Genomic DNA, 72089 nt, shown 5'->3' with positions numbered 1-72089 from the left:
TACGATCCATAACGTCCCATGAAACACTTAATGGATTGGTGATGATAGCTATCGAGAGCAAAATCTTAGATAATATAAACAGCAAAGAGGTGATCAAACAATTTGCTACCAATAATGCTAGAAAAGCTTCACGAACCATCTTTATCCGTTAAATATTATTGTATTTGGTTTTATGACTATATTTTTGATACTTTTATTTTTTATAACGTTATAACTTTAATGTCGTTATTGTTATAACCTTATAACTTTAATGTCGTTCAAAAACATTAGCTTACAACTTTAGGGCTTACGGGTCTTTTTATTTTGGCTTAGTCGTGTTATATAAATTTTCGAAGATAGCCCTCTGTTTATGCAATATCGTGTTTGATAAGTTTAACAGCTCGAGTGTATGATAAAATAAACTAAACCTTGGGCCTCGAGCTCACATAAGGTCCACAACTTTTAAGGTTAAGTAATTTCCTTTATTTAGGTTTCGAACTTTCGATTAAGTAGAGCCTAGAATTTAGTATGGGAAAGCTTTTTTTTTTTTCACTAAAACTCATTCACTATATTATGTACTGTGATTGTGTGTTTACAAGAAATCGTATAAAAAAAGGTGTCATTATTATATTTTAAGGTGTAAGTTTCTAGGAAAATTGATTTTTATTGGTCCCAACTATTTCATTTTTGTCGGCGCTGGTCCCAACTTTCATTTTGGCTGGCAACGGTCCCAACTTTAACATTCGTTTCTTCCACCAGTCCGCGACTGACGGAGCACTAACTCCGTTATCTTTTTGCTTATGTGTCATCTGAGTTGTCCAAAAACATCTTACGTGGCGGCCACTGTGGATTATTGATTCATACTTAACTTATACTGTTCATGTATCCAGAACCCTAACTCTTCAACGACTCAGGGGTTTTAGACCATCCAAACGCCACCGATTCCACCCAATGCCGGAATCCAAATCCTTCTAATTCCGATCATCCGTCGTCAAACTCCCACAATTCCACCCAATGCCGGAACCCAAACCCTTCCAATTCCATTCCTCCACCGTCAAAATCCCCCAATTTTCCCCTATAAACCACCACCACCATCGTCACCGCCGGCCACCACTTCCTTTTGTCTCAATTACTTCACTAATCAACAATTCCAAACACAATTTCACTCAATTCATCTATTCAATCAACCAATTCCACTCAATTCCATTAAAACCCCCAAATTCCTCAAACCCTAACTCAGTTTCTTCAGTAATAAACGATTCTAAACATCAATTCAATTAATCCATATCCTCAATTAACAACAAATCACCACCGGTTCTATGTACGGCTTCGTTATCGTTGACTGACGAGAATGCAATAGAAATTATTATGTGGTGAGAGAGAGAATGAACAAGGTGCGGTCAGGTGGGTGTTTTTATATATACTAAATTTGAATGCTTGAGAAAATTAGGGAAAGAAAAGGGGAAAGTAATAATCCACAGTGGCCGTCACGTAAGATGTTTTTTGACAACTCAGATGACACATAAGCAAAAAGATAACAGAGTTAGTGCTCCGTCAGTCGCGGACTGATGGAAGAAACGAATGTCAAAGTTGGGACCGTTGCCAGCCAAAATGAAAGTTGAGACCAGCGTCGATAAAAATGAAATAGTTGGGACCAATAAAAACCAATTTTCCTAAAAATAAACATATGTTTCCTTTTTCCATTTTTAATGACAAAAATCCTCAATTTTTTATTAGAATATGCTTAAAATACCCGAGACCTTGACAAAAGGTTCAACCGATTGACCGACAAAAGGTTCATTTTTTTTAAACCTGGAGAGTTAACATTTAACGTGCAACAACTACTAAAAACTAACTATATTACCTCCAACCCTCCATCCTTTTATTATCTCACCATAGATTTTGAAACTTTATTACGGTAGCTTTTTATATATGAAGGCAAACTGGAAATAATGTTGGTACATAGATGTCAGTAGTTCATAGTCTAGCGTTTGTAATCGAGTCTGTAATGTAATTGTGTTTAAGTTTATCTTTATGTATGTAAGCGAAGTTGTCAACAAGTTCGCTTAGGCGAACTTGTTGAACAAGCGAAGTTGTTGACAAGTTCGCCTAGGCGAACTTGTTCAACGAGCGAAGTTATTGACAACTTCGCCTGAGGCGAAGTTGTCGTGTATTTAAGTAACCTACGGGTTACTGTTTAAGAGTTCGGTTTTTGATAGTTCGTTTTAGAGTTCTTGATAGTTGTGATCATTTCACGTGTCAAGTGTCTGTAATAGACGTGGTTCGAGTTATAATATAACGTGGTTTCGTTTGTATCGTGTGTTCGTGTTTTACGTATTCTACGCTCGTAACTACCTACGCAGGGATTCCGTACCTGCGTAGATAGCGATATCCCGTGTAAGATCCGTCCGGGAACCTACAATTGGTATCAGAGCTTAAGGCTCGATTGTGTGGTTCGGGATTTCACGCGGGTGTAGAAAACGTCTCGTTTGACCTATTCGCGGGATGCGTTTTCGTTGATATTGTGTTCTACTCACCTTATACAGTCATATTCAAGCCGTTACACCGACCGGAAACTGCAAAATCGTCGAAAACAGATCTGAATATTTTCAGTGTTCTTCGGGCGAAGTTGTTGTTCTTCAGGCGAAGTTGCCGTCACTGGAAGTAGGGTTTCGGCGAAGATATAAGGTTAAGCGAAGTTAACCACAACTTCGCCTACCTCATAAGTTCGCCTAAGCGAAGTTATCCTCAACTTCGCTTACCTCCTAAGTTCGCTTACCTTAAGCGAAGTTATTCTCAACTTCGCCAAGTCACGCGAATTTAAGAATTTTCCAGCGAAGTTAACACTTAAGCGAAGTTAGCCTTAACTTCGCCTATAGTACTGTTTGGAAGATTTTTTGAATTTTCGGGTTTTTCTTGTTTTCGCGAAGATGTCGCCAATTAACATCTCAGAGTTAGTCAAAATGGAAGTAGAAGCGGGGTCGGCTACTAAGGCCCCAAGGTTGATGAAAGGAACTGACTTTGTGGCGTGGAAGGATAGATTCATTCAGTATATTAAATACCAGGATGCAAAGATGTGGGTGCGCATCCAGGATGGATATATCCCACCGACAATGGAGTACGGAGGTCGTGATGTGGTTAAGAAGTACAGCAAGATGGAGGAAGAAGAGAAGAAAATGTATGAGGCCGAGAGCAAGGCCCATGCTGCAATTACTATGGCTCTTCCTCAAGAGGTTCTCCATACATTCAGGAAGTACACTTCTGCACGAGAGCTTTGGGATGCTTTTGAGAATAGATTCGAAGGGAACGTGGGTATTCGTGCCTCGAAGATTAAGCTGTTAAAGACCCAGTTCTCTGTATTCAAGCATTTGAAGAACGAATCACTCGATGATATTATCACCCGATATTATCATCTAATGACAGAGCTGAACAACTATTCGATTGCTTACAGAGAAGAGGAAATAGTTGAGAAGCTTCTCGATGCTCTCCCACCGAAGTGGGAAATGTACACTGTTCTAATGAGGGAAGACAGAGACTTTCCTAATTATGATTTGGAGACAGCAGTAAACAAGCTCAGAACCTTTGAGCTTAATATGGTTCGTAAAGAGACACCAACAGATCAGATTCAAGACCCTGGTATGTATGGTGCCAAAGTTAACTCAGGCTCAAGTTCGAAGCCTGACTCTGCTGCTTACTACTCCAAAGGAGAGTCAGGTTCTGACTCTTCTCATGAAGGAAATGTGTCTGTAAACATGAACGGTGATGTTTGCTTCGTTGCTGGAGGATCAAGTGCTTCGAAACCTCAAGCATCCACAAGTAGTTTCTCTCCCAGTGCTTTAAGCAATAACTATTCCAAGATGCCAATGAGTGTCAAATCTGCTGAAGAGCAGTTTGCAGTCTATGCATCTTTTATTGCTTCTTACGAGAACTACATACAAGGGAAGATTGTGGACCCTGCTGTTTTGGAAGAAGACTATGACCAGATCGATCCTGATGATCTGGAGGAGATGGATCTGCAGTGGCAGATGGCGATGATAGTCAGAAGAGTGAAGCGTTTCATGAAGAAGACTGGCAGAAAGTTCGTAGGTGGAAAGCCAGGATTTGACAAGTCAAGGGTGAGGTGTTACAATTGCCAACAGAATGGACACTTTGCAAAAGAGTACACTAATGCACGGGTAGAACGTAGTCAGGGGAGGACTACACAGCAAAGTGGAAATAACAATGGGAATAGAGCCATGATGTCTGATGCTGGTGAATACAACTGGAATATGTTCTCTGGAGAACTCTTTGAGCAAGCTCACATGGCGAAGGTTGCAGCTGAAGAATGTGTGAAAGCTGCTGAAAATGAAAAAGCCTTCATGGCTGATGATCAGAACACCGAGGTATGTACTAAGCCTATCTGTACTAAGTGTGAGAACTTGTCTGAACAGCTTGCAACAATTACTGATCAGTATGTTAAATTGGATGCCGAATTTAAAACCTTGAAAGAAGATCATCATTTTACAAAGACAAGAGAAAATAATTATAGAATAAAAATTAAAGCGTGTGAAAAGGACATTAAAAGTTTAAAAACAAAATTAGCTGAAAAAATTGATGTGATCGATCTAAGCTACGAGGTTTTAGAAGAGAAAACCAAGTTAATTGCTGAGAAAGAAAAGCAGATTGCTGATCACCAGGTAAAAGTGGTGGAACTAAATAGGAAACTGGAGCAATTCCGGAATTCCTCTGCTATTCTTGATCACCTCGTCAGTGATCAAGGTTCCTCACCTAAGAGGGGAGGAATTGGTTACCATGAGGTTCCACCACCATATAACCATAATTATACTTTCAATCCTAGTGTTCATGAATCTGTTAATTTTGTAGCTGATCAGACAGGTACTGCTAAGGAAACTGGTAAAGTACCGGAAGTTAGTAAAGGCGAAACAAGTTCGCCTGTCTCAAAAATTAAAATTTCAAGTCCAGTCTCATCTGATTCGGATAAGTCATCCGAGTCGGGTAAGACAAAAGAGAAGGAAGTATTACCCACTAGTGGAGAAAAGGTTAAATCAACTCAAAAGAGTACTCCACTCAACCCATATGTCCCACCTTATGTGAGACGTACGGGTGGTAATACTGCCTCCACATCTAAAACATCTGCTGAAAAGAAAGCTGAATATAGATGTTGTTTTAGATGTAATCAAACAGGGCACCTTGTTGCTGATTGCCCTCTGAAGCAGCGTTTCAGAGAGGTGAGGCCCTCGAAAACTGAGACTAAGGTTTTTAGTAATCGTTTAAATGTTAAAAATGAAAACCATTCAAATTTGAGATATAATACCGGTTTTCAAAGAAACACATCTCGTTTTTACACTACTAATAACCAAACCAAATGCTATAATTCTTTTGATTCTCTTAATGTTCGTCGTTTTGGTTGGCCTCACTATCAGTCTCCAAGGAGGTATCCTGTTAGGACTCGTGGAAATTTTCCTAATGCTAACTATGGTCAGTCAAGGTGTGTGAGTTCTGATAAGAAGGTTAGTCGACCCAAGACCAAGAGGTCTTGGGTCCCCAAATTTTAATAATCTCTTTTGTTTGTGTAGGAACAGTTGAACAGGGCTTCCAATAATCTTTGGGTTGTGGACAGCGGCTGTTCCCGGCACATGACTGGTAACAAGAATTTGTTACAAGATTTAAAACCTGTTCAGGGAGCAATAGTCAGTTTTGCCGGTGAGAGTGGTGGCAGAATAACTGGAAGGGGTACGGTAACTAACGGGAAAATGACGTTAGAAAATGTGAATTTTGTTGAAGAACTTAAGCACAATCTGCTGAGTGTGTCGCAGATTTGTGATAAAGATTATACCGTACACTTCATGAAGACTGATGCGATTGTGTTAAAGGCTGGTTTTCAAATACCAGAGGAGTGGATAGTTATGAAGGCTCCACGTGATCGAAATACGTATATGATGGATCTAAGTTCAACTGAAATGTCAACGGAAGAATCGTGCCTTTTGACGAAAGCAAGCGAATCGGAATCTGAACTGTGGCACAGGAGAATGGGGCACATTCATCTTCGGATGATGAACCATATTGTCAGACATGGGCTTGTGTTGGGTGTTCCCTTAAAAAGTTTCAATTTTGAAGACAAATGTCTTGCGTGCAAAAAGGGAAAGCAGCACAAGAAGTCCCATCTCACCAAGAAAGTAAACTCAATTGCTAGTACACTAGAGCTGCTTCACATGGATCTCTTCGGTCCTGTGAATGTAAGAAGTCTAGGTGGTACAACTTATTGCTTGGTGATTACTGATGACTACTCACGATACTCGTGGGTATACTTCCTGAAATCAAAGGACGAAACGGCTCAACTGGTGAAGAATCTGATTACCAAAGTTGAGAACATTATGGATAAACGAGTGAAGTTTAAAAATTTTGAAATGGAGATCTTCTGTCTGTCAAGAGGGATTGAACACCAATTCAGCGCTCCGTATACTCCGCAACAGAATGGAGTGGCTGAAAGGAAGAATAGAACTTTAATTGAAGGAGCCAGAACAATGCTGGCTGATTCGAAGCTTCCGGTGGTGTTCTGGGCTGAAGCTGTTTCTACAGCTTGCTATGTCCTGAATAGAGTGTTAACGGTAAAAAGACTTAATAAAACATGCTACGAGCTGATGCATGGAAGAAAGCCCAATTTGTGTGGACTTGAAGCTTTCGGGTCCCCGTGTTCAATTTTAAAGGCACATTCAAAGTTTGGTGAAGCAGCCGATGAAGGAATCTTAGTCGGCTATGAAGTTGGGACTCCCAACAGGCGTGTCTTTAATACAACGAACGGCAAGGTTGAAGTGGTATGTAACACCGACATTACGAGTTACAGATCGCCAAGACCGAGCATCGGACCTCCTGGGATTTTCGACTATGATTGTCTCTTCAAGTCTTTTAACATACCTGATTTGGTTCGTACAGAAGAAGAAGAACGTGTTGCTACGAAGATGATTCTAGATGAGGAGGAAAATTTGGCGCATAGACAGCTATTTGATGATTGTCAACCTTCCTCATCAAATTCTATCGGTTCCCCTGCTGTCTCTCCTGAAGAAGAGTTTATCAATCCTTTTCACTCTCAGCCAGAAACAACCATTGATGAGCTCTCTACTAATTTAGAAGATAATTTGCATGTCGGTGCTGTGCCGACCACGAGAATTCACATAGATCACCCTTTGGAAAATGTTATAGGTGATGTGTCCTCCGGTGTACAAACCAGAAGTAGCTTGAATGAGCACACCTGTGTTTATACAAGCTTTAAAGAAACGGGTATAATGAACGAATGTTTGTACTCATGCTTTATTAGCCAGATTGAACCGAAAAATTACCAAATGGCTCTTAAGGACAGCTCGTGGGTCGAGGCAATGCAAGAAGAGTTGGCTCAATTTAAGAAGATGGAAGTTTGGACTTTGGTTGAAAAACCAAGGAATGTGCATGCGATAGGCACAAAATGGGTGTTCAAGTGCAAGAGAGATGAAAAAGGGATAATTATAAGAAACAAGGCGAGGCTGGTCGTTAAAGGTTTCAATCAGCAAGAAGGGATAGATTATAATGAGGTGTTCGCTCCGGTGGCCAGGTTGGAAGCGATTAGATTGTTTTTGGCGTTTGCTGCTTCTAAGAAGATGAAAGTGTTTCAGTTGGACGTGAAGAGTGCGTTCCTCAATGGGAAAGTGGATGAGGTTGTGTATGTTGAGCAACCTCCGGGTTTTCCTGACCCAGACTTTCCTGATCACGTATACAAGTTGAGCAAGGCGCTGTATGGATTACATCAGGCACCTCGTGCCTGGTATTCAACGTTATCGGACTACTTGCTAGAAAATGGTTTTGAAAGGGGTTTGATCGACAGTACTTTGTTTGTGAAGAGAGAAGGAAGTGACTTCCTGCTAGTTCAAGTCTACGTGGATGACATCATATTTGCTGCATCAAGAGTCTCCATCTGTCAGGAATTCGAGGCCGTCATGAAGAAAAGATTCGAGATGAGTGCTATGGGTGAACTAACGTTCTTTTTAGGATTGCAGGTTGATCAAAAGAAGGATGGGATGTTCATTCATCAAACAAAATATGTTCATGATGTCCTCAAGCGCTTCAAGATGGAGGACTCTTCTCCATTTGACACTCCAATTTGCGTCAACCACAAGTTGGGAGCTGAAATAGACGGTGACGCAGATGTGGACCCAACTCAGTATCGGGCTATAATAGGTTCTTTGATGTATTTAACTGCTTCTAGGCCTGATATAATGTTTGCTGTTTGTCTTTGTGCTCGTTTTCAGGCAAACCCAAAGGAATCTCACATGAAAGGTGTGAAGAGGATTTTGCGGTATCTCAAAGGCAAGCCGAAGCTAGGGTTGTGGTATCCGAAGGGAGGAGACGTAGAACTGGTAGCATATACAGATTCTGATTATGGAGGATGCAATCAGAGTCGGAAGTCGACAACAGGAGGATGTCAGTTTCTCGGTGGAAGATTAGTTTCATGGCAGTGCAAGAAACAGACGTCAGTCGCAATCTCAATGTGCGAAGCTGAATATATGGCAGCATCCAACTGCTGTTCTCAGGTTTTGTGGATTCAACAACAATTACGCGACTATGGTCTGAATTTCTTGCTCACTCCTATTTTAATCGATAACACTGCTGCCATCTCAGTAATTAACAATCCCGTGAAGCATAGTAAAACTAAACATATTGACATTCGTCATCACTTCATACGGGATTGTGCTGAGAAGAAACTGATCAAGGTCGAAAAGGTCGATACGCCGGAAAGTTTCGCTGATTTATTTACAAAAGCGTTTGATAAATCCAGATTTCAAAACCTAATTGAGCTGAACGGGATGATCAATCCCGAGTAACCATGTTTTTGTGTTTATTTAAAATAAAAAAAAAAAAAAAAAAAAACATCACTATTGCTTAAAATTAGTCGGTTACCTCAGTTTGATGGACATATCCTCGGATATGTTTTGGTCCTCGTTTCTACTTAGAGAATGAGGGTCGCCATTAACCAGATGACTGAAAGTGACCGGGGCAGTTAAGATGTGTTTTCTTTCTGTCGCTGAAAATTAGTCGGTCATTCTTAGTGAGAAGGACACATACTTGTATGTGGTCGGTCCAGTTGATCCATTGGATCTTCGGGATTGCCGTTTACCTGAAGACTTTGACGTGATCGGGGTGACTGAAGTCAAAATTTTTTTAGGGAAATGAAATTACTTTTCAAGTCTAATACTTCGTAAGAAGTTCTTTGCTATGTTTAACAGAAAATTGATCCAACCTTGGAAAATGATATATATACTAACTTTGTGTGCTTAACTAGTGAAGTTATTAGGCTTAAAAGGCTTTAGGACAATCATTGTATGTCATGGTAACTTTTTATGGTGCGTAAAAGTAGATGTGATACAAATTAAAGTTTACTTGATTTTATGTGGAAACTCCTTAAGAGTTTTGCGTGTCTTCATGTATATCTTTCCGAATGATAGGCAGAAAAGTGATTACCCAGTCATACACGAGCCCGTAAGTGTTCTGATTCACGTGAAGAAGGCGTTTCAAGTCACTGCAGTGATCCAGATTCGGGACTTGCAGTTGCTTATTACTCTGAAGTCTATAAGTACGTTTGAAAAAAAAAAAAATTAGTACTTATGAAGTTATTGTAACATTCGAGAGTTCAAGATATCGAGACTTCTCAATCATGGAGTAAGAATGAATACGGGATCCAGACATAGAATACTTACAAGTTAATCAGACACTATGGGTCGAAGTCAATTCGGGGTGACTTGAGGAAAGCCAAATACGCTTTGAGGATAGATAGGAGGCATCAATATTTCTGAGTTGTTACCCACTTAAATTTTAAGGATTAATTGAACCTAACTCGTATCACAGAAACGATGAAAACCATCTTAAGTATATTACCTGCCTACAACCTGTCTCTATATGTCATAATACAGCTAAACACGAATCTATGTGACAGTCACGTAGCTAGTATGATTCCTGTTCGGATCTTTTCTAAAACGTAGCAGTCCCTATCGAGACTGAAATTTGATCCCTTATTCGTTAAATTTTTATAAGTTTTTCTTAGTTTTGTAGTTGTTTTGATTTTAACTGGTTACTTAGAATTGATCACGACGTTTAATTCTTAAAAGAAAATTTTAAAGAGTTAATCCAAATTGTTCAAAATTACAAGGGTTGGTTTTGAAAATATAGGCGAAGTAGTTGAATCAGGCGAACTTGTGGATAACTTCGCCTAGGCGAACTTAGGATGATTGGAATCCTAACAGTCGCCGATTCAATTCAGGCGAAGTTAGGGTTTAGGCGAAGTTATCCGCAACTTCGCCTGGGGCTTAATTTCGCCTGAGGCGAAGTTATCCGCAACTTCGCCTAGGGCTTAATTTCGCCTAACCCTTATCTTCGCCTGAGGCGATGTTGTGAAGAGGCGAAGTTATCACTAACTTCGCCCAGAACATTATACTTAAAATTAATTAGACGAACTTAAAGATGAAGCGAAGTTGTTCCCAACTTCGCCTCACCTTTAACTTCGCCTATACAGGTTTGATCACAACTTCGCTCCTGGTAATCAAGCGAACTTGTGTACAACTTAATCGTTTATCTAACTTGGTTCGTTTATTGCAGATATGGCTGCTGTTGGAGGTGCAGGAGATGACGGTGATGATCAAAGACAATTCTTTCCAACCCATAACCAGTTCATAACACTTGACCCAGATGCAAAGGGCGTGGAGGATTATAGGGAGATAATTACTTTTCTCCTGCGCTCAAGGATTTATCATGCAATAACAAATACCCTGCCCATTTCGCTACCGAACATTGAAGACTTTTGGCAGACGGTAGAGTATGATTGCCGGGTTGAGCCCCCGGTTATGCGAGCCACCGTTAACGGTCAAGTCGTTCAGTTTTCTTCTGAACATATACGGGTGGCGTTGCAGTTTGGTGAAGAGACGAGGGATGACCCAACGGAGTTTGTTGCACCATTCCGTGATGGGGCGTTCCTCAGGATGGGATATTCGGGTCTCTTAGGAGACACTCAACGGAGGAAGGGGTTCCTCTTAGATCAGTGGCGCTTCCTTATGCACGTCATGATCGTATGTATGTCAGGACGGAAGGCAGGCACTGATGGAATGGGTGCGACAATGCAGTCTGCTATGACTGCATTGACTTACAACAAAAGATATTCGTTCAGCCAGATGATCTTTTACGAGATCGACAGGCAACGAAGGGCTGTGGCGCGTGAGCGGTTTACAATGTATCCTCGATTCCTACAGATGATTTTCAATCATGTGGCTCCGACGCTGCCTCAACGACGCCCTATACGATACGTTGAAAGTGTGACAAAACGTATCTTTGCACAGTGTCGCACGTCCAGCGCACGAAGCAAACCTGAGCTGCGTCCCAGGCATACTCCGCTCTTTGGGTATCTTATAAACCCAGAGTATGTGCCTGCGGCAGGGGACGAGTTCAGAGACCCAAGACCACAACAGGCGGCAGTACCCCAGGCTGTATCAGCTGCGCCTGCTGTATCTGCTGCTGTGTCAGCTGCTGAGATTGATCTTGATGCTATGTTGGGAGGCCACAGAATGTTTGATATGGACCGAGTTGATCCTCAAGAGAATATTCAAGTCTCGGGTCCACAGGCTGATTTTGATGATGTGATGGAAGAGGCTAGACGGATGATGGTAACGCGTGAGAGAACGGTTGGGAAACAGAAGAGAATTGTTGATGATGACGACGAGGAAGATGATGAAGAAGAAGCTGTGCAGTTGGTGAGAAAGCGTTCACGTAGGGAAACGACAGGTATGGGTGTAGGAGCTGGAGAGACATCACGGTTGGTACGATTTGCTCCACCTGCCTTGTCTGGTATGTCCTTTGTTCCTACCTCTGTGCAGGTATCGAGTACAAGCGCTACGGTTGTTCCAATAGTGGCTATATCATCGGCAGACATTCCACCGATCACAGCCGTCCAGACGTCGACTCCAGCAATTGTGTCTCTACCAACTCAAACGCTTACTCCAGCGGTGGTAGTAGCACGATTTGTCGAGTCTACGGTCACCACTTCTGCAGGGTTATCGGGTACGGTACCACCAACGGACACGCCCTCTTCAGACTCGGAACAGATAGCTTCACTAGAGCGGATTGTAGCTGAGCAATCCAAGACTATTCAAAGCCTAGTGGAAGCAAATCAACTGCAGGCATCACTCCTGGCTGAGCACGGGAAAATAATAGATGCCTTGAAGGTGTTCTTGGCATCTCAGGGGGAGATGAGCTGTAGAGGAGATGAGTTGAGGACCAAGCGCCGAAACGATCAAGACGATGATCCCAATGCACCGGAAGGTGCAGGTGGTGAGTTGCCAAGAACTTCTATAGCTCTTGGGGCTTCCACAGCTGAGGGGGAGTCTGCATCTGGTGATGATGTGGTAGCTGTTGGTGATGATGTTGAAGTTGTTGATGATATGATTGACGCGCTGAAAGAGATAGACGAAATGTTAGAGGAGGATGAGTTGATAGATGAAGATGATGTTCTGCCAATCGATGAGATTGAAAAGATTGATGCAGAAATTGTTGTTGAGAATGTGGTAGAAGAAGGAGAAATTGTTGAAGAAAATGTAGAGCATGAGATCCCTGTGGTTGAACAGTCGACTATATTTGAAGATGCTGCGGTTGACAACACTGAGTGGGAAGAACAGCCAAATTGGAAGGAAGGCTGCGCTCAGTGGTTTGTAAAGACGAAGAAGCCTGCAGTACCAACGATGTTCAAGAAGTCATATAATATAAAGGGATATGCAGAATCGAAGAAAGGAATCATATGCTGGTTGTACGATGAAGAGTTGAGATTATTTGTGATCAAACGTTACGACGGCATTCAGTACTTCAAGAGGATGTTAAGATCCCTGAATACCTTACCGGAGTGTGAGGTGAAAGACTTAGCGAGACTGGGGCTGATAAACAGAAGTAATGATAATATGGCGAGGATGATTGGGAAAATTGTTTGGAAGGAGGCCATCAAAGATAAAAAGTTTGAACTTCTGAAGCCTCAGAAAGGGAAGTTAGTGGAAGATAAAGATAGAGGGATGAGGGCAGACGGCAAACCTTGGATGGTTATGAAGTATAAACCAGTCCGTAATTTAAAAGAAGTGCCGATGAAGGTGATGCCCAAGAATGTCTTAAAAGATTTGAAATGGTGGTACGTGGACTGTGAGATTGCTGAAGCAGTCATGGAGGATGAAGATGAGCAAGAGATCATGAGAGTGTATGATCCTATGCACTTGGTCAATCTGTCTCAAGCTGACTTGCAGGTACTACATGCTAAGAAGATTTTCTACATTCCTGCTTGGAAAGAGGAAGCTAAGAAGTACCAGAAGCTGGTCTCTGTATGTGTTAGACAGGGAGTGCATGCTTGAGGGGATGCAGAGAGAAGACGAGAGATTACAAGACACAAGCTATGAAGATCAAGATATGAAGCTACTGCCAAGGGGGAGTCTGTTGGTACATAGATGTCAGTAGTTCATAGTCTAGCGTTTGTAATCGAGTCTGTAATGTAATTGTGTTTAAGTTTATCTTTATGTATGTAAGCGAAGTTGTCAACAAGTTCGCTTAGGCGAACTTGTTGAACAAGCGAAGTTGTTGACAAGTTCGCCTAGGCGAACTTGTTCAACGAGCGAAGTTATTGACAACTTCGCCTGAGGCGAAGTTGTCGTGTATTTAAGTAACCTACGGGTTACTGTTTAAGAGTTCGGTTTTTGATAGTTCGTTTTAGAGTTCGTGATAGTTGTGATCATTTCACGTGTCAAGTGTCTGTAATAGACGTGGTTCGAGTTATAATATAACGTGGTTTCGTTTGTATCGTGTGTTCGTGTTTTACGTATTCTACGCTCGTAACTACCTACGCAGGGATTCCGCACCTGCGTAGATAGCGATATCCCGTGTAAGATCCGTCCGGGAACCTACAAATAAATAATCTCATATTTTGTGTATTGATTGATAATAATCCCTTATTTAAAATCCCTACCAACAGTCCAATTGACATTCGTCAATTTCGGGTCCTGTTTATATTCGTTTTTGTATTTGTTTATTATGTAAACCGAAGCTTATGTTATAATCAAAATGATGGATTTATGTTACAATCTTGTTTCACACTTGTTTGGTCTTGAAAACATCTTATTTTTATTTTTATTTATTTATTATTTATTTATTTTTTTTTTTTTGTTGTTTTGTGTTTTTGTCTTGATCCATTTTGCATGAAAACTCTTGTGTCTCACACCTATATTTGACCACCAACATTACCCTATATATACACCACCTTTCCTCTTCATTTTCCCTTGCTACAACTCCAAAAAAAAAACTCTCTCAAACATCAAAGATTCAAGGTTATCTTCTTAAGTGTTCTTGAAGGATTTTGGTCTTTTATCTTAATTAGTTTATGTAGCCTTATTAATACTTGTTTATGGTTGTGCAACATATATATAATATACACCCTTGTTTACCTTTGGTAGTTATTTCTCCGATTCCGGTCGGTGAGGTTTCGGACCCCATAAGGCAAGGCTTCATGGAGGACTTCGTGTCCTTGATATATATACATCTATATAACTTGTTCATACATATTAATCTTGCTTATTTTAGTTTGTTGGTCATGTTTACAAGTTCCATGGTTATGGGTTTTTAAGAGTCTATGCTTCGGTTTAACCGTAAATAGCTCTAAACCGTAAACCGAACTTTGTTACTAGTTTTGTTTGTTTAAACATACTTAGTGTTGATCTAAGTTTCTAAAATCATTTTTACAAATTTTATGGTTATGGGTTTGTAGAATCTTACCTCGGTCTTAACCCGAAACACGATCCGAACCGAAAACCGAACTTTTGTTTAAAGACTTTATTGTTAACTTTTGGTATTTTTTTATTTGTACATTATTATACAAGTTATTTAGTGTTTGGACATGTGGAAACCATCTATGAACTTGTTGTGAGATGGAAACCGAACCAAACCTATTCTTGCTCGCTTAAGACACACAAGTGTGTTTTTTTTTAGCCATCAAGACTTGTATATGTCTTTAAAAATAGTTACAAATTGATTTTTAAATATTTTCTTAAGTACTTGGAAATGTTGGATCCAACTTGATCTCATAACAAAGTTTGGACCGACAAAACCGAACACTCGCTTAACGTGCGTTGTTAGTTCTAAAACAATGGAACTACATACTTGGTTAATTCTTATTAAATTTTATTGAGTTATCTCATAACATTCAATATTTTGGAAAGTTGACTTTGGGTTTGACCAATTATTAAGACCCGAACCGACAACCCGAACACTCAATAAAAAAAAACCGTTTTAGTATCTTTATTCCAAAGGGATTTGCATTCTTGCATTTTACCCACCTTATTACTTAACATAGGTTGAGTAAATATTAAGGTTAGATACTTTAACCCGGTTTCGAGCAAACTTACATTTTTAAAGGGTTATTATTATAAATTTTTAAATAGTTACATTTTAAACCTTGAACTTTAATTATTTACATTTCTCAACATTTATTTTGTTTAAAGACCTTCAAGACAACCTTTCTAAATTCAAGACTTCTTTTCTTTTTAGGCATTGTGCGTTAAACTCGTCGTTCCGACAAATCTCCAAATTATCATCTTTCAAGTTTACTACTTGAAGGTGAGTACTTCATACCCCATTTTCCATCTTTTATTTTGGGGGTGACATTTCATACTTATTCAACAAAATGCTTTATATTTGAATCTTAAACCACAAACGTAGTTGTATACTTTACCTAAATAATTGCTCGATTTGGTGTTCTATGCTTATATGCCTATGTGTTTATCGCTTTTGGTTGGTGGAACTATAAAATCCTAAACTATTTGGCATCCCCTTATAGCAAGGTGTCGTTAACGTAATGCAATTAACGATAAATATAAAATCCTAGACTATTTGGCATCCCCTTATAGCTAGGTGTCGCTAATGTGTTTAGCGATATCTATTTATCCAAATTACCACTTTTATTTATCGTTTCGTATGCAAGTTTTGTAGCTATCTTTATTATATACTAATATGATTAAACTTATGAATTGCTCATCAACCTTTGTGTTGACAAACTTTATTTTATGAAATGTTGCAGGTTTGCATCTTGGTTGATTTATGATTGTGAAGAAAACGACATCAAAGACCTTAGGATAGTAGTAAAAATGAACAATATCAATTTGCCATATTTTGTGATATCTTGTTTATGGTTATTTTATGGATAATTGTTATGTGACATTTTCGATGTTGTGAAATGAAATGAGTTTATTAAATACTGTCACTTTAATTAGTGTAATGTGCTTATGGACAATCGTTACACCTCGGCATGTTCCGCCGCCTTTGGTCGAGGTGTGACACCAATCTTTCAACTATTTTTATGTCAATGTACCTCCGTTAAAAAACACTTAACGCTGTTAAGCTTTTTTTTCGAGTTTCAAACCAATATTATAGGAATTTTGATTGGAAGAAGAATCGAGTCGATTGATGTAAAAATTATCTTAAAACGGTGATACAAACGACGAAACAGTGTTTCAATTCAGGTGTTTGAATTTTCAATTAACAAAAATCAAATCACTTGAATCAAAGTTTCGAGATAAGATTTACATCAGTCGACTCGTATTATTCTTCCGAACAAAATTCCTTAAACATCGGCTTGAAACGAGAAAAAAGAACTTAACAGCGTTAAGTATTTTGAATCGACGGGCTGGACATCCTTGCAGCTAAGGTGCAAGGCGTTTCTTCTTTTTAACATGAATTGGATTAGTTTGGTTCAAATATATTATTTTGTATGTGCAAATATAAACAAATTTGAATTTTCCGGTCAAAAACGTTTTCCCGGCGACCTGAAACTAACGGCGTTAGGATTTTGTTAGTTGCGGGCCATTATGAACAAATACTTTAAAAGTTGGGACCATCAGTAGCCAATTCATTAGTTGAGACCAGCAGTGACCAAAAGACAATAATTGAGATCATTAAAAACCAGTATACCTTATATATATTAGATATAAAATAGTTGGTTGTTAATACATTTAAAATCCCAACTTATTTGAAAGTTCAAAATGTTCTTAGTCTATATTTTTACCAAAAAAAAGAAAAAAACAAAGTAAGCCATTCATTTTATTTTAATTTAGTCTTGTACATTTATATAAGAAGTTATTTTTATTATGTTAAAAAAGTTATATATATATGTGTGTGTGGGATGGATAATTTAAGAACCTTGTTAAGTTTTAAGAACTTAAGAAATTCATTTTTAACCATACATTAATTAATTAGATTAGATTATGTGGCTAAGATTAAATTTGATTAAAAATTTAAAGTAGGAAAGAGAATAAAAATGTACAGTAATTACATTAATTTAAACGTTCGTTACACATATGTAAAATGTCGACTCGGTGCGTAAAAAAATCTGTAATTTTTTTACGTACATGTACCTACATATATTACGTATGTGTAAAAAAATTCAAAAAAAAAATTGTTACGTTGAGTTCTTTTGAGTTCTTAAAACTCAAAGTGGTTCTCATTTGAAATATCCCCTATATATTTATAGGGATGGGATCAAATGAAAACTCCTCTTAAAGATAAAACTTAAAAACTCTTAAAGAATTATTTTTAACTTTTAAAAAAAAATTTATAGTTTCTTTTTTTTTCCATTATTCTTGTATGTTGTTATTGTTCCTAAAATATATATATATATATATATATATATATATATATTGTTGGTAACATCGTCGGTGCAATGCACATGTTGATAGTGTGCATTGTGTAACACCCCGGCTTAAGCGGAAACGCCCGAGTGTGACGTACAGATTGCTCAAACACACGTGGCACTATTAAGTGACCATAATAACATTAATTCATTTAATAAGCCAAGTAACACAAGTTCGAAAGTAACAATACAAGTTCAACCCGAAACATAACCATAACAATAGTTCTTTTATTGAAATACCCTAAGTAATCTAATTATCTTTAATACTTCAACCTCTAATCACGGTACCTGTAACATATGTATAAAATATGGTCAGCTATAAATATAGCTGGTGAGTTTCCACGGTTTAAATACGTACATAAAAACCATACAATTCATAGACATGTGGTAAACGAGCAAGTAAGTCCTTTCCAGTTGGTACAACCAACGTACTTGGATAAACGCGCAAGTAAGGTCCTTTCCAATTGGTAACAACCAACATACTTGGATAATGAGACCCTTTTCCACTCGATACAAATGGACCAGAGTGCAAAGGGAGGCGTATGATCATACTTAATGAGGCTTCCCAATCGTGCAAGTAATACAAGTAACACACAAGTCCATATACGAATTGTAGTTTTGTAATAGAAGAAATAACACTTGAATCTTTATAAGGATACATATGCTACCCCAAAACATTAAAACATTAAAACGGGGTGGTGAAAAACTAACTTTATGAATAAGGTAATAAAAGAAGCTCGAAAGCGTTGAAGGATGCAACAACCAAACACGTCACGAAAGCATCAATACCAACTAAAATAGATAAAAAAAATAAGACTCAATCGATAACCTTTATTGAATATTTCATGTTATTTTGTATTCTTTAATTATAATATTAACATTTAAGTTTTAATGGAAATTTGGTTATTAATATGATTTAAGTATCTTAGCGGCGTGAAAACGAAGTTTATATGTTCAAAAAGCTTGAACTATTGGTTATAAGTTATAATTATTACGTTGACTAAACGATTTCTAGGAATTTAAAGTTTACCTTACGTTTATTAAACGATTTTTAGTTACGGTTTACGAAAACGAAAAAAAAACTCGGTTTTTAAGTGTGAAATGGTGAGATATATTTTATAGTTAATTTATTTAATTTTTATTTAACTTTTCTATAATTTTATTTTGATTTTTAATTATTAAAAAGGATTTATTAATTAGGTGAAGAATTAAATAAAAGGAATATGGCTGACCCGGGTTTCGAACCCGGGTCTTGAGGTTTACATGTACAGTGTGTAACCAGTTGAGCTAGGGTGAACATTCGTTTATACTTGGTTTCCCTTGTTTAAATATAATAACAGTTTCTAATAATTTTGGTTAAATAATAATAATAATAATAACATGTTATCAAAAAAAAAAAAAAAAAACAAAGGAAGGAAGGCATGCGTGACCCGGGTTTCGAACCCGGGTCTCTTGTTTGTTATCCTAACATGTTAACCAGTTGGTCTAAAGAGCAATTCAGATTAAACTTGAAAAATATTATATATATATATATATAATAATGAAAATTCTTCTTCTTCCTTCATCAAAAACATAAACCCTAAATTTTACAATCGATTAATCTGTTCAAGGTTTGGTGAAATTAGTTTAGGGTTTTTAATCATTGATGTTACGACAACACAAAGCATATAACAATTACCTTAATATGTTTTGTTTTGATCGAAACCCAGTTGCCGGAAAGAATTTATAAGAATTCCCAATTACAGATTACTCAGTGTATTAGAGGGGGATTGAGAGGAATGAGCGAGTTGCAATGGAGCTTAGGCCCCTATTTATACTAAGAATTTGGAGTGTATACGAGTTAACCGAGCTAATTGATTTCCGTAAATTCCGGCGAGTATCACGGGATTGATTAGCTGTTTAAAGGTCGTTATATCGTAATTAATATATTGATTATGCCATAATATTGACGACAATTGAATTTTATACACTTAAAATGATGAAAAAATGAGTTTAAGGGTGGTGGTGGCCACCTCCGGCGCCGGATTTCGGCGGCCGGAGACCCACCGGAAAAACGGGATAGGGAAGGGCGGGGTTGGGTTTAATTTATATTATTTTATTATATAATTTAAATAGATGTTACATTTTGAACCCTGAAGTTTAATAAACCTTTTAAATGGAAAATAAATCTCTTTTAAGTTAATATAAGTTTTCGAAGTTTACACTTTTGGCTTTAAACTCTATAACCGAATTATATAACATTTTGTTTTGGATTGTTTACGCATTAGAGCGGGTTATCGATAAGCCTCGAGTAATAAATGAACGAGCGTTTGAACATAAATGTCGGGAATACTTTATTAATAATCAATAATACATCGAAACGGCCCATCGGGTCGGGTTTACAAATACAAATACGAATAAAAAAATTGACGAATGTCACACATTGCATATATGCAAAAGTGTTATATTGCACATATTCGATACACACTATTGTATATGTGCAATATAAGACTTATATGCACATCGAATCACATTAGTATGTATGTGTAATACAACATTAATGTACACGTACACTACATCGACTTTTATTTTATTTTGTTTTTTTACATATAATACAACCCTACTACACATATACAATACATCAATATTGAATATATGCAATTAAACACTATTGAACATAAAAATACATTGTAATACACATGTGTAATACAACGGTATTGCACAGTAATACGTAAGTGCATTACGGAAATTTGAAAATGTTTTTTTTATTTAAAAATAATTCTTTAGGAGTTTTTAAGTTTTTTCTATAAAGATGAGTTTTCTCTTTATTCTCTCCATAATATATATATATATATATATATTACCATAAAATCCTATGTGTTTCCTTAGTCGCTTCTACCCTCTATCGTGCCACCAGATCGCTTCATATCTGAATAGTGAAATTTTATGCGTTTGACCCGTTTAAGTTTAAAAAAAATTAAGCGGGTCATGGGTCTCTCCAAACCCGGATAACCCTTAAACGGGTTATAACATCTCATTTATTTTTGAAACTTTTTAATCATCAAACAATAAGTTTCGCGGGTCATGGATCTCACCAAACGCGAATAGCCCTTAAACGGGTTATAACATCTCATTTAAGTTAAAAAAATAAATAAATAAGCGGGTCATAGGTCTCACCAAACCCGAATATCTTTAAACGGGTTATAAGATCTCATTTATTTGTAATACCCTTTTATCATTAGACAATAATTTTTGCGGACCATAAGTCTCTCCAAACCCGGCTAGCCCTTAAACGGGTTATAGCATCTCATTTATTTGTGAAACTCTTTCATCAATAAGCCCTAATTTAATTTCTCTCATCTGTATATTTTTGTTGCTAATCTATCATCTGCATCACCAGTTAACTTTCGATTAGCACCAACCATCGTCAACCTTCCCTCCCATGCATCAACCACCATTGTTGCATACATCAATCGCTCCTTTGTTGGATTTCTTCCGAGTGGCCGAGTGAACACCGACTAATCAGCCACCGGTTTCAGCCACCATTTACTTATTCTTTTATTTAAAAAAAAACTTATCCGGGTTAACCCGTTTTCATCTTCATCACTCATACCACCGTCACCACACCATCCTTCATTCCACACACAAAATGGTTGTTATTGGATGCATATTACTAACATACTATTATGAAATCTTAAATATAAAAGCATGTGATGTGCGTGTGGAGTGGTATGAAAAGTTGTCAGTTGTTCAAAATGTTTTGCTTCACACAAAGTTGAATTTTAAATTTATAAAATGATTTTTATCTTGACTAGACCACACATAAATAGGCAAGTGTACCTATCGTCAGAGGCGGATCCAGAAATTTTCGCTACAGTGGGCACAAAATGAATCGGTAAAAAATGGGTCGCGTTAAATACAAAACCGACGTTATCCCTTTCTACCTGAACCATTGTTTACTAACTCCAAGCACTATACTTGTTTTCTTTCTAGTGGCGAAACCACCAGGCGTTTATGGCCGTGAGGTCACATTGTCATTCTTACATACACAACCAATTAACCGATTTAAATTGGCTGGGAATGATAGGATAGACATTTTTAGTGTTTGATATTTGTTGTGAGGTTTTATTGTGCGTACTATGTTATAAAATTAATTTCATTGTGAAATTAAAATAATACAATAAATAGAAAATTGAAGTATTTAGAAAATACAAACAACAAAAGATCTTATATGTTTTAATAATAAGGCCAACAAAATAATAAACAAGTTACAGTTGAGATAATGTTGATGATTTGAGGTGTTTTGATAGATTAAAGCTCAACCATCTGCTTATAATATTAAAACAAAATCATTTTTTCATATCTTATTAAATTTTCAGTAGCTAACTTACATACCAACGCTAATACTATTACCATTTATAAAATTACTAACAAAGTTACAAATATAACTTTAAATGTTGTATTAAACGAGGTTTTTAGATATTTATGAATTATAAAGTTTTATTTATATCTTATGAATCCAAGAGTTATGTTATTATGTATATTATTAATTTTATTATTTTTTTTGTTCTATTTTTTTAACCACCCTTGTACAGAGGCGGATCCAGAAAAATTTTCTAGAGTGGGCACAAAATGAATCGGGTAAAATACTGGGTTGGCACAAAGAGAACGAGGCATGCGGAGGCCCAAACAAAACAAACTTTTGGATCCGTTGCACGAGTTCCCTTAAAAAATTTCATTTATCTGTTAATTCTGAGATGAAACTTTGTTTTAAAAATTTGTTAAGAATTCCTAAATGAAAACCAAATATAAATTAATTTACCCAAAAAAAAAATCAACACAACTATACAAGATGGTATAAAACATAAGCACTTTGTTTGAGTTGTTTTTTAAATATTTTTTTATATAAGATGATAAAAACATAAGCACTTTTCTTAATAATAAATACCTTTTATTAAATATAAATTATAAATTGGTTAAAAATAAGATAAAGCAATAGTATATATAAAAATGGCAGATAAAATTGTTAATGCAAGCATGCAACATAACTTAGACAATATAAAAAATTAATTTGGATACAATTTTCAAACTTAAACTAATAATAATAATAGTTAATTAAAAACTAACAGATGGATGTTACTTTTGTTGTTAAATAATACTGAAAATAACATTACACAAAAACATAAAAGCTGTGTTTGTCTTGAAAATAGTAAAAGAAAAGAATTAAATATAAAAGCATCAAAATTACCCTCAATTTTTTAAATATAAAAGAATTAAATATAAAAGCATCAGAATTAAAGATAAATTTTCACACACTATTTCTGTAAACTCCTTCCTCCTTCATTTCACACATTTATACTTTGAGAGACAGATCCAGCAGCCGAAGGGTGGAAAATTTATCTTAAACAAGAAGATCAGGCCACTACCTACACTAAGAACATGGGCTGGACGGTGGGCATTTGCCCACCCTCATTTTCCCTTGGATCCGTCCCTGCCTATCGTATATGTAACATAGCATATTATGAGTAATAACCAAGTATTAATCTACGGACACAATTGTTTGATTTTTACTGCTAAATCGTTGTATTTATTTTAGCCGAAAGTATACATAGTAGTTTCTTGTTTAACAAGTAAATTTTAAAAGAAATTTAAAAGGATAAATTTAAAGACAATATTTTTTGGGTTTTTAAATTTTTATAGAGATAGAGATAATTGATGTGCGTTGTTTGATGTATGAAAAAGTGTTAAGTTTTTTAATGGTTTTATTTCACACGATGTCAGCTAGTTTTAAATTTATAAAAATAATTATTATTTTAACTAAACCACACACAAGTAGGCAAGTGTACATATCTTATATGTAGTAAAGTATAGGTAAGAACCAAGTATCAATCCATGGACACACTTATTTGAATTTTATTACTAAATCGTTGTATTTATTTCAACCGGAAGTGAATATCATATAGGTTTTGGGTTGACAAGTGAATTTTGAAAAGAAATTAAAGACGTAAATTAAAAGACAAGATTTTTGGGTTTTTATACTTTTCAGATTTAAGATTAAAGATAAAGGTGTATCATTTTGGTTCAAGTTCCTCTTAACTTAGTTTAATAATTGGTTAGTAAACATGGGAGATAAGCTTGCTATGGTGATTAAATGTGGGAATAACATCTTATTCCTAAGTCATGTTATTTCATGATAATTAAAGAAAGATATATGCATAACTTCAAGATCTCCACTAAAATTTCATTTTATGTCAGCAAGTGGTTTATAATAAATATTTATAAGATAACTCGCTTTAAAAATGAGACAATCCCTTAAATTACTATGTGAATTGCCCTTGATATTATTGTAAAAATAACTTTTGTATTATACATTAAATACCAATTAAGATTAGTTGAGTTGTAAAGGATTAACCTTGAATTACCAATTATTAAACCACAAACTCTTGAACAATTATAGAACTCATGTAATAACCACCCAAGAGTTGTTTAAAATAGGTTATGTTACACACTAACTTAACAAGTAATTTGTCAATTTTAGTGGATGAATGTCAACAATTTGTTTTCACAATATTGTCAATCATTCCCATTAAAATGATTAATTACCAATAATACTTCACTTGGTCCATGTTAGTATTAGGATTTATGTTTTTTCTCCAACCAAGCCCTTACAAGAATGACAATTTTCTTGGCTTATCATCAAGATCGGAACTTGACGGCTCTTTTAAAGATTCTTAATTTATTAACCAAGTCCTCACAAGAGTGGCAGTTCCCTGACTTATCATCAAGCTCGGAACTTTGTGTCTATTTTAAGGTTCGCCAATGCCTCACAAGACTAGCAATTCTTCAGCTTATCGTTAAGTTTAGCACTTGAGCTATCTTTTAAGAGTATTTTAATATTCCCCATCAAGTGATAATTGCAACATAACCATTACTTATTAAATAACGATCACATGTTCAACTATCTAATTCAATTAAGATTCATTATATACTAAGATGATATTATGAAAGTTTAGCCAGGTAACATTATCCTATTGATTAATTATTGAGTGTGTACTTTGGTACACCACCCCGTTAAATTGAGTATATTTTAGTAGTTTTGGGTTGTGTATTTTGAGATGACCATACTTTATTGGTTGATTGAGTGAGCAGTGTTGAATGGGTAAACCACCCCTCACCCTGATAGTCACAAAGAGAAAACTTGATGAGGAAATGGATAAGCACCATCAAAGACTAAGACCAAACTGAAAACCATCAAAGAAAATGGTTTAATTCCCAAGACGGATTGTATGGTAGCCAAAATAATATGATTTGTGAAGCAAAATGAGGATTGAATTCATTTCTAGACTTGCCATATCCCAACTAATGCTTCTTCAAAAGCTTTGTTCTTTCCTCTTTTGATATATGCATCAGTCATACCATTCGGGCTTCTGTGATCACATTTCAAGGCTTGTTAAATTATTCATATTGAGGCATTACGTGTTTCCATTATTAAGATTGGGGTCTTATAAAGCATCTGATTTTAAGTTTAAGTTAGTCTAGGTTTTATTAATCTTTAGTGGCTTTTCTGGCTGTTACAATTTAAATTCTGAAGTTGATCTATTTAAAGTGTGTAAACACAATGATAGTCGCCCTCAATCACAAAGTAAACTTACAACGAATGGCATAATTATCCACGCATGCATTAAACAATTTATATTCAAGTCATAATTTGCTCTAAGACTGATAGATAAAAAAACGAAAAGCTTAATTCGTTAAAAACAAGATCTAGTACAAAATTCGCCACATGCTTGCATGCAACATAGTCATTAGTCCCACGTTAACCTAATTAAGTCTCCTACACTACGATCAAAACGGTAACCAGCTTTCACTTTGGTTTCAAGTTCGAATTGCTTCTCATGGTCTTCAAACAGTTTGTCGACAAAAAAAGAGTGAACGTACATCTATCTAGTCATGCCAACAAAGTAGCATAACCACACATCTCTTGATGATGTAAAGCCTTCCTCTTTGTTCCTTAAGAAACTTGCCAAGCCTTTTGCTTTGTGACCTTCTCTTTGAATCATCACTTCCCATGATCTACTTCTTCAAGAAATTATAAAACAATGGAGGATGGTGGTATCAAGAAAAGGGCCAAAGTCACCATTCTTATAGACGTAGGGAAAGGGTAGTGTTGTCCAATAGTTCAAAGCTATTATTTTAATGGCCGTACATTGTACATCTCCCCCCGCCTTATAGTTCTCCACATACAAGAAAAAAGAGTTCTCGTTTGATATTTTTGTCATTATAAAAGTTGATTCTTTAAAGCAAATTAATAAAGAAAAACACTCATTGTTCAGTCAACTGGAAGCCGAAAAGAACTTATTTGATTTCATTATTTCATTGTTGTATTTGTGGTGTTTTACTCGTAGTGTTAAATTGTTTTGTTAGTTGAGCAGGCTGGATTAAAAATCATTTTCTTAACATGTAAATGTTTTTGTTTTGTTCATGGTTAACTTTTAACCAACCGAGTTTGTGGTCTTACTAAAGTTTCCTTACAAAAATAAATAAATAATATTAAAGAAAACTCTTATTTCATATTGTCATTTTTAAAGTTGTTTTTTGTTCACCTATCCCGTTCGGAGGCATATTATTATTGGCTGGCATCATGACAAGTTTTAAGATTACGATTGGCTTCGGCTTGGGTTTTGATTGGTTTTGGTTCGGTTAACTGGTTTGAAACCGGTTTTGATGGAGAAAATTACAAACCAGTTTCAAACCTACGGTTTTAATTGGTCTCAAACCGGTATCTACATAATCGGTTTCAAACCGATTCGGTTTTGGTTCAATTTTCGGGTCAGCTCGGTTAAACGGTTTATTTGCCCACCTCTATTTGTAATTATCTGAGTTTGTTATCTACTATAAATTATTTTTATTTGATTTAACATTTTATTTGTTTGTTAATTATTATTTTATTTGAATTTTGAATATTATGAATTTATGATAGTTATTAACGTTTAGCATTATCATTATTTGGTTATTTCCATTTTTGGTTGGTTATCAATACCGTTTTCATTATAATGTATTTACATAAGGAGATGTGAGTGGAGGTTGGGCAAATAAACCGGTTAACCGAACTGACTTGAAAATTGAATCCAAACCGAATCGTTTTGAAACCGATTATGTAGAAACCGGTTTAGAACCGATTGAAACCGTAGGTTTGGAATTGGTGTGTAATTTTCTCTAACAAAACCGGTTTCAAACCGATTAACTTAACCGGTAGCGGCCAAAACCGGTCAAACCCAAGCCAAAACCGATCAAAACCCGAGCCGAAACTGATCATAATTTGGTAAAGGAACGGGTTTCAATCCGAACCGAAACCAATCATAAACCGATTTTGACTTTTGTTGACCAAACCGAACCAGTTTCAACCCAAACTAGTTTTTAGTTTTAAACCAATTTGTGCACCTCTAGATCTGAGTTTTAGTTATTAAATACACTAAATATTACTTACTACTACAGTTTTAAGTTATTTTCGAATTGCTCTATTGATATTTTCTGTTAATGGGCCTTTCATGTATATGGGTGTTGGTTGAGATGGGTTAACAAGTTAAAATTAAAATAATATAGAGAACATGTCGCTTTAAGTTCGTCTGTGTTATAGTAGAACTAGGATCCGCTGTCATTGTATTTAAATTTTCGATGGTTGTAAAAATATTAAAATACATTATTTATTTTGTAAAATAATCATGAAATTTACAACTTGTTTCAACTCCATGTGAAGGCCCAAATTATGTATATGTTTTCGTGATTAATCTCATAAACATGCGTTATTTTATTGTAAAAAAAATAATTTGTCTAGGGTGACAAAACAAACCATCTAAAACCAGTTTTGATGTCATTTTTGTTTTGATGGAGTGATAACATGACTAGAGTATAGAATAAGAGGTTAAGTAGTCAATCCCTGTAAAGTATAATATTTAATCGTTTAAAAGTAACCATTCTTGATGCTATGGGTTGACTTAGTAGAACACTGATAATCATAAAGTTATCGTTATGTTGAAATTGAAGACAAATGATCAGCTAAGGAAACATATATTGAAAAGAGAAGAAATGGAACGTGTTGAAAGGGGGACAAGAAGGAGACATACCAAGGATAGTTTAATTACATTCATGAATTGTTTAATAATTGCAACAGGTATCAACAAAAAAAGTTTGATCCGGACATTAACATGAAAAAAAGAGCTGATTGTTTTATCCTTTCCTTACATTATTTTAAAATACTAAAAATCTAAAATACACTTTCTATATTTTTTTCATACTAGACGGGTGCCCGCGCGATGTAACGGCAACACAGACTGTTGATAATGGTTTTGTTTCAATTTTTTACGGTTCTGTTTCGGCTTACGATGATCAAAAACCGCTACTAATTGTTTATTTAAAAACCGTCAAACAGGACCACAAACACCGCTACGTAAATGATAATTTTTTAACTAAAAAAACTAAGGGGATATTCTACTCAAATTAAAGAGAATAAAATTCTCGTTTTTATGGTGCCGATTTTTTTAAAAAAATATTAGCGTATAAAAAAGTTATGACCGTTTAAAAATCGTGAGTGGAAGTTGGTTAAATGTGAAATTAAAAAAAATATATGGCTAAAAGTTAAATGGCTAATGTTGTAACTATTACTTAAATTTACAAAATTTCATTAAAGTTGAGTGGACAATATTGTAACTATGTTTAAATATTTTCTAATAGACTATTTTACCCTTCTTCAACATGCTACGTAAGTTGTACCATTTGTTAATTAAATTGTAAATTACTTAAAACCTAAGTGTCTTAATTTGCCCATAAGTTATGCGTTATATATATATATATATATAGGGGAAGTATAAAATGAAAACCCACTTGAGTTGTGAAAACATGTAAAAACCCTATGTAACATCGTTTTTTTTTATTTTTTATTTTTTTTACACACGTAATATATGTTGTAACATATAATACAAAACATCGATAACTAAAAAAATTGTTTTGCTATTTTTTAACAATTTTTTACTAATTTTTATATATGTTTTCAGGAGAGAGAAAAAGTTATATTTATATTTAAATTTTTTATTAACTTTAATTGTGGATCACAAGTTTTAAACTTTAATTAAAAACATGTGGTTGATAATGAATTTCTAGAGTTTTCACAACTCAAGTGGGTTTTTTATTTTAACCCCTAGCGCCCCCCCCCCCCCTCTCTACATACATACATATATATATATATGTATGTATGTAGAGAGGGGGGGCGCTAGGGGTACGCCTTTGATGTATCGTCAAGTACGTTAAGACTACACCAATCTTGAACTAACACCTTTTATTACCATGAAATACCGTTAATTGGTGGTGACACTTCTTTTCTTCTTCTTTTTTTTTTTTGAACGACCAACGAATAAAGCTCGGTTACCTTAGGTAGACCAATGGAAAAAAGTGACACAGCGCTAGGTAGGCCAAGCCCGCCCACCATCTCATGTTCTGGGGAAAAGCGCTACCCGAATGCCTACTGAGGTAAAACCTAATTGGGATCGAATTCAAAGTTGACAACAAAGTGAAATGCATTAAAACTATTGTCCTCATCCCTTGCTCCCACGTTATTTTTCCGGTTGTCTAATTCAGGCCACTTCTTCAACTCCGACAAGTGTTAATTGATCAAATTAGATCTCCAAGACGTTCTATTTTGACTCGCGATCATGGCTCCGCCCACAACTTAACGTGACTCCAATGGCTAGATCTTTCAACAGGTATCGCTACATGCAACATCATCTTTCACCAGGCATCCGAAGTACAGTGACGGTGCACCAGAAGGGGTACCCACAAGTTGCCCTCATCACCATTAGGCTATGCAACAACTTATCAATGCAAGGTCAAGAATATATTCTAACCAATCACAGTTTTTAATTTTTATTTTCTGATTTATTTAATTATGAGGGTATATTATTAAAAAGTATTAGTTTATTTTTTGGTAACTAATACTTACTACTAGAAAGTTACAAATCATGCTATTTTTAATTTAAAATGTTTTTTTAATCGATCTTTCTTCCACTGTTCATGTTGTGGCTCTTGTTCTTCACAAATTATTTTTACCAAATCAAAGATTATAACCTAAATCCCAACCCAATATTCTTGTTCTTGTTTATCGTAGATCACATAAACAAATTTCCCTACACAATGCGTTTGTTATAAATCACACATATATAAATCTTGTCACCTACTCAAATTACACGTAAAAATGGTCATGTACATGTAAACACATATATCCCCTTATCAGAATGGGTCACGATATTCTCAGAATTTTTCAGTAACAAGTTATGCTATACAACCAAGTGAGCATATTGAAGAAAAATGGGATATGGTACCATTTCTTGATTAGGAAAGAAAATGCATAATGTTCTAGGATCAAAGAAATAATTACTGTTTAGTTATATAATATAATGGTATCGTCATTGATCAACAATTGGCTACAAAATTATAGTTAGAAGAGCCAAAGGATCTGAGGATCTTTTATGCGGGTTTGATGGTATCATGAAACATTGGAGTCCATTTGGTTGTACCATGAAACGAGGTTCAATGTACCAAGCACTCAATATAGTTTCAAGAATGATACGATGCCTCAAGAGATCAAGCAATTAAATTTGGCTTTCAATAGTAGGCAATTTGAGTGGCTCCTCGTACAATGCGTCCCTAATACATCGCACAACTTGAGGAATGCAAATGATAAAGTGGGGGGCATTAAGACTATCCTCAAGCAAAGTATGAGCTAAGTCGAAATTAATCTTTTTTGGTTTCCGGTTGCTTAGTATAAAATAGTAATACAAATTACAATGTCATCATCACCTTGGTCATGAAGGTTTTCCTAAGGGTTTTCTTCATGAAGAGGTCAAGGATTCGAATCCTAAAAGAAGAATTTTGCCAGTACTAGAAATTATAGGATTAGCAGTGTTGGTTTTTAAAAATATATACAAATTAAAATGTTTCCGTAAAGCATAGGCAGCTAAATTGCGTATGTAAACATCCAACTTTGAAGGTTAAATTAACTGAATGTCAGGAAATTAAATGTGTCACATCTCTTGCATTCCATGAATGTTATATCATTTTATTCCTTCTTCTTAGAAAACAAAAGAAAATAATCAGGTCCTGTTAAAGGTAAACTAATTTGGGTGGAAGGCCATTTTGGAAGGTGTTCCTACTGAGGATGCTCTGATGTGGAGAGGAGTGGACACAGGCTCTCTTTACTGTGCCTTGTGTGACTCGCCTCTGCAATCGGTAAATCATTTGCTTATTTCGTGTCCTCTGACTAGACTGATTTGGAGCTAGGTGTGTCTTTGGCGGGTTATTCCTTACCCGTATGGGATAAGTTTGGTAGTGAGATGATTGACTTTGGGGCGGGCCACGACGTACCCAATGATAAGAGGAAGCTGATTCAAGCGGTTTTTCTCATTACTTTTTGGACCCTATGGGAGTGCATAAACGATGTGATCTTCAACGATAAGCGTGCTCAGAAAGTTACTATCTTGGAGAGGATAAAGGAGAATGCTCGTCTTTGGTTAGGCATTAGATCGAATAGTCCATATATGCGTAATTTTAATTACTTTTCTTTTCCTATTTGTAAAGTTGGATTTCCTTTGTTTGCCCTTTGTGGACATAATCTCGGGCCTGTTTTACTAATATATAGCCGTTTAAAAAAGATTAAATTAAATATTTTGGCCTAGTAATTTCAAGTAGCGCGTGAGATGTTGTCTCTTTCTAAAAGGTTGGGGGTTTAAGCAGGGTGTTGTTAAACCTAACTCCATTCATACTATATTTACTAGTTGTGCTCGTCCAAGAATTTATCAAATCAATTATCATTTTTCCTTAACATTGTTTAGATACATATTAGTGCATCCAACATTTTTCTTTCCACTTAATATACTCCACTCAACATATCAAATTAAAAAGTTGTTTTTATTGATTTATTTTTATTGCATAAGAGTATATATGTAGTCTAAACAATTAGGTGTTTTCCAGTTGGCTAGTATTTTGATAACTTGCAAAAACCTCAATTTCAAGCCAAAAATAAGATATTAGAACAAACAATGTTAAATGTAACAACTAACACCCGTAAACACAATTGCCACACAGACTCAAAAGACATTGGAATATTTCTCAAAGCTAACGCTTCCTTTGTAGCTAGGCACCCGGCTTAATTCGTCTCTCCATCCAAAAAAAGTGAGGACTTTTCATTGTAGATATATTGAAAAGAGCAGGGGCTTGAACTAGTTTTTTATTTTAATTAATTATGTTTGCCTTTGATTGATTTGCTTGATTGCGTTTGAGATTCGAATGTGGTATACTTTATCAAAATATCTCAGTAAAATTTATCCGATAACTAAAGCCGAATAAATTAACTAATCGAATACACAAGTTTATTTAGAACCTAACGGATTTCTACCATATCTAGGTAGCCAGCCTATTTATTTGTTACTAAACGGTTGAACCGAAACTGACTGTTGTGTATGTTGTTGCCTTTGTACCAAGTCTATCACAAAACACTGGCATGCATGTTAGGTCAATGTTATACCCGTTTTAAGGCCTCCAGTCGTGCTAGCGCGACTAGCCCCAGTGGGGTTTGTCAAGCCTAGTAGTACTACTCAATATTATCCTGCGAATCCCATCTAACAGTTCAAAAATCTAACGAATTTCATGATAAAAACATCTAGTACACAAGTGATATAGAGAAACTAATAAAACAAAACAATGGCGCTTTCGTTTCTTCCCGAAACCAAGCGTATGACAAGAGTTGTGCTTTCTTTCCGAAAACAAGTATATGAAAATCATTTGTGTTTTCTTCTAAAAAACAAGTAATGAAAAGTATGAACTCACCTGATAACGCGTGTAAGATTTTCTACAAGAAGCTTAACAAGAAAGAATGTGTTCGGCTAACCGTTACATGGTGTAAGTTTTAAACTATTAAAGTGTGTTCATGCAACTAGAAAACACAAGTGTTCAACAACACATGATCCTAAAGTTCACATAAAGACTCACACATGTACTAAAAGTTTGACTCGGTGAACCATTGGTGGTAACAATAATGTCATAAGTGAATATAAGTTCTAACATGTATCATGCATCATGCAAAAATTAAGCAAACAAGTCATCATATAACTCATGTTCAAATTAAGCATTCACAAGACAGATTTTAGCATATACGAACAAATTTATTGACCAATCATACTATAGAAATAAATTATGCAAATTTTTCCATATTATTGTATATTTGTTAGTTTTCTCAAAAACTAAAAACTTTTTGTTACATTTTTCGAGTTCATACAAAATTCATAAGGTACATGGAACTACTCTGAATGTGCAACATAATGTTTTCATTTGGCTAGTCCATACTCCATAATACATATCTAAATCAAGCAAGCCTAATTGGATTGTCTTCCTAAATCGTAATACTAAGTTCCAGAAGTGAAACCAACCCATTTGGTCTTGTCATTAACAATTTATGATGTCGGAAATCTATCTTGTATACGTAATCTCTTATAAACATTTGACTAACTTGTTAAGATAAACAAACCATTTATCTTATTGATTGATTGTAAAAGGTTTAATGTATTCACCTATGATTGTCTGTTCTGAATTATGTGGTGATCTCATGTGAAAACCTTTCTGAATGAATGATGTTTAGCCTATAATAAAACAGGTTTACATAAATACACGGATCGTCTCTTTATCCAGCTATAGACCTTTAGTATGGTTTTTGATAGCTTTAACCTTGGTAAATAATTTGTTTGAATAAAATATTTAGACCTATAGTCTTTTTGTTTATTTATCAATCATGTGTTAAGTTTCTTCTTCATAAAAAAACATCTATGATAAGTTTCTTCTTCAAGAAGAAACACCAATTGACTATAACCTTTTTACGTAAGATCTTATATTTTTTAGTCATGACGGAAAATTAATTTTAACTATACCCCTTGCATATAAAACTTTATGTTTCTTAATCGTGAAGAAACTATATTTGACTATATCATCTTGTATGTAAAAGTTTATGTTTCTTAATCATGAAGAAACAGCATTTTAGCTATAACTTTTGTTTATATAAAACTTTTGTAAACATAAATATGATCAAGGTTTGGGCTATGCCCGCAACTAGGGTCTAAGCCATATAATAATAATAATAATAATAATAATAATAATAATAATAATAATAATAATAATAATAATAATAAAATAGTAACTTAAGTGAAAACCCTGCCTTACACGGGTATTCGGAGTTAAATGCTAATCTTAAACAAGCAGCACTTCTACTCTATACCGCGTACTGGGGCTTAAACGGTCGAAACCTCGGGGCTTGGCACGCAAAACGATGCTAACTATGAGTGAGAAAGTGTGTTTGAGTTGTGAGAGGTGAGATTTCGTGAACACCTCCTTTTATAGGCGAAATTAGGTTCCATCGCGTATCGCGATGGACCCTTTCCATGGTCTTTCGCGTATCGCGATGACCTTTTTCAGAGCTCAATGCGTAGCACGATGGGCTCCTGGATTCAAATTTCCACTTTTTATCCATTGTCTTTGGTAGCTTGTCACGTCTTGGTCTAGTTTCCACTTTACAAAAATACTAAGGCGACTCGCGGCGATGCGAGCGTACGAAGTGCCAAGTGCGTCGTCAAAGCGCCGCATTGCGCCCATCGCTCGAGCTCGTGCGCGTGCGTGTCGGGTGCTTTGCACCATCGTTAAGACCACTAAGTGTGTCTAGGCATATACGAAGATTATCATATCAACTCATCTTCTTATAAGGAGCTTACAAATTTTGTAATTTATCAATGTGGAAGGAATTTCACTTTCCTATTTATACCCAGTAACTCCACTTTCTTTCTTCTTTCAATGTGGGATGAACATATTTCTCTTATTGTTTAAATTCAGAACCATATCTTGAAAAAATATTTTGGTCATTCAACTTTTCAAAGTTGACATCTTTGGCCCAAAATTTATATAGGATTTTCCGGGATGTTACAGTAGGCTACGGGCTTGAGATTCTCCTTACGGTCTCTGTTTTCTTCACACCCCACCGTAGGCTACGGTGGCCTAACCGTAGCTTACGGCAGGCCTGATGCAAAAGACCATTTTTTGGGTTTTTTATTCCATATAAAAGCCCGTTTAAACCCTAAGTCGATTATTATTCTTATTCTATCACTTGAGGACAATTTAGGAGCAGTTCTTCACCATCTTAACATCTCTCAATAACTAAATCATCCATGAATTTATCCTTCCAACCAATTATCAAGCTACTCAAGATGCATAGGCAAGGCTAAACCACTCGTGACTGCTTCAGGTGTAAGGTTCATATGAATTGATTGTTTTTGAGAATTCTATATGATTGAATTGAGCGTTGATTTAATCATTCGGTTAATCTAGCTTTACGTATATTTAAACTAATTAAATAATTGTTTTTCTGGGATTCCCGATTCTTATCAATCATTTGGTTTGTGCTCGTCAACATTTAGGATTAAGTTCTTATCATCATTGAACCACTAACCTTTGATCATTAATTTATTTAGAGTCTTATACTAATAAATTGGCAATTAGATAGACCATGTTTAGTTATGTCAATTCGTTAGATTAAGTTCAATGAATCATCATAATCAAACTAATGTGTCTAGTAATTATTTATCAAAATTAATTAACGAACCATGGCTATGTGGTTATCCATGAGATAGGAGTTACAATTGTATAGTTCATTGTATTACCTTAACCTAAACTGTAGTCACACTTTTCTCATATTGATTTTAAAACAAAAGTAATTGTGTTGACCAAAGGGGTGCAATCTTCACTTGACTCCTATTACTATTATTAGGTTTATGTATGAGAAGACAACTTAGCCCCATGCCACGTCATTTTTTTACGGTTAAACGAACGTCTGACTTAACGATGACTCCTGTTGCAAAAAGATGCAGACCATAGGTTTGCATCATACAACAAAATCCACCACATGTGCTAATGCTGCAAAATGGTGTTGACTACATAGGTGCATTTTGCACTTAACTCTTAATATAGTGTTATGAAAAATAACTAAATAGTACATATGTGTTATGTATAGGGGAAGGTTAACGTACAAACTAAATTAATGTGTTAACTGTGATAATAAAGTAGTGTAATTATGTAATTACATTATAGTGAACTTGCACTATACTTTAATTACATTACAATATAGTTACACTATGTTGTATATATAATTACACTATTTGATTATCACAGTTAGCATGTTAATTTAATTTGTATTTGATTCAAACCCTATATAAAATTACAATTGAAATATCTGTATATTTAAATAATTATAAATTAATATATAAAAATTAGTTTATAAATAGTAAACAAAGAGCTCGAACTCGAGCTCCGTGTAAATTAAACGAGCCAAGTGCGAGCCTAGTTAAGCTTGAGCTAAGGCTCGGCCCGACTCGACTGGTTTGCACCCATAATTAGCACGCACATGCACTGAAACGTACTAAAAAATAAGATTTAAATTTAATTTCTTCATTTCAAGCCAAATGCATATTTAGAGAATTATATAAAAGAAAAGAAAAAAGAAAAAAAAATTAAAGTCAATAAAAAAAGAAAAAAGAAAAGCCAAAAACTCATAGAATGTTATAAAAGTCAAAATATGATATATTTGTCTCAATGACCTACAGGAAGTTTCGTCATTGACCAAGTCAGATACGAAGCATCCAGTGTTCTATACTACATGTTTTTTTGACTTAATCAAATATATAATCTAACACCACATATTTGACTCTTCCTTCAACGCGGAAGCTGGAAGTTGGGATCTTCAGCATCTCCTTTGATCATTATAAACCACCAAAATAACACCCTTCTTCTTCCTCCAATTCAACCATTTTGAAACCCAATCAAATGACCAATGGGTTGTGTGTGTAGTAAGCATTCCGTAAACAATAAGACTGACCCACAAACATCATCCTCTTCTTCATCAGTTCTTTCTTCATACCAAGATGCATGTCGATCAGACCCGGAACTCCAGTTCCTCGATTCAACGTTTCAAAACCGAACCAACCGAGTCATAAACTCGTTAGCTATCAATGATGAGGCTGGTTCTCTTTCCCTAGACTCCCTCCGGGAAGTCACTGGAGGTCTACTTGATATGAACCAAGAAGTAGTCGATATTCTAATTGAATCCAAAGAAGATATATGGAAAAACGACGAATTGTTTCGATTAGTAAAGGATTTTTTCAATCTCAGCCTCCTAACTTTAAATTTCTGCAATTCCCTCCAAAATTGTTTAAAAAACGCTCGTCACAGCTTATCGTTTCTTCGTATTGCCGTCAATCAGTTCGACGGAGATAATGATTACTTAAAGACCATAGAACAGTTTAAGAAGTTTGAAGCACTAGATGGTCCGTTCTCTGAAGAATTCTTTGAATCATTTCAGTCGGTTTATAAACAACAAATTTTAATGTTAAAGAAACTGCAACTCCAAAAGGGTAAAGTGGATAAGAAGTTGAAGTCAACTAAAGCTTGGAAGAGATTGACTAATGTGATATTTGTGATCACATTCACCACTGTCTTGATTTGCTCGGTGGTAGCCGCAGCTGTGGCAGCACCGCCTGTGGTGACGGCGTTGGTGGCTGTGGCTGCAGTGGCGCTAGGTCCGGTAGGGGAGTGGATTAACTCTTTGTGGAAGAAATCCGAGACTGAATTGAAAGAGCAAAGGGATATGATTAGTTCAATGCGGGTTGGGAGTTATATTGTGATTAAAGATTTGGATAATATTAAAGCTTTGGTTGATAAATTGGGGATTGAGATGGAGGGTTTGGTACAAAATGCTCAATTTGCGGTTAAAGAAGAGGAGGAAGACGTTGTGGCCATGGTGGTTGACGAAATGAAGAAAATTATGAATGGTTTTGCAAAGACGATTGATGAGTTGAGTGATCACTCGGATAAGTGTTGTAGGGATATACTTAGGGCAAGAAGAGTGATTTTACAGAAGATCACCAAGCAGCCTAGTGACTCGGTTTAGCTTGGTGAAACTCATCTGCTCCATTGTCCATATTCGTTTATTAACCTTGTATATGGATCTAATGATATTATGATTTACCACTAAAATTCTGAACAGATTAAGGGATAGTTTGTATAGTATTTGGTTCATGTTTTGTTGGCTTATGCGAGGCTAATTGGTCTTGTTTCTGGATGTAAAGCAAGGAATTTTGTTATAGATGGAGCCATATTGGTACCTTTTGCCAAATGGGATTTGATGAACTTGAGCCTTTAGGGGTATCTAATATCTTGCAGTTTTAGTTTACTGAGGTTCAATCCCTCAAAGTTTAATGTCAGATTATCACAATTTCAAATCTAGTTACTTCCGTTTATAATTGGCCATTATACACTCAATTTCATATATTACCATGCTTGGATAAAACAACATTATGTACTGACCTTAAAAACTTGTGACTGTTTTATTCTGTACAAATGACCACTTGTGTCTTATTATGCTTCATTTTATAGGAATTTTGTTATTATTTTGTTATTGATTTATGTTTTAGTTTGATGAAAAAGAAACATAAATGAGGTAGAATTACATGAACGGTTAAAGTCTAGAGAAATCAGAGATCAACACATTGTTAACCTTTGTCAGTGCATTGCGTTGTGCCAACCTATACACATTTACATCCCAGGCATAAACACCAGCTAAATGCGCCAAAAATGAGTCTAAAGAGTAAGGATGTGGCTATAAGAATGATGTTCAATGAGCTAATGCAAAATGCTTGGAAGGCACCCAAATAAAGTTTGATCTCGTGACCGGTGGTTGCAACTATTATTAGCAATAATTTTCAAAATGATGATTAGAGGTGGACACAAAAATAATTTTCAATGGAGTCCCATTTATTTGGTGGTCAAATATTTTTCCAAGAAGCTTAGGGGCCATAAGAATGACACTAGCACTTGGTTTAGACATATATCGTTCATTAAACTAAAATTAAACAACTAGAAAGTGGATATATATATATAATACTTCTTGATTCTCGGTGTAGGATGAAATGCTCTCACACACTAAACAAGATCTATGTATAGGCAAGTCCTTGACAAAGAACGGCGTGCCAGCAAGTAGGAACGGTTGTGCTATTATCCATGCCCCTTGGATTTTTGTACGATCGATCGGTCATTTTCAGTCTGCATGGCGTGCAATTTCTGGAGCATAGTTGTGACTTTCAGGAATTGTGTTGGCTCAATCGTGCTATCTAGGTACATGGCCATGACATACTTAAATTGTGTTAGCCCAGTTCTCTTGGTTTGCACAGTTGAGATAAAAACGTACATTATTTGAAGCACATAAAGATAATTGTAAGTCAATAAACAAACCCAAATTAAACTCGAACTAATTATCTCTTGACATGGTAAATAAGAAAAAACTTTAACCAATATAAAAAGATCGACTAAATCGAACCTATACTCAATCATAAACCAATTTAGTTTCTATGTTGCACCCTAAGTTTAAGATGTTTCACTTGATTCACGTATGATCAAACTTAGATTATTCTAACAAACATTCGTATAGGCTAGCTCACCCACACCACTCTTTAAAACAACCACTCATATATTTTTTTTCATTTTATTTTTTGATTTCTGATTCATTTCTATTTTTTTTTAAAGTTAATAATATAACTAAATGGAATGGTGGATAATGGAGTATAACATAGGTTGAGAAGGGGGGGGGGGGGGGGGGTTTGAAGGGTGGAGGAAAAGCTAAGGTGGTACTAATGTGACGAATGGTCCAGCGTGGTGAAAAGTGGAGTATAATGCATAGCCAAACAAAACCTCAACCGACTCAAACTAAACATATTGCTAACTCTAGCAAAGTTGCACTCCAAGTTTCTTTGGTACCAACTGATTTCACTTTTTCACATGCGAACTCAAACATTTACGTTCACCATCTTTTGCCATTAAGACTATTTGTTGTGGTTGATGGTTAGTTTATCAAAAGTGGTGCGACATCACTGTCATATAGGCAGACAAGCATCAACTAACTAACTGCTCAACATATTTATTATTTAATAACTTTTTTTTAAATACGAGTTGGTTAATTTGATTGGTTGTATTTATAGCCAGTCCTGCATTTTGAGCCTCTTCCTTAGTTACTACCTTGGCGCCTCGTGAGGCAATTATGTGTTTGGTGCCCATTATCTATTTGCTGAAATGGTGTAATCCTCAAAAAGATGATGACATGACAGGGAGTGGCGCCCCCACCTCACCACAATGCATACTCTAAAGAAATATGATTTTCTATGAGTGCCTTAATGAAATATGACATTGTTAACTGCACGTTTGTTTCATTTGAGTGTCATTTGTTAAATTTTAAGAGACAATTTTTGGTACAGCACTCGTAACAAGAAGAAAGACATGAGAAGACGAAGTCTCTAATCTTGTTCCATATAGTGAAACCAAGAGATTGAGGCCTAATGATCATTACCAACATCTCTTCTACTTCTTTCTTTTCCACAAATTTCCGGACAAATAGTATATGGCGCTATCTCGGGCTCGTGATAATAGTACATGTACAACTTTGTCTCCTGTGCATAAAATTTGTTTTAAAGGTAAACATGTCAAATACGTGAACCTTACTTAAATATAACTAATGCATCATGTTTGCTCGGTTCTTGCAGCTGAAAAACCATTTTGAATATTTTTTACATTACGTTATGCTTATATTAATATATATGTACAATTATTGTATTTTGTTGTCCCAAAAAAAAATGAAAAGAATTTTTCCGAACAATTTATGGATTAATTAAAACTGGATGACGTTATGTTTAAAATTTCTCATGGATAGCTGATTGGGCAGTGTACCGAAAATGATGTCAAAAGTTGATATATATAGGGTCCTATTAGGGACACCCTTCACACCCATGAATACGTCGCGTATAAGCCTATACGCGGCGTATTAGGGTACGATTTGACGTCCTAGCCTGGCTCTGTCATAGGGTTGTCGGATCGTACCATAATACGCCACGTATAGGCCTATACACAGCGTATTAGGTTTTGTTTATTATTGGAGCCCGGCTCCCTCCCCTCCCAAACTTAAAATAGATATCCCGTACTGTTACTGTTGTTAAAATTTTTATTATATTATTACTATTAAAATATTAATATTATGATTAAGATATTGTTGTTATGAAAATATTATTGTTAATAAAATAAAATACTATTATTGTATCTATTAAAATACTATTATTATTATTAAAATAATAATTTGAAAATACTATTTAAATATTAATTATTATATTATTATTATTATTAAAATAATAATATTAAAATACTATTATAATATTAATTATTATATTATTATTATTTTTATTCTAAACAAATAGTTGTTAGTATTAACGTATTAATTTTTATATTATTATTAGTACTAAAATATTATTATTATTAGGTACGTGATGTACGTCAGAGATTCAGATGTCAGGGTTAGGCGGCGACGCAAGACGTTCGGAGGTACGTTCGTATAATATAATATAATATAATATTTTATTATTATATTATATTATGTTATATTTGTTATATTGTATTATATCAAACAGGTGCTAGTTATGTTAGTGAGTTTTTCTAGAAAAGCCCACCAGTGTTGTCTTATTATGGTTTTTTTTTCCTTTTTTTTTATTTCTTTTCTTTTCTTTTGTTATTATTAATGTTATTTATGATTATTATTATTATTAATAATATTATTTAATTATCAATAACATATTATTATTGGAAATTCGATAAAGGGCGTTCAGTAGCAGGACTTATTTGGGAAAATTGACAGTGCGAAACGAACTTTTAAATTATTGGCTGGTTTCATTATGGGCATCTTCAATCAGTTACAGTGGTTTACTTGGGAAAACTGGCATTTCCAAACGAACTTTCAATTTCTTGGCTGCTTTCATTATCGACATCTCAAATCTGGCTCTTCGATTTCTTCGAACTTCAACGGTCTTGACCGCCGGTCACCACTGACAACCATAGTTGTGTTCACTCGAACACATATCAGTCGTCACTAAGCTTAAGCTTAGGCTTGTTACTAGTTTTATTTTTAGTTGGGGGTATTCTAAGTTGTTCATGTTGCATATATTAAAGAATTATCGGCTTATATATATATATACATATTTATATAGTAGATGTGCGGTATAAGAATTCATTGCGTCGACATAACCAGTACCAGATCGAGACGCTAGTTTGATGAGTTTGAATCTCTCAGATCTGCGGTATCCGCTAATGGCAGCGAGAACGGGAGCCCCTACTTTGGAGAGATAGGTGGAAATTTGGTCATTGCTCCAACATAACGAGCTCTTGATTGAGATATTAGTTCGCACTTAGCTGAACCGGTTGACACGTATGCAGACGTGGATTTAGGTTCGGTGTTGACCCGGATATTAACACGTTTGTTTACAGCATTCGTTGACAACTTTTCATAATACACAATGAAAGCACAAACTCAAACGACAATCCATACAATAGCAATTGTCTTCGTTATTTTTCTCTTCTTCTTGTTTGACTGGTCGTTGAAGAGAATTGCTATTGTATGGATTGTTGTTTGAGTTTGTGCTTTCATTATGTATTATGCAAACGTGTTAATATCAGCACCAACACGGAGCCTAAATCCACGTCAGCATACGTGTCAACCGGTTCAGGTAAGTCCCGGCTAATATCTCAGTCTGGTGCTCGTCGAGCTGGATTAATGACCGAATTTCCACTTATCTGTCCAAAGTATGGGCTCACATTCTCGCTGCCGTTAACGGATACCGCGGATCCGAGAGATTCAAACTCATCAAACTAGCGTCTTGATCTGGTGCTGGTTATGTCAACGCAATGAATTCTTATACCACACATCTACTATATATGTATACGTATATATATACGCCGATAATTCTTTAATATACGCAACATGACCAACTTAGAATACCCACAACTAAAAATAAAACTAATAAAAAGCCTAAGCTTAAGCTTAGTGACGACTGATATGTGTTTGAGTGAACACAACTACGGTTGCCAGTGGTGGCCGAAGGTCAAGACCGTTGGAGTTTGAAGATATCGAAGAGGCGGATTTGAGATGCCGATACCGAGAGCATCCAAGAAAAGGTTCGTTTGGCACTGTCAGTTTTTCCCAAGGTAATCACCATAACTGATTCAAGATGTCCATAACGATAGCAGAAAAAAAATTGAAGGGTCGTTTTGCAATGTCAATTTTCCCATATAAGGCCTGCTACCGAACACGCTTTGCCGAATTGTGAATAATAATATATTATTCATAATTAAAATAATATTAATAATAATTATTATAAATAACAATAAATAACAAAAAAAAAGAGAAGAAAAAAAAACAAAAAACATAACAGGACAAGCTGGTTGGTTTTTCTAGAAAACCTCCCTTATACGCCACGTATAGACCTATACGCGACGTATTGGTTTGAATAATACGCCGCGTATAGGTCTATACGCGGCGTGTTAGTGTGATTACAACCTGCCCTGCAAAAGCTGGGCTAGGTTGTCAACTCGTACCTTATACGCCGCGTATAGGTCTATACGCGGTGTATTACTTTTGCTGAATTATTGGAGCCCGGCTCCCCTCCCTTCCCCTCCTTTCATTTCTCTATTATAAAGCATGCGTGTTTGATCGACATTCAACCAAAAAACAATATAACATTTGTACTATATATACCCAGAATGTCTTGGTTTAACCATTTATTTCTCAAGGAGGAGCCGGGTTACGTCGCTAACGATCAGCCTAGCACGTCGTGGTTACCTGACTTGAACCAGGTTTCGTTATATATTTATTTAGTATGAATTTGGTAACTTTTTTTACTAACACATGCTACATTACGTTTTTTTCAGGAGTATATCGGGTATTATACCCAGCCCCAACAACCTTATTGTCAGCCCGAACAGTTTTATGGTAACACTGGCTCGTCGAGCTTGCCAAACTTGAACCAGGTTTCGTTATAGCTGTTATTATTATTTATTATTATCACTAGCACTGTTGTTTTAATTTCTAATTTATGTATTGTAGGAGTACTTCGTGTCGGATTACGGTATTCAGCCGGCGTATCCGTCACCTGTCACCTGGTCGGATTATGAAGGTCAGGCTTTGTCATCGTACCAGCCACCGGTAACAAATGATCCTTTTATTATTAATATTTTCTGTTTTATTATTAATATTATTATTAATATTATTATTATTATTATAAATATTATTATTAATATTATTATAAATATTTATTATTAGTATTATTATTATTATTAATATTATTATTATTGTTATTATAAATATTATTATTAGTATTTATTATTAGTATTATTATTATTATTATTGTTATTATTGTAATTGTTATTGTTATAATAATAATTATTATTATAGTTTGTGGACGACGAGATTGAGAACGAGCTCGAGCAGATGGAGCGGGGGCAAGGCTATGTCCATGGCCGGGGCCAGGGCCGTGGGCGGGCCCGCAGACCCCCTGAGGGTGACGACGTGTTGGTCACCTACCCTCATGTGCAGTTTGATGAGGGTTCTCCCGCCCACACACGATACCTTCGCCTGCGCCAGATGCATCCGTTTCCCAGCACGATTATATCCTGGTCGTTTTTGGAGTCTTGTGACGCTCACCACCGGGCGGCTGAGTACATTGGACAGGATACGGCCCTGGAGCCGATGTTTTAGTATGCCACTATCAGCCCACCGGGAGCTGACACTAGAGGTTTACTGCACGATACGCGTTACGTTAGTTTACTCCACATTGTTATGTTTTTATTATATTATATTATTGCAGGCCTCGTGCGTCTGGTACACCAGAGATTCAGATGAGGGTGCCAGGCGCCGATACGACACAGTCGGAGGTTTACTTCCGCATGTTCGGGCAGGACGTCCATCTCTCGATGGAGGAGTTCGCGGTTGCTCTGGGCTTATACACTGAGCAAGAGGTACGCAGCCCGATATACACGGAAAGCATCCACCAGATGCCGAAAGACACCCTGCGGGTATGGTGGCGGACCATCAGCGATTACGACTTCGGGGATAGGCCCTTGGACACCAAGTCCAAGGTCTTAAAAATGTATTGGTACGTTCTTAGGGGGCTATTAGGGAGCCGCTGCACTGGTACGTTCTTAAAAATGTATTGTATTGTGTAGTATAACGTAATATATATTAATAATATAATAAAATATAATATATTATATTATATTATATTATATTATATTATATTATATTATATTATATTATATTATATTATTATTATTGTTAATAAATTATATTATCTTATATTACACAGGTACCTTCACAGGCTGATTGAGATGTCCATCGCGGGTCGAAACCAGGGTGCGGAGCACTGCAGCCTATGCGACCTGTTTTTTTTAGGTGTCTGCTGACTCACACGCCCTTCAACCTCGCTAGGGGGTTTGTAGACTATTTTGTCGGCTACCAGTTCAGGCAGGGACGAGGGTCCTTAATGGGTGGTGGGTAAGTCACCCAACTTTCGATATCTCTGGGCCATGGAGCCCTGGTGGACGGCCTGCGTATCGCTTCGACCCCTCCGAGCTAGCTGGACCGCCTCTGTTGCGGCGGCATGCACATTGTGCATTCGTTCCCCGGGCCCAACGGACCGCAGGAGCGACTGGTGGCCAGACCGAGGGCACGTGAGCCTTACGTCCCGGTGCCTTTAGTCGAGCCTCCCCCGCTCGCAGCACAGGAGGTGGAGCTTGTCCATCAGCCTGTCGACGCGGGGGAGGGGCCCGACGGGGATTCGGACGACGGACGTGAGGATCCGGGCGTATCTCAGGTACGTTTTAATATATTATCTTTTTATCGTTTCTTTTAATTAGTCCAGACGTATTAAACGTATTTCTGTTGTTTTGTTGGTAGGGGCCGACGCAGCACGTTCCACGCACATATCGTGCGGTGCGTCTGGGTCCCGCCACCGACAACAGGTTGCAGGCCCTTGAGTTGGCGATGAGGCAGATGTCACGCCAGATCGACTGGCTTATTAGCAGTTGGGTAGCGGAGCTGTCTGGACAGCCCTACAGCGTGCCACCGCCACCCCCTCCCAGTTTTGACCACAAGGGGAGCACGTCTGGCGTGAGACGCGGACGGGGCGACGGCGTGGATGCCGCGGATGGTTCGGGGCCGAGGCGCAGGGGAGAGGACGACGTCGACGTTACCGACGCGTTCCGGGGCCTCGGGGGCCACGACGACGGCATGGGCATGAACATGGAGGACTTCCTGTAGATTTTTATGTTTTAGTTGTCGTATTTTCTTTTATTTGTACAGATTATCAATATAACAGTGATTTTTGGTATATATATGTGTTAACTATCTTTCACCGAAATAATATTAAATATATTAAATAAATAATTAACATATAATGATAATAATAATAATAATAATAACAAAATAACAAAGAAAAAAAAACATAATATGACAAAATTGGTGGGGTTTTCTAGAAACACCGGCCTATACGCCCCGTATAGACCTATACCGGTGTATAGGCCGGTGTTTTAGCAATTGGGGCGGTGTCCCTAGAAAATCCGTATATATATTATTGCCTTTGCATAAAAGATTATTGGTCTTGATGTGTTGATACATGTATTATTGTACATTCTAGGATATATCTATTGCACTTCATTAGCAGGACAATTATTGTTTCTTATTTTCAGGCTTTTAAGATTCTTGCGTGGTTTTCTGAATCATGGGCTCTGTAAATTCAAGGGACGCAATTGACACTTGCATCAGGGAACTTGTCAATGGGCCCCCCTAACCGCCCGCCACTTGGATCCGTTGGAATATTATTGTAAGGTTGTTTTTTATAGGGGGGGGCATCGAAACCCTTTTACAGTGTTATGTCATCGTCACATAGAAAAGGGGGCTTCGAAGCCCGTCCCGCTATGGTTTAAAGCCCTTTAGGCGCCCCAATATATATATATATATATATATATATATATATATATATATAAAATGGTTAAAATAAAAATACATAGTTTTGTAGGAAGAGTAGGAATGTCATAAAATTTAGAGTTAGGAAACTATGTGAGTCTATTTAGGAAATTATGTAGGCTAAATACTAGATCCTAGGAAACTATTCGTTATTTTTGAAACTACTAATCTTAACCACTAGATCCTAGATCTAAGGGCCTAGATTTATTCTTACTCTTCCTAGAAAACTATATTTTTTTACTATAACTCACCCCTATATATATGTGTGTGTGTGTGTGTGTATATATATATATATATATATATATATATATGGTTAGGTTCAAATAAGAAGTTTGATTTTCCTAAGAAGGCTAGGAGGAGGGTATTTTTGTCTAACACTTAAATATCAAAACCCACTTAATTTAATTTCAAAAACTCACTTACATCAATTTCAAAAACCCACTTACATAAACCCAATTACATATTTACTCTCTACATCCACCACCACTCCACCGCCCACCGCCACCACAACCGTCACCCACCGCCACCACCTCGTCGGAAAAGTCCGGAAAAACACAATGGAAAAAAACACAATGAAAAAAAAAACACAATGAAAAAAACAAAATAAAAAACACAATTGTATGACACAATGTAAAAAATATAATGGAAAAAACACAATGAAAAATATTATTGTATAACAACAATTTTGTAAAACACAATTTGGTAAAACACAATTTATAAAAAACCCACCAATTTTTTTTAAATTTTATATTACAATATGGTACTCATATGAAAGATAAAAAGACGCTCGTTATTATGGTGAATTTGTTTTTCAATAAAAACGTCGTAAAAAAAGTTATGGACGTTTTAAAATGATGGGGGAATTTGACATGTGACTTGCATGTGGAGAGAGAAAGTCAACAAATGTGTTATTCCTTTTATGCTCTTCCCCTTATTTTCACACATGATTTCCACATAAACTAATCTCAAACCTTCATGTTCAAAATCAATGGACAAGATTACTTCCTATCCTTCCTACAAAAACTATACTTCCTATTATAACATAACCCTATATATATATGGGGATAGTGAATATGTGGCTGTTATACACCCAAGTTAGATACAAAATTTATCAAAACTACGTAGTTTTGATTAAATCTAATTAAATCACTTATTTTCCTTATTCCCTTATATCATTCTAACCCTAATTACCATCGATGTTTCATTTACACGGTTGCCGTCTTCTTCTTTGGATCCTCTAGTAAACATGGTTTTTTCTTCACAACTGGAATAACATATGTGTTCTTAACTTATTGGAACAATTGCCTTCTTCGAATCACCCAAGGTAACTCCTTTCCCTAAATTTTATTACAATTTTATATAATATTCATTTTCTTGTTCAAATCATTATTATCATTACAGAGACCAGCTTGAATGTAAAATCATTATTCCAATTTATTACATTTTTAAATAATACGTAGTTCGAATCGTTATTATCAATTTTACAATAATATTCATTTTCTTGTTTTTAGTTGGTTGGTGAAGAGCATGGTTCTTCAAATTTAAATATCAGTTTTCTTTGTTTTTTTCATACTAGTAATTCGTTTTACGTCAGTTGAACATCAATGTTTATCTTTTGTTGATGTATGGCAGATACAAAGAAATGGATTTAGAAGTCTATGAGGAAGCTTTTGAAACAAATCTAATTGATCGCATTGATTCAGAAAGGCTTTTGGTCATTAATAACGATTCAGATGTTGAAATAGACATTAATTCTAGGTATGAGAAAGAGGCTAATGATATAAAGGGAAAGGTTTTCGGTACTCCCGATGATGCTTATGATTTCTATAATCGATATGCGTTTTCACATGGATTTGGAATACGTATTCATACGGATTATAAAAATAGGACAACAAATGAGCATTACCGAAGATACTATGTATGCAACAAAGAAGGATTTAAAGATTTGAAGTGTAAAAATTCCATAGAAGATGTTAAAAAGCGTCGTAGAGATTTAAGAACCGGATGCAAAGCATGTCTTCGGATTTCAAAAGGTAAAGATGGGAAATGGTTTGTGGATATTTTTAATGATTCACACAATCATGAACTGACTGTTACTCCCAACAAAGTAATGAAACAACGGTCTCATGGAAGTTTCACCGCTCATTGGCTTGCAAATCTCTAATGGTGGAACTGAGTCAATCCGGGTTGAAACCTTGTCAAATCAAGAAAGTCATAAATACCATGAAAGATCCACATGAAAATGATGTTACATCAAAGCAATGTTCCGACGTCTTAGCCGATCAACGAAAACAATACAAAGGTAAGGAGTTTTACGGGCTTATTAAACATTTTCAAGATAAATTACTAGAAGATCCAAACCTTTATTTTGTTGTGGATTTGTTTGATGATAGGTCTCCACAAAATATTTTCTGGGCTGACGAAAGATCAAGAGACTCGTATATAAAATTTAGGGACGTTATGGTTTTTGATGTCACATACATGACCAACAAATTTAAGATGCCATTTGCACCATTTGTCGGGGTTAATCATCATGGCCAATCTATACTTTTTGGTGGTGTACTATTGGAAAACGAAAAACAAGATACTTTTGAATGGTTATTTCAAACTTTCATAAAGTGCATGTTTGATAAGCATCCATTAGCGATAATTACAGATCAAGATAAAGCTATTTGCAATGCAATCAAAACAGTTTTTCCAAACACTCGACACCATTATTGTTCATGGCATATTAAGAAACACGAGACCGAACATCTTCGAGATCTTAAAGTTCATTATAGTGACTTTGAGGAGGATCACAAACAATGGAAAAAAAGTGATACAATTGAAGAATTTGAAACTCGTTGGGAATCTTTATGTGTTAAATATAATTTTGAAAGTGGAAGTTGGATAACGGAGATGTATAAGCAACGCAAATTATGGGCTAAAGCCTTCTTGAAAGATTGTTTTTTTGCTGGCATGACATCAAGTGGAAGAAGCGAGAGCATTCATTCTTTTTTTGATGGATATGTGAATTCAAATACCATGTTGAACGAGTTTGTAGTACAATATGATAAGGTTGTTGATACTCGAAGGGCTGCCGAAGAAGATGAAGACTTCGGGTGCATGAATTCCAAGCTGAATTTTTCTTCTGTGAATCCGATAGAGGTAAAAGCAAGTTCACGTTACACTAAACAACTCTTTAAAGTATTCATGAATGAATGGACCCAAGCTACCTTCAATTTAACTCATGAGACAATAAGCAAGAGTTTAGAAGAAATCAACTATAAGGTTGGACAATTGAATGTTGATAAAATATATTGGAGAAATGTTAAGTTTCGTCTCACAAATAAGTTAGATGTTACTTGTTCGTGTTCAAAGTTTGAAACATAAGGGATGTTATGCAAGCATATCTTATATGTATTGAAGAAAAAAAATGTTCAAAGCCTCCCTGATCATTATGTTTTACCTAGATGGACACTTGATACTAGATACAAGTCGGTTGATTGCACTATTGGGATCGAAGACATACATAGTGGGAATGAGGTCAGTGCATTAACTTTATGGCCTGTTCAATCAAATTTTAGAAAAGCGACCAAACAAGCAAGAGATTCTCTATCTGAGATAAGGAAACTAAATGCCCTGTTGTTGAAGTTTTTAGAAGAACAAAGCATTCGAACAAAGTCAAAACAGCTTGAGATTGCTTCACTAGATTCTAATGTGGGAAGTTCGCAAGTAAATACGATGCCTCAAATTCATGTTCGTGATCCACCAATTAATACTAAAACTAAAGGCCGTCTCAAAAATGCAACCCGAATCAAATCATCCCTAGAAGCGCCAAAAAAGAGACAATGTTCTTGCTGCAAGGAACCAGGTCATTACATTAGCGGATACCCGAAAAAGAAGGTAACATCTACGTTTGTTAATAATTAGTGACCAATTTTTTAGTTAATATAATTCACTTAATTTATTTTTTCTTTCAGGAGAAGGAGTTTGTACTAGAAAGAGAATGATGATTTATGAATAAGCGTGAAGATACATCTAAAGCTTATGATTGTATGAGTACTCTTTTATTTAATTATAAGTTGAGTAGATACTAAGATTTTGGTTTTTTTTTTCTTATATTGTATTCAAATGGTGGATCTATTTTTATTAAGTGAAATGTAGCACTTTAAATTTAAATTAGTCAATGTGATGCAACTTTAAATTGAAACAGATCTATATGCAGCAATTTCTAAGTAAACAGGTCAAAAGGGAGCCATAAAAAATTTAACGGGTGAAAATGCACCAATTTTAATTGAAATGGGTCAAAATATAGGAATTTAAGTGAAACGGGTCAAAATGTAGCAGTTTAGTGTGAAACGGGCCAACATAGAAATTTAGATAAAACGAGTCTAAAATACAGAAATTTAGATATAAGCGTGTCTGTATTTTAGAGAATAGGTATGAAACGGGTCATAAACGACAACCTAGTTATGTTACTGTTGTCATGTACTTAGGCATTGAGGTATAAAAGAAGTCATTTGTCCATACCATTATAACACTACAAAAAGTGGTCGACTACACTAAAAAAATCATAAACCAATGAAAACAATAAATGATGTTGAGCTTCTCAAACGTGAGAGGATGAAGTACATAACATTCATGAATGGTACAAATGGAAGAAGATTCTACTTAAAGTTTTAATTAATATACAAACTAAAAACCAATCAACCTACTGAGAAATATCCCCTATGACAGTTTTAAGCAAGATATAATAAAGTACATAAACCCTTGGTAGAGTAAAGGAGTCCACCAAAATGTCTACACACAGATAGTTGCTATATTCCAAAGAAATTCCCAGCCTGTCATCTTGACATCGAGATATATTTTCTTCGTAAGCACGCCTTTGAAATATTAACTCTCACTTCCAATGTAACAGACCCCCAATGATAAACAACTTGAAACCTATCTTCGCTCTTTGACTTGATGAAGGAATTGGGTACTGTATACAGCAACACCCACTTTCAAATAAAAACCGATTCAAGTGCGAAACTGAAAAGGATAAAAGTAAAATATACGGGTCAAGAACCACCACAGTAGTTGTTAAGAACTAAATACTTTACGGACGGTACTTGATGGATTTAACAACTAAATATTGCATATTTTTTTCCAACCAAAATGCACTTCATTAGGAAGCACTCCAATGAGTTCATGTATTGAAATTCATGGATGAGCATCATTTGATTGAAAGGCTACCTGCATACAACCCAAGAGGTTAAAACAAATTAATAAAAATTAATATAGTAACACAAAGTATTGATGCTAAAACCTTATCTCGAAAGTCATCAAAGTTTCCATGCACATCTTCACATTTTTTTTATAACACCAAGTTTCAAGAATTAGTAACTAAACAAAAATTGAAGTTCAAACCTCAAATACTGGAAAATTAGGATATTTGTTTACTAAAACTTCAATTTGAGTATTGTGCAAAAGATCATGGATGGAGGAGAAAGTAAGGCTAAGAAGCATCACTGGAACTACAACCGAAGCAATTCAAAGCAAGTCAACTGCACTACATCTTTCCTTTGTTTTGTGCCAAGGAAACCAAATTAGGGAAAAATCAGGACTAACCTTAAAAGTTTTTTGGCGTCATGCGTACCAGCAGCACCACCATCTTCGCGCCGCTAACCTATTTCTCAAATTATAACAGAAATTAGGGTTTTATTGTAATAAAATTTGGGAAAGGAGTTACCTTGGGTGATTCGAAGAAGGCAATTGTTCCAATAAGTTAAGAACACAACTGTTATTCCAGTTGTGAAGAAAAAAGCATGTTTACCAGAGGATCCAAAGAAGAAGACGACAACCGAGTAAATGAAACATCGATGGTAATTAGGGTTAGAATGATATAAGGGAATAAGAAAAATAAGTGATTTAATTAGATTTAATCAAAACTACGTAGTTTTGATAAGTTTTGTATCTAACTTGAGTGTATCACAACCACATATTCACTATCCCCTATATATATATGTGTATATATATAGGCTAAGTATAAAATGAAAAAAACCTTCGTCCTTCAATCACAATAGTTCCACTCAAAACCTGAACAAACCCTAAAACCTTCGTTCTTCAATAAATTTTTTTTTATAATGTTAAGCAAGTATTTTAGTTAGAAATTTTACATGCTTTAGAGTGGATTAGCAAGTTCTTTTTGAAGTAAAAGTTACTTACTATGATTTATGAACCAGCTTATATATTTTAAATATATGTGAAATGCCCTATGTTATGCAAACATTATGTTTTTACTAAAAACCAACTTTTTTAAGTAGCAAGTTTATGATCTCATTTGAACATAGTAGCAACTTTAAATGTAATATTTAAAATAATTTTTACCAATTACTTTAATGTATTATTTATTGATTTGCACCGATTAATAAAAATCTTTCTTCAAATCGACCGGTTAATAGTAGTGTGTTCATACAGAACCAACCAAATGTTTATTTGTTTGTGGTCTTTATTAGCTTACTTATTGTATTTTGTTATAGCAAAAAATAATGGACGACAAGTTTGACAAGATGGAGTAAAATGAAAGAATCAATGTATACATTTATAATTATTTTCTTAGTAGTTAAGTATTATATATTTGTTTATATGTTCTTTTTCATTTGTAGTTGGAGTTCAAAAGCTATGTGTGAAACTTAACAATAGAGACGTTTGCAAGGTGATTTTTTCCTTTACATTTTATTGTTAAAAAATATAAATTTTGTTACTTTTAATTTTTTTGTCTAGATGATCTAATTTAACCCAGTTTGATAACACATAAATCATATTTTTGCTAACAATATGACAATTTATTATTCATTAGAGTACGTACTTGAGAGATAATTTTTAATCAATTTTAACGTCTTATTTTGTTATATAGGTATTTTGTTTATCATTTTATAGTTTATTGGCTAAGTTTTCTTAAAAAATAAATTGTTAACTTATAAAAGTATAAATATAATAATTACAATTATTATTGACTTTGATGTTTGACCTTTAACTTCAAGTTTTGATTTCGATTTCGATTTCTATTCAAAATTTGAATTTACCATTAAATTAAAACGCATAATTTTAAGTATTTTTTGATTTAAAATTACCTAAAATATTTGCAGTTGATGAATATTTTAAGGATTTCTTGATACAATATATGTCAGTTTCATCACCAACTTCTTGATACAACATATTTTAAGGATTTCTTGATACACATATTCAGTTAAGTTCACTAACATAGGTTTCAACTCTATTCACCTTGTGATGAAATAAGTATTAAAGCCGGTGTATTCATAAAACTATGATGAAATAGGTACTTAAAGCCAGTGTAAACACATTTGAATGAATATATTTAGCAGCAATGTTTGATGGATATTTAATCCAACATAAAGCTATAATTTCTTCATTTGTGTGTAACAATCTTATGACATATGTTTTTATTTATATATATATTTTTTATTTTGTTAAAATTATGAGAAATTGTTGTTTTGTCTATTTATCTTTTTTTCTCAATCCGTGTATCATACGGGTTCTAAACTAGTATATGTATGTGTGTGTGAGATGGAGAGAGAGGGCCCACCTACCCAGAGGCGGTCCAACGTATTTGGTGGCCTCAAGCGAACTTAAAAATTTGGGGGCTTTTATTTATTTATTTATTCCGAACATCATGTTATAAACCCTTCTCTTTTATCCACACTTAAGACCAATAACTATAAACTAAAGGGTTTATACAAACTCATTATTATATTTAAATCACTAATTCACGAAATTAGATTAAATCAAAGTTTTCTAACACCTAAACAGAATTATTAAATGAGCAAATTAAGTTAGTAAATTTAGAATTATATATTATCGGTAATAGAGCATTCAGATTAAATAAAAAAGAATGAGAAATAGAAAACTGTAAATAAAAGATTAGGTTGATAAATAATAAGTTTAGTACCTTCTCCGTGTCAACACAGTTGCAAATTTCCTACTGTAAACGTCCGGTTTAAAACCGCAAACTGACAGTTTGAACCTAGTACCCACCAACCCACAATTCCACAAGCAGCAAGAAGTGATGATTGAAACTTAAAAAATTGATTGAAAACTAACTCCCCAGTAAATCGATTAAAGAACAAAGAAGGCCAAAAAGAAGTATAAAAAAGTACCGATCGTGGAATGTTGAATGTCAGTAAAACTCCGGATTGAAGAAAGCAAAAGGTGGTGTCACACCCCGACCATGACGGAAACGTCGGGGCGCAACCGATTGTTCATCGCACACGACACTATTAAGTGACAATATTTAATCAACTCATTTAAATTATTAAAACACAAAGAGTCACATAACTTGTTCATACAAAAACCGAATTCAAATTATAGTAAATAATATATTGTTCGTTTTGCTAATATCCTAATAGTATCGATAACGTTTTTTCTTCAAGTCCTCGAGTCAACCTAAAGTCAAACATGTAACATTGCATAAATAGATTTTGTCAACACAAAGATTGGTGAGCAATTTCATAGTTTTTGAACAATAGATATATAATATGAAATTCCACAACTTGTATACAAAACAATAAATAATAGCAACAATTTAGATAAATGAAATCGTTAATAAGAATACATTAACGACACCTTTCTATAAGGGGATGCCAAATATACTCGAATTTTGTATGAAATTGTTAATAAGAATACATTAACGACACCTTTTTATAAGGGGATGCTAGATATACTCGGATTTATGAATCAACCATCCAAAAGCGGTAAACACATTAGCACTTAAGCATATAAGCATATAACACCAAGTCGAGCATTTATTTAAGTAAAGTATACAATAAAGTTTGTGGTTTAAGATTCAAGTATAAATCATTTGGATTTGAATAAGTTTGCAATGTCACCCCCAAAGTATAAAAGAGTGAAAACGGGGGATGAAAGTACTCACATTCAAGTAATAAACTTGAAAGATTTGATGATTTGGAGATTAACCGGAACGATGAGTTTAACGAACGAAGCCTAAAGGAGAAGAAGTCTTGTATTAGAAAAGTTGTCTTGGAAGTCTTTAAACGAAAATAAATGATAAGAAATGTAAACAATTTAAAGTTTAAGGTTTAAAATGTAAATATTTAAGAAATTATAATAATAGTCCTTTAAAAATGTAAGTTTGCTCGAAACCGGGTTAAAGTATCTAGCCCTTAATTTTACTCAACCTATGTTATGTAATAAGGTGGGTAAAAATGCAAGAAAGCAAGTCCCTTTATAATATAGATACTAAAACGGGTTTTAACGAGTGTTCGGGTGGTCGGTTCGGGTCTTGGTGACTTGATCAAACCCAAAGTCAACTTTTCCAAAATAATAAATGTATGAGATAACTCAATAAATCTTAAAGAGACTTAACCAAGTATGTAGTTCTATTGTTTTAGAACTAACAACGTCCGTTAAACGAGTGTTTGGTTTAATCGGTCCAAACTTTGTTATAAGATCAAGTTGGATTCAACATTCTGAGTACTTTGTGAAAATAATTAAAATTAGTTTATAAAGTATTTTTAAAGAAATATATAAGCTTTAATGGTTAAAAACCCACTTGTGTGTCTTAAGCGAGTAAACTTGGTTTAGTTCGGTTTGGTTCGGTTTTTATCTTGGAATAAGGCCAAGAATGGTTACCACATGTCCAAACACCATAGAACTTGTAAAATAATTTATAAATAATAATACCAAAGTTTTACATATATAAAAAGTCAACAACAAAGTCTTTAAACGAAAGTTCGGTTTCCGGTTCGGATCTTGTTTCAGGATAAGACCGAGGTTAGATTCTACAAACCCATAACCATGGAACTAATTAAAATGATTTTAGAAACTCAAATCTTACATAAAAAATGTTTATACAACTATTTAAACAAACTAGTAAACAAGAGTTCGGCTTCCGGTTTGGAGCTATTTACAGAATAACCGAGGCTAGTCTCTACAAACTCATAACCATGGAACTCAAAATGTAAAATAGAACTAAGATGAGCAGAAGTTAAACAAGTAAACAAGTTTGATGGTTAGATTCGGAAAATATATATAATCAAGGACTACTACGAGTCCTCCATGTAGCTTTGTCTTATGGGCCGGACACTTAACCGACCGAGACCGGAGAAATGCCCACCGAAGGTACAAAGGGTGCTATTATATATAGGGTGGGTTGAAAGGGTCAAGCATGGGGTGTGATATCAAGGTTTGCATGCAAAAGAGGTCAAGACAAGTCACAAAACAACAAAAAAAAAAGATGGGGCTGCTGGTCTGCTGCTGATCTGCACGTCGGTTCGCGTCCGGAAGTTCGTTTTTGATGTATCTTGAGCGTTTTAAGTCCGTTTTCGAATCCGTAAAAGGGGTTTTTCAAATTAGACAAGCAGGAATGTTTTAGTAACATAAAATCCAATATTTTATATATTTGAAATGTTCGGGATATAAATCGGGTCAGTTTACAACATAAAAACAAATACAATTTGACCCGAAATCGAGGGATGTCACAGGTGGACCAGATTGAATCGGGTTTCTAGCATCTCTCTTAGATGGAAAACGTCGATTGATCTTTATTCTTTGTCTTCCCCATAATTTCTGTTCCCACTCCACAATTCCAATTACGATATTCCAAAGTTCCGGACTTCATGGTGCGTTTAAATTTCTATTGCAGGCCAAGACCATAACATGGGCATTTTAAGCCCAAATGTATATAAAGCATATTTAAAAAATGGAGGCCTTTTATTTTGTGAGGCCTCAAGCCCATGCTTGGCCCATTAACACTGTTGGGCCGGCCCTGCACCTACCACGCCTGTCATTCCAAAGGCGCTCCCTTCCACAACCCCACCTACCGTACCCCTCGGCGGTGTTCCGCGCCCATAACATGGAGTCTAAGAACTCAGAACGACGGGGAGTGTTTAGATGCATCACAAATTATTGGAAGTTGGGTAATTTCACATTGCTAATTGATAGGACGTTCAAACTATTTCTTCTCTTTGAGTACTCACTTTATAGTTGCTTTATGATGCTTTATCCTTAATACAGCATTTATAATTGGTCACAGTTATAGTGGTGCTTTGGTACGTTAAGTTGCTTGTAAGACGAAGAGTTCCAACCAAACATGGAATACCAATACTTGAAGCAAAGTAAGGTGAAAAGATAAACATTAATCACTTATAACAAGACGTACATATATGAAACTGGACAAAACGTATGTCTGAAATTTTAAAGATATTTATATCAAGTTAGACAAAAACTAAACTAAATGTTAAAGAAGAATTAAAAAGAAAAAGAAATCTAAATTTTATACGGAGACACATGTCATCCTAAGAAAGAGAAATGATCTTGCTCTTTCTAAGGATAGCGTCTCTCTATATAATAGAGTGGAGACAATCACCATTTTTCTTTTATCCTTTTAACACTTCTAAAAGTAGGCTTAAACGATTTAAGTTTTAGATGGTCTTTTATTAACTTATTATACTGTTATAATTACTTTTCAGTATATTTTGTTTTCTATTATGAACTTACAAAATACAATGCTTAATTAAATCTCTAGTAATTCATTGGGGCATGTATATTTTTATCTATGCTTCGATTTCTTCAAAACCAAACGGGTGAATCGCTTTCCCTTTTTTAAATGAATTATACGGCTCAGTTCGCTTAAGGATCAATTTCAAATAAACACGAATCTGAATACGTCTAAATAAATTCCGCTCCGTTGGATTTCCAATACCGGCTTTCCGAGTTAATTATAAACCGTATTAGTACCGGTACTAAATATTTCACAACGGTCTTATCTCTTATGTGTTATGTGCACGTGGATGCAAGCTTATAGTATTTGTAATTAATACTATTTTCTTTTCAATCCAACAATAGAAACTGTTGCATACCACCAAGCAAGTTTATTTATTCAAATGTGTGGTAACATAAAGAAGTTAATTAATTTACCCTCTACACAATACGCAGTAAGTGACATAAATATATAAGAAAGGAAAATAATGATAGGCCTGGCTTAGATTAAGTTTGAGGAGCTTGACACAGAGTGGTTAGAAGATTCATTTCTGACATAGCCATCGTTGCATTGGACCTCTGTTAGAGTAGGATAATTTGTGGCAATTACCATTTGACGCAATCCAGAGACTTCCTCCTTAAGCTGAGTGTTCTCTTGAACGACCCGATCATGCGTCTCCGAGAAGCTATTCAGTTTGTCCATAAGTTGTTGGTTCTCACTACGGAGCCACACAACCAGCGACCAAAGTTCATCCAGGTGTTTCTGCTTGCGCATGCGCGATCTGCGTGCTGACTCTCGGTTAGATATCATCCTCCTCCGCTTCCTCTCATTGATTAGACTCAGCTGTTGTTCGTCTGCTTCGTCAGAAGTTGAGTAGATAGATTGCAGGTTAAGTTCTTGGAGCTGGTAAAACGGGTTGGGATTCGAGAACATGTTAACGTCCAATGGGATGGGTGTTGAGTTGTTTAGGTTCATGACTATATTTGTTGTGTTAAGATTTTGGGTTTGTGGAATTACGTAGTGGAAGTCACTTGCTTGCATGGCTATAACTTATCAATTATAAGTTGGGGCAAATTTGGTTAAAGTTGTGGTTGGAAGATGAAGATGAGGTAAGGACCAAGGAGGGCATTTTATAGTGTGCAAAAAGATCCCACACGTATAAAGTGGCCTTGTATGTCTGTATGGCATACGGATCATGGTCTCAATGTGTTTTCCCTATAAGGAATGATTAACCATATTTTCCCTGTAAACCAACTTGTTTAAATAATATACTCTTTCTTTTCGAAACCAATAGTATGATGATTAGGTATAAAACGTAAACATAAAATGCCATTTTAATAAAAACGAGAAAACTACAAAAAGAAATAATTTTTCTTTGGTTTTATCTTCTCTCTTGTTAAAATATTTTGGAAGTGTGCACACAGCACACACACATAAATATAAACGGGGTGAGATCATATACAGTAGTTTTAACATGAGTATTGCAAAAATCATTACAATATTATGTTAACGCTAGAATAAAAACTATTACGTTACATATTTGAACTAACTAAACTAATAACTGTTATACCCTAATAATTAGGGTAGTGATTATTTAAGACCACTCGCAATATTGGAGTCTTGTTATTCCTTTTTTCATACACAAATTAAATGGAAAAAATGTGAGATTTTGTTTACTTTCAATCATACCCTAGAGTCTTCATAAATCATACTCTAAATTATAAGGAAAACTATAGTTACCCCATATTTGAAGCTTCACTATTCATCCCCTATCTTGTATTTTTAAGTATCAACAATGGAAAATGGTAATTTGTACATATATAAAGCATAAGAACTATTAGGGGTTTTCATGGTTCGGTCTCAAGCCGTGAAACCGTCCAAATCGGTCGTCGATTGGTTTCACAGTTGGTTTTTTATTTATCTTTCGGTCGGTCAGTTTCAAGTTTTTTAAACTGTAACGAACGTTTTGGTTTACGGTTTTAAAATTTTCAAACCGTATAAAACCGGACCAGACCGTGGGATTTTAATTCATTTAATCTTTCTTTATATTGTATATTAAAGGTTTTTGATTATCTATAATTTATAATTTATGTATGCTTTAGGAAAAAATAAAACTTGGATGAGATAGCAGTGTATATTTGTATAATATTTTGCCTTTTCTCTTTGATTGTATGCTTCGGTTGTTTCTACATATTTATTTATTTTCTATTTTTGTTCTACATAATCATTTGTTTGTTTTGCTTATATTGAATCTATAATAATCTTGTTTCTTCTTTAATGGAATTATATTAAAGTGTTTAACAGGTAATGAAAAAACTTTATTGAAATTGTTTGATTAGCAAGCTTTAGTAAAACTGTGTAACAAGCTTTACTTTCTTTTTCTCATTTCGATTGTCATTTAACAGTCACAAAAAAGAAAAATGCTTTAATGATCTAGTTTAACAAGCTTCAAATTTCTTTGTTTCTCTTTTGATTTTTATAGTGCTTATACAGGTTTTGATTTTTTCATGGTGCTTATGCAATTAAATTTTTTAACAAAACTTTTATTTTTATTTTTATTTTTATTATGTTAATGCATAATATATAAGAGCCTAAAAAAGCTCAAACCATGAAACTAAACCGGAACCAAACCATTAGTAGCGCTTCGGTTTGGTTCGGTTTTAAATTTCAACGGTTTAGTTTTGATTTTTGATAATAAAAAATTGTTACTAACGGTTTGACTTCGGTTTAACCAAAAATCCGTCAAAACCAGACAGCAAATACTCATAATAACTCTATAAGAGCACTCAGAATATTGGAGTCCCTTTTCCTTTCCTCAATGCACTGTTATACACACTAGTCTTCATACCTCATACTCTAAATTACAAGGAAACTAAAAAAGTAAAAAAGTTAACTCCCATATTGTGCCCTATGAGTGTTAAGAGAGTGGAAAAAAAGTAATTTGCATATGTTTAAGTACAAGTTTGGTTTTCATTCTGCAAAGAAAGGTTATATAGGAAAAAAAAAATAAGAAAAGAAGAAAAGAAAAATTAAAATAACATTTTGGTTTGTTGGAGCTGTGATGGAAAATTATAATTAAATATAGTTTGGTCACGGGTTTTAACAACTATTGGAGTTATTAAGATGTACCAAAATTGCAAGAAAATGATACCCTACAGGAGTAGCCCGGTAAAAAATCAAATTAAATCACACAGAAAAAAATGACAATATACGTAAGTTTTATATATTAACTAAAAAATATGAGGGGGCTCACTTGAAAGAATTGATGTAGGTTCAAAGTATAATTGTTTAGTTGTGGCCTCTTTGTTGTGTGTTTTTGGGTGTCTTGTGTAGTTGTGTTTGGTTTCGTGGGTATTTCGGCTTGCGCCTTGCTAATTTAATTTATGATATAGTTTTTGTTTATCGTTAAAAATAAGAGAAAAGAGAAAAAAATAAATGGTCAACCGAGTCCATGATTGATAGGGGACGTTTTCCTTGGTCTTGACTCTTGAGGCTTTTGTTATGGATAAGATTTAAAGCTTAAAGCATGCTTTCATCACTCCCGCTGGCACACTTACTAAGACAAATAGAGATGGGTAAACTTTTTTTTTAAAAGATGAATTTCTTATGTTTAGGTTATCGTACTTTTTAAATTTGGAGAGCCCTGATACTTTATTCTGGCCAGACTATGTTGTTTTAACCAAGCTCACGCTGGCTTCAGAGTTTGGCTTGGGCGTTCCCCTGGGAAACCATACCGCCAACTGCCACTTGACAGCCGTTGTGTCACCACAAGAGCAGAACTTTCTGGCATAACACAAGGTGGGACGAAAATCCGGGTGTGCTCAGGATTCAAACTGATAACCTTTGCACAAGGCTTAGCTCAAATCCTTCATTGCCAATATCCACCCAAATATAACACAAGTGGGATTCGAATAGAGATAGGTAAACTTAATTTTATGGGTAAACTTAATTTTATTTATTTAAAAAAAATTGTTTTAAGTAATTTCAACTATTTAGTGTGGAAAATAACAGTTTCAACCAACGTCATGGCTGACGACGGTTTAATTAATCTTTTAACATAATAATTTCTAACGGTTTGCGACTAACAAAATCATAACGCTTTTAGTTGCAAGTCGCTAGGAAAACGTTTTTTGTTGGAAAAATCACATTGTTTGCCTAAAAACTCAACATTTTCATCCCAAACCTCTTTGTAATTAATCTTGGATCGAACCTTTATAAACCTTTTTCTAGTAAACAAAACCTCCATTATTGAGGTCGCCGGGAACCTAGAACCACCACCGGAGTCAAGTGGTGGTGCTCAAATGATGATGGTAATTTGTTGGTGGTGAGTCAATTGGTGGTGGCGGTGTTCAAGTTGAGCTTTCCGACAAAAAAATGTTGGTCCAGCGACCTATGACTAACGGCGTTAGGGTTCTGTTAGTCGTGGACCGTTGGAAATAAATATGCCAATAGTGGTTAGTTATGATTATTTAAAACGAATTTTCTATTTATTTTTTTAACAACACTCCTAATCATGTAAGAAGAGAGCTGACAAAATTTCTCATTTTAAAAAGCCAAAGACCTTCTCATAGAGAAAATCCATACGAAAAACCTCAATACCATCCTACCAGAATGGAGGAGGCACACTTAATTCACTTAAGTGTCATTGGCTTATTATTAAGGTTAAAGGTAGTAATTATTGTTAAGTACTCTAGCTTAGTCGAGCCGAGATGATGTAGTTAAGCATCATTGGCTTTTTATTTTTAAAAGACAAAATTACATAAAATAAATTGTCCTTTATGTATGTATTGAATTTCATTGCTTGTCTTTTATTTTCAAAATTGATATGTTTTATCCTTTACGTTTGCAAATTTAATAACGTTTGTCCTTTGACCATAACTCAGTACGGTTTTTTTCGTTAAATTTAGTCATGTGCTTTGCACGTGAGGGGAAAAATTGGTCTCGGTACCCATTTATTTAAAAAAAACATTTTAATAATTAATATATATAAATATATTTAACTTTAATAATTAATATATATATATATAAATATAACATACATACATATGACTTGACTTAACAAGAAAAACTAACTGGGTTAGGGTCAAAGGATAAACGCTGTTGGATTTGCAAACGTAAAGGATAAAATATATCAATTTCGAAGATAAAGGACACGCAACGAAATCCAGTACGCACATAAAAGATAATTTCTGTAGTTCTGTTTTTCTAAAATGTATTTTTCTAGAGTCTATTTAAACTAGTGAGATAATTTCATTTTTAATTGTATGGAAAATTCTTAAAATAATCTCTTTATAAAAAGAGATTCCTGTTATAAATATATTAATATTATGGTTATCAATACCTAATATAGATTAGCTTATTTCCCAAGTTTTCATCTCCTATATATATCATCTTGTGTCTCATTATATTCTACACACATATTAATGAAATCCATCTACCTTTCTCCATGTATGTCCATCTCTTATTGTTTGGCTATTAGGCTTGTTTCACAACACGTTATCAGCACGAATTACTTTAGAGATGAATCGCATATCATAAGGTATGTCAGTATTGTCTAATTAACATATCATTGATTTGGTTAGCATTAGAGGTTTGATTCTATCAAAATAATTCATATTATAATTCAAATAATTTTGGGTTACATATATATTATTTCAATATAACTATGAATAATGTTTTCTCCACAAATAGGGTTATAATATGTTTAGATAACCTACGAAACAACATAAAAACATGTATGTGAACCATGAATAAATGTAAGCAACATATGAAAAGGATTTAATCAAATATTTTAAATTTACATTTGTATTTTCGTCATCAAAATAGAGATGAGATTTTTTTTGAAAAAAAAATTTGTTGTTAAATTCTACATTGATTTATTATGCTAATAAGTGGTGCTAATGGAATATATATTAATAATCTTTTAGAAGTATAAATTGCTCTGTAGCCCTTCATAAATCATACGTCTTTGTTTCTAATATTTGATTGTATGCGAGAATCGGGTTATGACAATGTTAAAAATCCTAGTATTGAGATAGATAGATGATTTTGTGGGTTACAAGTTACATCTTACCCATCTCTGAATTCGGCTAGTTACAAACTCTAATGGAATGCATTTCCCATATTTTCACTTAAAATATATTAAGGTTTAATGATTTATAATATTTGTTAAATAAAATCGTATTAGCAATGGTAATAAATTCAGTGAATAAGGTTGACAAATTAAGTGATTCTTCCCATAAAATAATTATTTCAAATTTTACATGGATATCCACTTTTTAGTCTACATTAATATTGAGTTTATTATTAATGGTTAAGTTGATTTTAGTATGCCTTATAATCTTCATTAATTTTCATAAACGTACATTTTATAATAATTTTATATATTACACTTTTATTAGTTTTAGATCTTATATTATGTATACCAAAAGATATGTTTATAATTTAACGTTAACATCCTCATGATATCAATATATAAACTCCAATATGTTACTAAAATACATGAGTATATTTATATTTGTAATATATGCAAATATATACTTGTGAATGATTATATTGTTATAGGACAATACATTTGTTTCATATAGTTTTATTATATCTCTTCATGTGATTATATGTACAGTATAAATTGACTTTATGTATACTTGTGTTCTATGTGATATTATAGGTTTATGCATCAAACAACTCTTTTTTTATTATTGGTGTATAAGTTATTCCAATAATTATATGCATGTTAACTATGTATGTGTATACACGTGACATAAGTTGTTTTTTATATATTTGTTTATGATTGATTGAAAAAGCATAGTGACAACAAATAAATATAACTTTTATGATGCTATTGTATAATGTTAAAAAAACTATATAATTTATCTTTGTTGTGTATTATCATATGCAATCGTATTTTAGATGCTATTAAGTATTTATGCATAGATTATATAAAAGTTTTATTATTACTTGTATGGAGACAAGTTAAAGCCATGTATTGTATAATTTAACTTGAAGCATACTCTATCTTCTATACTATAATACATTGAGAGTATTGAACATTAAACCAACCGAGCTAAGGTTTTCTACACTCTCATGAAATAGTATAAATATTCTTTGATATGACACTCGAAGTGTCACACTCCCGAATCTCATTATCAAGTTACAAAATGTCGTAAGATGTTATAAAAAGATATGCTTATTTACAAGGAAAAATCTGGAGAAACAATTTTCGTTTGTCACGCCTCAAATATGCTCTTGAAGTAGTAATATCGTTAAAAGAGTATGAAATGTTTGAAGTGATTTTTATATATGTGTGTTCGAGAAAATACTAAGAACCATGAAATTGTCTGCTTTTACTTTATTCCTTGAAGTGAATATATGGCAATAAGTTAATCATTGTGATAATGGGCATAATTGAGAAAATTGTTATGATGATTTTCATGTTAATAATGAGATCGACCACTATAAGTGGCAAAGGGATTGATCATATATGAGAACAAAATGTGGAAATACAAAAGTGAAATCACATGATCGCTTGAAACGCTAATATAATGTTCTCTCATATTTAACTTTTTGCATTAAAGAAGCATAATACATATACAATCATAAACCTGAAGTTTATGGATCATGATTACCTAATGGCATGACTGGTTAGACCACACCGAGTCAATGATGTGAAATTTATTGAAGAACCAAAAGATTCTTCCTACTAATTATACATATAATATTGCTCTTAAGGAGGAATTATTTATTTACCAATTGAAGGAGGGTGTGAATTCCTGAATGTTATAGAATTGAGAAAAGTATACGCATATCCTAATACGATACCATTTAGTGTTTTAAAATCGATGCGTCGTCTAAATGGTTATCAAGTTCACAACATGAAGTTTGTGTGATTTGTGGCTTAGCAAATGAGATAGCAAGCACAATATTCTAGATTTTCATATTTATTTTGGTAAATCACTATTAATAGACGAATTGATTTTGTTGAGACGATCATCAAACGTATACAATTGGTTGCAATGAGAGCAAAAGTTCATGTTTTATTTGGCTATTTGTCATTTTACATGCATTCACATCGAGCCAACAAGTTATGATACTTCCTCCCCATTGCAATTGGTTTTTGGTCAGTAACCAAGTATCTCTCATCTAATATTTTGTATGTGTTATATATTGAAATTAATCCACCACAAGACACAAAGATGAGACCATAAAGGAAGTTGGGAATTTATGCTGGTATTATATATTATCTTTGATTAAAGAGTTAGAGCCATTAATGAGATACTTGTTTATGGCTCATTAGTTTTCACTTTAGTGAAGCAACATTCCCAACATAAGAGGGAGATATAAAACAGTTGGAAAACGAAATTAGTTTGAATGAATTACCATTGATCCTCAAATTAAATTATATGAACTAAAAGTTCAAAGAATAATTCATGTATAAAGATTAACGAATCAATTACCAGACGAGTCACTGACCAAAACAAAGTGTCTAGCTAAGACACCTATAACAACTGCTTATGCTCCAATTAATATATGCGTCCTGGAAGGACAACCATACATTGGTAATGACTAAGGAGTCTAAGGCATGCCTGAAGCGTGGTAGACTAGTCGATTCCAAGATTAAATGATTCCTCGAAAATTGGAGCAAGTAATAAAGATGGTCAAGTCGAGGTATAGTAAAAAGGTCTCTTGAGAGACGTTAGATATGATGGTTATTAAAAAAAACATCAGGTACCTGAAAACAAAGAGCTCTCAATAAATATATATTATCATGTCTATGAGATATATGGAATCGAAATAAAATCGACGTCGTTATACTTTTGTATACAATATAGCGCTTAAAATTATGGAATGATGAGGATCAAGATTTACGATCTGCCTATGAATAAAAACATATTAATGACTGGCCAAAGTGGAAAGACACAAATAGGGCAGAGTTGAATTCTCTAAATAACAGAAAATTTTTTGGACCAACAGTCAGTACAACTAAAGTTGTAAAATGTGTTAGATATAAACGGATCTTTTATGTGAGTTATGAAAATTCAATTATGTGATATAAGGCAAATTGGTGGCACAAGGATTTTGCGAAGATCCATGATTGATTTTGAGGAGACACATTCTCCAATGGTGGAAGCAATGATTTTCTGATACCTAAATAGTCTGGTAATACGAAGAGAGAGTTGGTATGCGTCTAATAAATATTGTGATTCAGTTAATACTGAATGTTTACATGAAAGTCTACTAAGGATTTGAATTATCAAATCATGTAAATTATGTTCTCGAGAGCACTATGACTCATGTTGTATACAGATTCATATTTGAATATGTTATGATTACTTTATATGTTAAATATAGCTGGAAAACTCCTGAAGAATCCCTAACACGTGAATGCTTAAAAGGTTAACTGAAAAATCTTAAGGATGTAATTCTTGTGCACCAATAAGCATACATAGAAGAAATTGTACCTAATGATGATCGTATCTTAATAAACAAAGAATGGTACAATATGGGTTTTGATATATGATATATAAATTGATGTGTCAAATGAGCAAGTTCATGTAGCAAACCTCATGAGGAGTGAATGCACATCAATAATTGGTTAAGATGAATAGAATTTTGTGATGGATTGAAAACGCCTAAGCATCGACATGAAAGAATCAATAAATGTTCTACAAGGTTAAGAAATTGTATATGGACTAAATAGTCGGATTCAGCGTGGTACGTACAATCAGGAAATATTTTGATAAGGATGGAGATAAGTTGGACGTCATTAGCCATGCTTTTATTAAAATTTTACTCTTAAAAGTTCATATAATCACAGTTTACAGTGATGATGTACACATTATCGAGAGAAACTGCAGAACTTTTAGAAAAAGAATTTTGAAATACCTTGACATGATGTGATTATTACTCGACCTGTAGTTCGAGTATATGTTTAATTGTATGTTTATTAATCCATCAAAGAATATCTAAAAGATGTTGAGACATTTTACCAAAGACAAGATTCATTCTTTGAGTACGTTAAAGGATGTCCAAAAATTCACTCTAATATGACTTCCTATATGAATATGAACTATTATTAGTTCAGAAATATCACAATTAAATGCATAAGCGCATTATATCGTATTGTTAGCTATATATGAATATCATTTTCTTTATTTATATTTATCGGCATGTGTCCAGCTAAGAGACATCGGTATGGGTTAAAACATATATTTCAGGTATGAAAGATATGTGTTTATATTTTACTAGCCCATCAAAACAAGTTTTGTTAGTCTTGTCATGAAGAGAAAAACAACAGGGTTATCAATATAGTTGCATATGTTTACGGGATGATGCAATCGAAGTTTACAAGTGAATATCATGCAACATTGTTCTACCTAAGGATTCACATGTCAAGGGATGAAGATGCAAATGACTAACTACAAAATTTTGGGCAACTTTCACAGAAGATCGATATCTACTATTTTAACGGATTTATAAATCAGGAGGAGTCAATACGCGCTGCACTCTTTTTCCCTTAGCTATGGTTTTGTCCCACTGGGTTTTCCTAGCAAGGTTTTTAATGAGGCAGCATATCCAAGCGTATTAAGTTGATAACCAAGGGGGAGTGTTATAAATATATTAATATTATGGTTATAAATACCTAATATAGATTAGCTTATTCCCTAAGTTTTCATCTCCTATAAATATCATCTTGTATCTCATTATATTCTACACACATATTAATGAAATCCATCTACTTTTCTCCCTGCATGTCCATCTATTATTGTTTGGCTATTAGACTTGTTTCACAACAATTCCAAGTTTGTCTATCTAAATTTAAGTTTTCGGTTTTGCCCTTTACGTATCTCATCGTCGGGCGATGTGTTAGGGAATACCGCCGATGAGTTAGCAAACCAATCAGATAACGACGCGTGGGCGGAATACGCATGGTTAACGCATCATCAACTATAAATTAATACTTGATGTATCGTCAACCATGCGTATTCCGGCCACACATCGTTATCCGATTGGTTTGCTAATTCATCGGCGGTATTCCCTAACACATAGCCGACGATAAGATACGTGAGGCACAAAAATTTTAATTAGAAGGGACAAACTTGGAATCTATTTCTTTAAAGGGCTATTTTCAAAAATTTTTCCTTAATTGTACACCAGCATTTCAATTTATAACAGTTTCGTCCCTAAAAATAATATAAGTAGTTTTGAAACAAACCAAGGTGATACATTTTAAGCAAACCATTTTGACTCCAATGTCATATCTGTAGGGGTATGGTACTAAAACCCGGTTCTACGACCCTAAATCTATTACGTTTGGCTTATTTTATTATATGGGCTAATACATTTGTTTTTGGGCCGAGGGGGTTTTGTGGAGGTAACCCTAACTGGGCTAGGCCTATTAGGGTTTCATGATGGTGGCCATGAGGCTCCCTATATAAGGAGGTCTCCACCTCCTTATCAAGGGTTGGCAAATTCTCAGTAAGAGCCACCACCATATTTTTGTGTCTGTGAACAAGAGATCTTCAAGATCATCTTAGCGGTCACCTCCACACCCCCAGAAAAGCCATCGCAGGTCTCACAGTTGCAGGTCGCCGGCGCTGCCGTAGAGGAAGAAGATCAAGACGTGGTTCGTTCATCTCGAAAATCCGTGGAAGCATCGTCATGGATCAGGTCAGATTTCATTTCGTGTTTCGACATTGGCGCCATCCGTGGGACGGCAACGAACTGCCCTTCGATCTTCATCTCGGCTGTCAGATCTCTCCCAAGAAAAACGCAGATCTGGAAGTTTACAGAAAAAGGCTTCAAAGCTTGTTCTATTTAAAGCTCAAAGAGATCCATAGATCTAAAAAGAGGCTTCCAGATCTGGGCAAGAAGGAAAATCCGTGATTAGAATGATCAGATCTCCGAATCTGTGAATCTGTGATTCAGGATCTCCGAATCTGTGATGGTTTTAAATCTGCTCCGAATCTTCAGATCTGTCCAGATCTGATTTACAGATCTAGGTCTAGATTACAGACCTGGATTTTAGGTCTAAAGTTGCAGATCTGACTCTTAAATTGCAGATCCAGAAGTTACTAGACTTCCGCCGCCATGTACGCACGCCCGGGGGTTCTCACTCCGCAGCCGTGCATGTGCCGCCGCGGAAACCACCATCTGGGTTTCGCGCAAGTGACCTCCGCCATGCACACGCACTTGCGAGTCACCACTCTATCGCCGTGCATGCGCGTATCAGGCTACGCGCCAAAACTTCAAGGTTGGGAATCCTCCTAATATCCCATATGGCTACGCGCCAAGGTTGGGAATCCTCCTAATATCCCATATGGCTACGCGCCAAGGTTGGGAATCCTCCTAATATCCCATATGGCTACGCGCCAAACTTCAAGGTTGGGAATCCTCCTAATATCCCATATGGCTACGCGCCAAACTTCAAGGTTGGGAATCCTCCTAATATCCCATATGGCTACGCGCCAAGGTTGGGAATCCTCCTAATATCCCATATGGCTACGCGCCAAGGTTGGGAATCCTCATAATATCCCATATGGCTACGCGCCAAGGTTGGGAATCCTCCTAATATCCCATATGGCTACGCGCCAAACTTCAAGGTTGGGAATCCTCCTAATATCCCATATGGCTACGCGCCAAGGTTGGGAATCCTCCTAATATCCCATATGGCTACGCGCCAAGGTTGGGAATCCTCCTAATATCCCATATGGCTACGCGCCAAACTTCAAGGTTGGGAATCCTCCTAATATCCCATATGGCTACGCGCCAAACTTCAAGGTTGAGAATCCTCCTAATATCCCATATGGCTACACGCCAAACTTAGGGGTTGGGAATCCTCACCATGTGTTCATGCATCACATATGTTCACGCATATTACACATGCTTATGCATCACATGCTTACGCATCACATGCACGCACATGTCACAATCTACACGCACGCGCACGCAACATCTGCGCGTGGCGCATAACACAAAACCAAAGTCTACGCGCACGTGCATGCAACATCTGCACGGGGCGCGTGACATAAAGCAGCCCGTAAGTCGCCTCACGCGCTGGCTTTATTATTCACACAGCTCATAAGACGCCTCGCGCGCAAGCTGTTATTATTCTTACAGCCCGTAAGTCGCCTCACGCGCAGGCTTTATTATTCACACAGCTCATAAGACGCCTCGCGCGCAAGCTGTTATTATTCTTATGGCCCGTAAGTCGCCTCACGCGCAGGCCTTTATTATTCACACAGCTCATAAGACGCCTCGCGCGCAAGCTGTTATTATTCTTACAGCCCGTAAGTCGCTTCACGCGCTGGCTTTATTATTCACACAGCTCATAAGACGCCTCGCGCGCAAGCTGTTATTATTCTTACAGCCCGTAAGTCGCCTCACGCGCTGGCTTTATTATTCGCACAGCTCATAAGACGCCTCGCGCGCAAGCTGTTATTATTCTTACAGCCCGTAAGTCGCCTCACGCGCCAGCTCAATTATTTTTCACACAGCTCATAAGACGCCTCGCGCGCAAGCTGTTATTATTCTTATGGCCCGTAAGTCGCCTCACGCGCAGGCATTATTATTCTCAAAGCTCGTAAGTCGCTTCGCGCGCCAGCTTCTTTATTTATTACAGCTCGTAAGTCGCCATGCGCGCAGGCTCTCATTATTCTACAAGCTCATAAGTCGCCTCGCGCGCCAGCTTCTTTATTATTTTATAGCTTGTAAGCCGCCTCACGCGCCAGCTTCATTATTCTACAAGCTCGTAAGTCGCCTCGCGCGCCAGCTTCTTTATTATTTTACAGCTTGTAAGCCGCCTCACGCGCCAGCTTCATTATTCTACAAGCTCGTAAGCCGCCTCACGCGCCAGCTTCATTATTCTACAAGCTCGTAAGTCGCCTCGCGCGCCAGCTTCTTTATTATTACAGCTCGTAAGTCGCCATGCGCGCAGACTCTCATTATTCTACAGGCTCGTAAGTCGTCGC

The 72089-nt window shown here is 35.2% G+C and overlaps 1 protein-coding gene and 2 pseudogenes across 1 annotated transcript; 2 read left to right on the top strand and 1 right to left on the bottom strand.

Moving 5' to 3' along the window:
- Positions 1 to 36531: 36531 nt before the first annotated feature.
- LOC143628174 (UPF0496 protein At4g34320-like) lies at positions 36532 to 37751 on the top strand. The gene has a single exon (XM_077097824.1). It carries the CDS (start codon positions 36588 to 36590, stop codon positions 37701 to 37703), a length of 1116 nt encoding a protein of 371 aa, XP_076953939.1. The 5' UTR covers positions 36532 to 36587; the 3' UTR covers positions 37704 to 37751.
- A 7525-nt stretch (positions 37752 to 45276) lies between these two features.
- Positions 45277 to 50552, top strand: LOC143628153 (protein FAR1-RELATED SEQUENCE 5-like; annotated as a pseudogene).
- An 8070-nt stretch (positions 50553 to 58622) lies between these two features.
- Positions 58623 to 59325, bottom strand: LOC143628173 (basic leucine zipper 43 pseudogene; annotated as a pseudogene).
- Positions 59326 to 72089: the final 12764 nt, after the last annotated feature.

This window comes from Bidens hawaiensis, unplaced genomic scaffold (assembly GCF_021521415.1).
Source record: "Bidens hawaiensis isolate Kalapana, Puna unplaced genomic scaffold, B.hawaiensis_p1.1 tig00004838_1, whole genome shotgun sequence".
In the NCBI taxonomy this organism is placed as follows: domain Eukaryota; kingdom Viridiplantae; phylum Streptophyta; class Magnoliopsida; order Asterales; family Asteraceae; genus Bidens; species Bidens hawaiensis.
This window is presented reverse-complemented; position numbering and strand designations above follow the sequence as displayed.

Bases quoted from the DNA above. Each gene is read 5' to 3' on its own strand.
- LOC143628174 (XM_077097824.1), top strand. From the start codon at position 36,588: ATGGGTTGTGTGTGTAGTAAGCATTCCGTAAACAATAAGACTGACCCA.